The following is a 69366-nucleotide window of genomic DNA, read 5'->3' on the forward strand; positions in this document are numbered from 1 at the left end:
TGGATATTTGTTCTGAGGGTGTAAAAAATCAATATGTGAGCATGTGGCAATCCTCGTTTTTGAAACTCAATTGTGTACATAACTGTAACGAAACAACAGATGCTAAATTAGTTGGGATTGTAAATAAACCAAGTAGTGTGCATATTTAAATAAATAGTAGTCTGAAAGAAGTATTACATGCAATAACCTTCCCGAGCACGTGGCGTTTCGTTATATCAGTCATGAGCTCGTCAAACTTGATTTTGAATACTTTGGTTATGAGATCAAGTCTATCATGTGGCTTTAAGTTAGTGCCGAACAAAGCACGTTCTATCTCCGACCAAGCAGGATTGCAAGTAAACGTAACAAACAAATATGGGAATCCTAATTTACTTGAAATGGCCATACCATCAAAATATAACTGATCCATGTACCTCTTGCTCCCAACAAAAGTGGATGGCAAAACTACCTTTTTTCCTCGCTTTGGTGCTGAATTTGATTGAGTTCCGTTAGTTTGCTCGTTCAATTGATTATATTTTCCAACTCGTAACTTGGATTGGTTGGTCCTCAACCAATTGAAACGTTCAGACTCCATCATAGCAAATCCATCTACCAAAAACTGTTGAAAAAGCCGTCTTGAGTGAAGCAACGTCATTGCCTCAGATTTCCGCTCCTGCAACCGGAAACACATCCAATCTTTGATGGATTGACGATTTTTCCTGGTAACCTCAGACTCATGTTCATACCTGTGCAATATATTTTTCCTATATCCATCCTCCCCATAAACAAAAATGAGAGGGTATTGGTAGGCCATCGCGTGCATGGATGATGATGTCTCTCGGTGTTGTAGGATCGATGTATCCAACAATCAGAGCAGCCACTTCTGACACAGTTGGTGTATTGTATACACGGCCATCTTCAGCCCTATCACTGATCAGTCGTATCTTCAAGTCTAAGAATGTGTTTCCTCTCAAAAGATCTCTTGCCATTCGAAATGACTTTGCATGAGGATTACATTCATCCAACATATCCTTTAACTCACGAACAATATCCCTGCTGAGAGCATCATTGTCCCTGCAAAAATGTGTTATTGTTACTATATTGCAAGTGATTTAAAGTTGGTCATCTACTCTTTTCATAATGAGTACAATTACTTGAAACATTTCATTCTGTTATTGACTTCATTGTCGGTGTCAAATATATATAGTTGAGCATATTGGGGATCATTTCCAGCTTCCGGCATCAACGTCCCTATTCGATGACATGTTTGACCGTGCAGTCGTAAAGTAGGTGGTCCTCCTCTGTCAGCAACGGTGTTGTCAAATTTCATACCAGGAGAAGTAAATGAAAACATGGCGTTGTAAGTGCGAAGGTTGCTTTGGTAGTTTTTACTCTCTGGACTTGTTTTACTATGTAGAAGATGCTACAGCAGTGGGGGGGATTTTGAATTAACGACAATACAACTTTTCCAGTCCTACAACACCGGTGGAACTTAGGAACAGTTGTATGCCGTGATTTGTCTTTGCGTTTGTGATACCACATGGAGGCATGACAAAATGGGCAATCCCAAACTCTATCTCCCATGTCAGAGTATTTTGTACCGGCAACAAAGAAAATTATGTCAAATACAGATATATGTAAATGTTAATATAGACAAACAATGAGACAGAGAGAATACTTTCTAAAAGGGAGTCCACATGATCATCATTCTGAATGCTTTGATCATCATCAGAAGAAGAATATCCTAAGGTCATGTCATCTTCGGAGTTAGAGTCTGTATCATCTGTGTAATTAGCCGCTCTGTCAATACACGTTGTTACATTGAGTGTGTTGTTGCATGCATTGGAAGTAGAAGCATGGTCAGTGTTGGAAGTAGGGGGAATGGTCTGGCAACAGTGGGAATTGTTCTCCTCCTTTTTTGAGGCAATTGTCGATGTAAATGTGTATCGGAGGGTGCATTGTTAATATGGTTAGATAGGTTAGCAGAAAGAGGGAGACAGTGATATGATTTCGGTGTTTGAGTGGTGTTTACAACAGTTTGTTTGATTAACGGATAATTTTCTTTGTTTGGGTGATTAGAAACATTGTTCCTGTTAGACAATATTTCTCTCCTCCTCTTTCTAGCAACTGAAGCAGCATTTGAAGATTGCCATGTTTCAAGGCCAGTAGAAAAAGCAATTCCAGGTGATAAATGGCTTGGACCCATGGAACTACCACAGCGTTGTGCATGTGGTTGGTTATGCATGGGGGATGAAATTGGTTGTAGCATGACAGTCACAATTTTCCCTGTCCAATTTTTACGCAACCGTCGCCGATGAGCTAATATTAATTTTCTCCGCCGCCTAGCAATTTTTGCTGTAGCATTTGTTGATGAAGTAGAGCTGGATTCCATGGTTGAAGAAGCAAGCCAAAACTGTGATATATAAGACTTAATGAAACTACTTTAGAAATAGCCTGAAAGTGCAGGCATGTCCAAGGAGGAGCTAAGAGAAGATTTTGCTAATGTTGCATTTGCCTATGTGAGTTCAAAAGTTGCATGGTGTTGTGAAAGAGTAATATCAAAAAAAGAGGGTAATTTGAAATTTTAAAATTTCCCGCAAAAAGCATTAGCCATTTTTATATTTTTTTTGACAAAAATTGTTTGTACTGTTTGAGGGACATTCAGACAATAATATTAAATAAAGTATATCAGCTTCCATGAGTCTTTTCACGCAACAATGAGTGGTAAGTTGGGGTGATGTTATGCTGTGAAGAGTCATTAGAAAGCACAAAAGCAGGTGACTTGACAGCTAAGTTGTCCATAGGATGGCGGTAATATCCACATATAGGAATGATACTACAAAAAGCATGTGAACTTTTCATTGACAGTTTTGAAAAGATGATGTTGAGTTGTTTAAAAGATTACTCCATAAAACTACATGAAAGTATATATCTACAATATAAACAAATGTAAAAGGTTTTGATAGTGTTATTTATTTATGTTTAATCATTCTTAGTTAAATTTGAAAGTGTAGAGAACAATCGTTAGAGTGCCATATCAGAATAGATAATGATTTTTTTTATTATTTGTTATTTAAGTTAATACTAAATTAAAAGGTATCCCACTAAATTCCAAAATGCAGTTTGTCTCATATATTTATGAACGTGGTATGCATTTTGTTGAGTAAAATTTTCAACTATCTCATCATGGGTGATTATGACTAAAAAAATCATGCACCTGATGGTAATGTTGTAAAAATTATATATAAGATCATTTGTTATTATAAAGAAAACTGGGTGACATATAATAAGCAACCATATTGAAAGGTTCAAATAAAAAAAAGGAAGAAATAGAGAAAAGGGTACAAAGTTGTAACACAAAGTTACTGTTTATGAAATAAAATCTTCATTGAACCAAAATGGACTATCAAATAAAAATGCTACAATTAGCATGTCTAACTTTTGTAACAGATATGGATTTAGAAGAAAAGTATAATGCTTTTAATATTCAGGATTTAATATTACATCATTCATGCAAAGATAAAGTCATCAGTGAACCAAAATGAAATATCCAAAAGCATCCTAATATGATAAAGTACTGAGTAGTGAAAACAAAAACGTTATGGTTGGATTGTTTCAAAATAGTAGGAGTACGACTACTTGTTGTTCTCCAACTTGATGATCTTCTTCAATTTGGTCGAAGATAGTTCACCGTCACATACAGATGTCGACTCGCTGGAACCATGATGATTCTTCCTTTTTGCAGTGGGAGTTAGAGGCTCCGGATTATGTTTGGATGTTATCTCTAAGTCCTGTAAACATAACATAAAAAATAAGTTATGAATATGTATAGGACAGCAACTTTGTAACAGTACATGCTTTGGTGTTTGAAATTGAATACCGTTGGAACGTCACAATCATCTGCAGCATCAGTTTTGGCTTTATCGACGCTCTCTTTAATCTGCAAAATACAAACAGAAGATGCGAATTGTGTTTCAAAATCATTATCACACAACAGAATTTGCAATATATAAGCATTTATAATAAATAGTTTCATGATATATACCTGCAGTGGGAGTGGTGTTACAGATGGTTCAGAATTCACGACCTTTAACGTATAAACAGAATTAGTTTTTTTGTATCAACATAGATGATGTAAATATTAAGAAAATGTGAGTTGTAAGTTCAGTGATACCTGAATATCCGCCCAAGGAGCCTTCAATTGTTTTACAAACTCATCATCTTTAATGAACATTATAACTGAGGCGCTGTCCCAACTGGGCTGCCATTTAACCCTCAAAGCAAGATCCAAGTCCAACATAGCATCAAGATCTAATGGGAATTCTAATGGATCTGTGATACCAGCCTACAAAAAAAATATAACATGTTATTAATGCTCAACCAGAACAACCAAAAAAATATATAACATGTCACTGCGAACTGATTTAGTGCATTCATGGCAGCACTGGTAGTACCATCCGTGGGAAGACGCAATGAGTTTTCTGGTTTTTGCAACAGTAGCACAGAAAGTAATCTGCATGAAAAAATGAATATGTATTTTAAGAAAGCATACACATCCTCAAATTGCTTCAATGATATAATTCACATTTGCGTAACGGTACCTCGCGGATTTTCTTCATCTCACTGAGTGGTACAGCAATAGCCCCTTTCAGCAACTTCTGCAGATGACTTTGTCCAACATTATCATTTGTCGATGTGCGGGAGTATTGTTGAGACTGAGAGGTTAGTTGCGTGGAAACAGCACGCAACGATTCCTTTGGGAAACTGCATGAGGAAATCAGAATCAATATTGCACATGAGAGGAATAAAAAATGAGATGACTTTAAACACAAATATAGCATGGAAGCCACCTGTTAAGGAAGTCCTTGACACTCGGCAAATCTGCATTGATAAGGAGCTTGGTAACATGGAATGTGTTGGTAACAAAGAGAGGGTATTGGCCTACAATAAAAATTAACAATACAATCAAATTACGTGACAGAAGCAAAAATAACAATGCACTCAAATTACGTGACTGTCGCGGATTAAAATTCCTACGATAAAACAACATACCAGCTTCTTTAACTTTTAATTTGCATACTGAATCAAAATAACAATCGGCCCACTTGTGGCAGCTTTGTCCTCGTTAAACTTAAAAAACTGTTTGACATAGCCCTCCCAAAGGGTGCAATTTATGGTGTTGTTGCTGGAGACATTAAAATGGGCTCATTATAAGACATGAAATAGATGAAAAATGGCCAAAATTAGATGGTTGAACGACATACCTTGCATCTCTCAGTAGAAAATTAGCCTGAAATTTTTTTCCGCCACTTTACGTCTGTTGATACCCAACACTCTCGAGCATACCAATAACATCTGAGGGATTGTTGAAAACGAAGAACATAAGTATATTAGCTACTATATAATCTACAATATAAGGATATCACGATGTAGTGTTACCAATGAGTACATTCTTCTGATAGTTTCCGTTAATGATGTCAGGGAAACTGGTGAAGGGGCGTGGTTTGGGGGGTATGTCATGTTTGTCAACATCACCAACAACAGTTCCTCCAGTAAATTTCACCAAGAACTTGTGGGAGCTTGGTTTGAAAACTAAGTTATTAGGCTGCACCGCAAAATTTGACACAGTATACGTGCGGTCCACCTCAAACTTCTCATTGTATGCGGCCATGCATGCAGTTGGAACAACCACGTGGATATCACAGCCCTGGCAATATACAAAAGGTTAAATGCAGAACACAACCTCATACACGTCATATGACAGATTATGTAACATAGTTTCAAAACATGAAAAACATGAACATCATAAATATAGAAACACAATATGCCGTAACATTAAAGGCAAAAGATGTAAAACATTAACAGCATTTATAATGTAACGAAAAGGAACACATGCTTCAAAACCATAAAAAAGGAACAGATATTGGAAACACATGAAACAACAGCAACGGTAAAAACAAAACGTTCAAAACGGTAAAGATCGAAGACGCAAAACACAATATAGACGACAACATATGAACAATCACACACACTAACAGAAGTTAAAAAACCATGTGAACAATCACACGCACAAACAGAAGTTTAAAAACCAAGTGAACAACAACACAATAAACACGGTATATGTTTAATATTTTGAAACGCAAACACATAAGTTAACAGATGTGCTCACTTACCTCTTTGTCTTGGAAGATCATCTCAAAGTGCTCCTTGTTGTTGGTGACTACCTTCCATTTATGGGCAACTCTCACCGCCACTTTCCACAACTCCTTGGTGTCGTTGATGTCCGTAATTTTTTCCATCGGACGAGCCATGCAGAGGTTGAAGATAGAAGATGGAGAGGTTGAAGATGGATGAAGATGGAAGATGGCGCAGTTTTCAAAACGGGAGTGAGATGGAGAAATAGCAAAAAGATAGAGGTAGATAGAAAGAGAGTAATAAAACCTAATGAAAAGACTTTGAGAAAGAGTTTGAGTATGGCAGAGATTATAATTGTGTTTTCCAAGAAACATAGCAATATAAAATTAATATATTTGGAAATTTTGTAAAGGTGGTCTTTGGCTTTTTTGAAATCAGACGTGGCGGTGTAGATTGTAGAAAAGAAAAGCAATTAAGGTGTCCATGTGGCAGACTGTGGAAGCAAAAGAGCAGAATTGTACTTTCCAGATCAGTTAATTTCTTATATTGTAGATATGATATTAGAGACATATATGAAGTATACAATTCTTTTTTCTATTTTTAATTATTCATTAGAAGACATTTCTTTTCTTGTGGAATGTTTAAGAGAAGACTTGTTAGTCAAGGTCTTCGTGAAGTATTAAATAAGTTTTAGAAACTTAAAAACACTTCCATCTGTTTGACAATAATGTAGGTTAATGAATACTTTTTTCTATTTTTAATTCTTCAATAATGTAGAAAAAAGTAAAACGTATCTAATACTTCACGAAGACCTTGACTATAATGTAGGTTAATGAATACATAAAAGGGAAGTTTTTTTTTTTAAGAAGGCGTGTTTTATTGAGTAGATATTTATGTCACATTACTCTACTTTTTCCTTTTTACTTTTGTTTTCATTGGAAGACATTTCTTTCCTTGTAGAATGGTTTAAGAGAAGACTTGTTGGTCAAGGTCTACGTAAAAGTATTAGAGAAGTTTTAGAAACTTAAAAACACTTCCATTTGTTAAATAATATTGTAGATTAAATGAATTAAGGACTGTACCTATGAATAATTTTTTAAATAGTATTTCAAATACTTTTAAATTGTTTAAAGTCTACATGCAGTTTTAAAATCTACATGCATCATTATCTAAGATAATTCAATCTATTTTTGAATTGTATAAGATAGATAAAAAATTGAATGTAAGTAAGAGAGAAATTTAAAATTTACATCGAAGATGAGAGTTTTATTTTGAAGTGTGCTATGTTTACACTAGGAAGTCTCTACACCATATATACACCTTAGCTTTTTCAAAACATTTCAACTATAGCACAAAAATTGAGGCAAGAAAAAATTATTAAAAAAGGTAAAAGTGCATCTAACCGTATGTATATACGGTGTTAGTGTAGCTTTTGGTGTAAATCTAACATTTCCCTTTTATTTTATGTCTTTCTAAATTTGAAATAACCTATTTATAGGCTAAGTGATGTTGTTTTACAAGGTTGCGACTCTTGATGAAATAAATCATTTCACCAAGTATAACAACACTTCATATTAAGTATTGCAACTTTTTTACTTTCACCAAGTATTTCAACACTTCACACTAAGTAAAATGACCACTGACACAAATGGCAGCTTGCCGCCACTAGCTGGTCGAAGGTCGGCCACAATATAACTCAGCGAGTAGCCCAATTTTTGTGTGTGTCATGGCTAAATGCTTAAGTGACGCCTACAAGCCGCCACTAGCGCCTCTACGCCCAAGCCTCTGGTGTTTGAGTCGGAGTCAGTATTGTCAAGTGACCTTTTGGAGTTCAGGATGGAAAATTCTTAGGGTTCATGCTGACAAGAAGAGGAATTGAAGCCAGTCTAAATAAATGTCAGACAGTCATCCCAATGAGAAGCCCCACCAATATCAAGGAAGTGCAACAACTTACAGGTCGTCTTGTCGCTCTATCTCACTTCCTCTCGCGTGTAGGTGGCAAGGCTTTCCTTTTCTTCGCCACCCTTAAGGAGAAAGAGAAATTTGAATGGACTTCTGAGTGCGAAGAGGCTTTCTCAAAGGTGAGGACTTCCTCGCGTTGCCTCCCATTCTCACCCGCCCGTTGGAGGAATCTCCGTTACTTCTCTATTTCTCGGTCTTATATCAGGCGATGAGTTCAATCCTCGTTCAGGAGATAGAAAATACGGAAAAGCCTGTGCATTTCATACTCATGGTGTTCAGAGGTGTTGAAGTGCATTATTAGAAGATTAAAAAGCTAGCACTAGTTGTCATCGTCACAGCGAGAAAGCTAAGACCTTACTTTCAAGGTCACAAGATCTTTGTTAAAATCAATTATCTTGTTCGGCAAGTCTTAAAGAAGTCGGATTTCGTAGGAAGAATGGTAGCTTAGGCAGTGTAATCAGAATATGATATCAAGTATATCCCAATGAGAAGCATCAAATCACAAGTTTTGACAGATATCGTGGCCAAATTTAGCTTGCCTGTAAACAAGGAGTCACCCTCAGAATGGACGCTATATGTAAATGGTACCTCAAAAGTGAAAGAAAATGGTGCTCAAATAGTATTAGAGGGACCAAACAACATACTCATTGAGAAAGCCTTGAAGTTTGAGTTCACCGCCAGTAACAATTAGACAGAATAAGAGGCCCTTATTGTTGGCATGGTTCTCGCCTTAGAGATAGAAGCCTCCAGACTGAAGGCAAAAAAAAACTCTCAGTTAGTCGTCAACTAAGTCTCTGGGCAGTACCAGACAAAAGAGCCTCAGCTGATAAAATACTGCCAAAGGTACAAAGTCTATTCTCTCGCATTACTTCTTTTGAAATAGAACATATTCCCCGGAAAAAAAATTCAGAGCAAATCTTCTATCCAAGCTTTCCACCTCAAAGATGGGTTTAATATAACAGTAATCCAGGAGACTCTTGCCTCCCCCGACCCACCGAGCGAGATATACTCTCTTGAAGTTGTTTCCGAATCTAGTTGAATGTCGCTCATACTGTGTTTCATGCATGCATGGATTATTATATGTGCCAAAAACACTCGGATCATTTTTTGTAATCAAATTCCTACTGTGCAGTGTCCCGTACCAATATTAAATTTTTCAAAATTTGCTCGTAGAGTCAATGTAAGGTCTGTTGTCAATTTCAAACTATTTACACATAAATGAAGAAACATAGAGACTGGATTTTGGAGGAAGGGATCATGCGTTTGATCTGTTTGTATGGTAGTTTCTTTTAGGAGATTTGTATCACAACAGAAAGAAATACTCATATATGATAGTGCCTATATTTAATATTATTACACGTCTTCCATTAGTAGCAAACACAGAAGCTAGATTTTGATAAATTTCATCGCAACAACACAGTTCAAATAACAATAAAAGAAAAACAAATGAAACTCCAGAAGTACATGAAATAAACAAACCATACATGAAAATACTAAACAAATATCTATATTACATATGACTTATACGAGTGGCACAAATTCAACATAAATTAAAATGATCAAACTGCAATAGCACAAATCACAAATCACAAACAACAGAAACAATACATAATGTTCCTACAAGACTATCCAACTGAGCCAGATGGAGCTGGAGGAACTGGAATGTCTTTCAAACCTTCTAGCATCAGTATTACATTCTTCATTGTAGGACGGAGAGATTGGTGGTCTTGCACACACCACAGCCCTACTTTCACCATTCTTTCCAATATTTTCCAATCCACATCTTTTTCATCATGTCGGATAAGCTCGTTTAACTTCTCTGCTGCATAACATTGATATACCCAGTTAGAGAGAAGGATTTCATCAGATGAGGAAATATCATTCATCTCTATACTTCTTCTGCGGCAGATAATCTCCAACAATATCACTCCAAAACTGTAAATGTCAGCTTTTACTGATACTGATGCAACCTCTTGTTGCCATTCAGGTGCCAAGTACCTGCTTCTGCCATCATCCCCAATTTTAGTTCTTGAATTGCCCCTCTTTGATAGTCTTGCCAATCCAAAATCAGATATTTTTGCAGTCCACGATTCATCCATAAGTATATTTCGAGGATTTATATTGCAATGGATGATTTGGACTTCACATTCTTCGTGTAGATACAGTAGTCCTCTAGCTACATCTAATGCAAGTTTAATTCTCTCTTTCCAAGATAGTCCTGCTTCCCGTTCAAAGAGGAGATTTGCAAGAGACCCTTTGCTGACAAATTCATAAACAAGGAGCTTCTTAGATCCTTCTATGCAGAAACCAATAAGCTTAACTAAATTCCTGTGATGAGTTCGAGCAATGGCCGTAATTTCAGCTTGGAATTCCCTTACACCTTCATCGGCAATTCTCTCCTCCAGTCTCTTCACAGCAATACTTCTGTTATTGTCGCCTATTTTACCTTTATAAACAGTTCCAAATGACCCTCTCCCTATCTCTTCTGAAAATTCCCCGGTTGATTTTGCAAGTTCATCAAAAGAAAATGATCGCAAGGAACATTCTTTAGTAAAATCAAGTTTTTCACTTTCAGACAACATTGCATACCTATTAACTTGACGCCTGTAAGTGAAGAAAATGGACACCGCCATGATCAAACAAATCAATGAAACGACACCCAAAGTAAGACTAAGAATCATTATCAGATTTTTCTTGTTGTCAACAACAAACTTGAGCTTAGGCGTGTTGGTGTCGTTTGAGGTCTGAGGTGAAATACTAATTATTGAAGAAGGAAACTTTATTAGGGCCACAGACTCAGTGATAGAATAATTTCGGATATTGCCATAAATAAGCGGAAGCCTATATTTACTGCAACTGCTGTATATAGTTACATATAGTGCTCCCCCACAAAAACAATCCTGTTGGCAAGCCTTTTCACAAGTTTCCATGTCGACCAAGGGTATGACAGAATAAGGAATACCGCCCCAAAACAAATTCTTAATCTGAGTAAAATTATACAACAACCTCAGGCCTTCACTTCTTTCACAATCATCTTTGTTATTCATCTGGACGCAGTCTATAGGCGTGTTTGGACTGCTTTTAGTATTAGACGGGGTGAAACCATGATAGCACTTGCAGGCAACATCAGCACCACTAATGTTAGAAGAGCAATAACTGTTCAGCCCACAAAACCCATACACTTGACATGTACTATTGAGTGCGTGCCACAACGTTACCACACGAGAGCTATTGTTGCCCTCAAAGTGAAATTGGTGCTCATACAATCTCAGGTTTCCATCTACGTCTAGTGTTGCACGGTAGATTGAAGTTGTGTTGTTGTGTGACTTCCTTGTTGTTTGCTCGTTGCCATTGTTGAAACACAACGTACTAGTAGGATCAGAAACTGATTCAAGACAAAGAAAGCCTTGAATGTTAAGACTGAGTTGTTGGTATATCTCATACAGAGTGTTTGAAGCCCAGTAAGCATCGCGCTCGCTAACTCCGCTATAAAAAGGATAAGCAACAAGGTTTCCATCATCTTGCATGGTGAGATAGAAATTTCCAGGGGAATGGTCTGATTTGGAAATACTAGAGATTAAAGCATGACCCATAGTCAGTTTCTGACCTCCTAATATGGTGTCTGTTGGGTAATCAAAGCTTTGCCAGATAACATTTGAATGCTCATCATAAAGCACAAAGTTTCCAGAATCAAGCATAGATGCCCATGAGACTATATATGAATCTCCTGAGTCTAATTTTTTAGGTGAGTCTCCGTTTCCATTTTGAAGAAGCAGACCATGCTCTGTCAAATTCAACATAGATTTAGAGGAGACTGGTGGATCATCTCGGTTAGCAGTCCACACAACAGTGGTTGTATTTTCAGATGGATTAACCAACCATATCCCAACAGCAAAGTCACTACCTTGTGGGTAAAACCCGAATGAAAAGTGGCCAGAACTTGATGACCATGAACTGTTTTTGCCTTGAGGAGAGAGTGAAGACCCCAACCTAAAGATACTGGAGTTATTTTTCTCAATTGTGTTTCTAGCATCTGTTGTAATTAGCATCAACAAGAAAAGTAATAATAACAGAACAAGGGAGGATGAAGCCATAGTAGGAATACAAAATCAGTCGCTAAACAACCACTGTTAAGCTGGAAGGACACAACTCTATTGAATGACTAGTTATCTTTTTTAAGACTCGTCACCGGTTCATGTACAACATGGGTTTTTTTTTTTTAAGAATAGGTGCATTTTCGGCATTTAAGAGATGCTGACAACCCAAATAACAACCTAAACTTATTTCACAATGCGAGGTAAATTGTTTGTAATTACGGATGGCAATGAGTACCCGTGGAAACAGGTAGAAGTCACCCGCTACCCGCCCCATTTTATAAAGAGAATATCTCAATTCACCTCTTGATCTTCTTAGACATCTAGTGCAATATCATTTATGCCACTTGATTTCGAAGATACATATTAGGAACCACTTTTTTTTTTACTAAAATTTGGCTTTTTCGAAGTCACATCTACGAAAGTATTTTAAATTGATAAACCTTGGGAAAAATCATAATAATTCAGTTCAGAGAATCTTCCGTAGCTACATCTACAAAACGTCTTAGCGTCGTAATATTCCGTAGATATAGCTCATAAACTTTCTACTATATTTTGAACCAGCACGATCACTCCCCTATTATTGTTTTTCTTCTTCAACACTCATATTCACCAACCTAAAAAACCCTACATCATCAATATCATTTTTCACTTCAAAGCTTCAACTTTTTAGTCCAACAAAACAAAGGGAGCAAGAGAAAACTAAATTTCAGATAAAGATTCAACTTTGTCCATTACATTGCTCACATTAATCATCAAATTTTTGTAAAAAAAAGTAATGTCGCTTCCGTAGGTACAGCTCCAGAACGTGTTGAAGATGAACACGTTCTGTATGCACATCTACGGAATATGCCTGTGCTGTTTTTTTACAGCAGTATTGTAATTTTTTGTTTTTTTGCTATTGTTTACAAATAGTTATGGTGCAACCCGATAATATCTCAAAAGAATTAGTTTCTACAAACGATGTTTCTCCGAATGTTCAAGGGATTGTCGTAAAGGCGGTAGATGTCGGTGGTGACTTTAATAACAATCAAGAGTTTGATGATCGTGATAGCATGCTCACATGGATTCGTAGGACTGCAACTAGACTTGGTTTTGGTGTGGTAATAGGAAGATCGGATAATGGTTCAGAAAGAAGAAACGCTTTTGTAACAATGTTGTGCGAAAGAAGCGGGAAATACCATACTCCTCTACGGAAGTTTAAAAGAGACGACACGGGTAGTCGAAAATGTGAGTGTCCTTTTAAAATTCGTGGTTACATGTTGGCTACCAAAAAGTGAAAATTTAGTGTTATTTGTGGTTTGCATAACCATGAATTGTGCTCAAAGTTACAAGGTCATCCTAGTGTATGTCGGCTCAAACCGAAAGCGGAGACATGTATTAGTGACATGACCTTGAATCTTATCCAACCGAAAAATATACTTGCCACATTGAAACAGAAAAAAATAATCTTATCCAACCGACAATGTATCAAATATAAGTCAAGTGTATAACATCTGATACCGCACTAACAAGGAGATTAGGGGAGATAGGAGTGAGATGCAACAACTGTTGAAATTGTTGGATGATAACATTGGTACAGAATTTGCGACGATGGAGTTACGACCCGAGATATTTTTTGGACTCATCCGGATTCGATAAAGTTGTTCAACACATTCTCGACAGTGCTCATTCTCGATTCTACCTACAAGACCAACAAGTATAGACTTCCATTATTTGAGATGGTTGGTGTTACATCTACCGAGAAGACATATGCCGTTGGTTTTACTTTTTTGGAGTGTGAAAAAGAGTATAATTTTACATGGGCATTAGAGGTGTGTCAGTCACTTTTGAAGGACCAAGTCGAGATGCCTAAGGCGATTGTTACAGACCGCAATATCGCGTTGATGAATGCGGTGGCAAAGGTATTTCCTTCTTCTAATGCATTACTTTGTCGATATCACATAACATGTAATGTGAGAAGTATGGTTAAACTCGCGGTAGGACGAAACAAGTAGAGTCCGAAGGTGGAAAATTGGTGAAGCACGGTGTGATTGTTGAACAAATTATGGACGCATGGAATCGTATTGTAAATTCTTCGACAAAAGAATTATATGCCGATTCTGTCATTCAATTTCGAAAAGTGTGTGAAAAGTATCCTGATTTATTGAAATATGTTGAAAGCACCATTCTTGATAAGGTGAAGGAGAAGTTTTTGTGTGCGTGGACTGATAATGTCTAACACCTTGAGAATACAACCACCAACAGAGTTGAGTCGGCACATGCTAGTTTGAAAAATTGGTTGGGTAATAGCAAGGGTGACTTGTGTCGAGATTGGGACTCCGTAAATCTCATGATTAAAAACCAACATAATGAGATACAAACCACATTTGGTCGAAGCATTACGGTGTTGGAACATCGATTTAAGGACAACATTCTTTATTCTCAATTGATCGACAATATGTCTCGCCCTGGTTGAACTATATTTTTCACGAGGTAAAACGAGGTGAAACTGTAGGTTTCGATAGCGAAAATGTGGTTGCACTATTTCTAAAACATATGGTCTCCCGTGTACTTGTGTTATTGCTAAAAATATGAAACTAGGTGAGCCAATAAGAATGGACAAAGTTAGCCCTCATTGGAAAAGACTTAGTTTTGATGATGATGGTTGCATGGAAGGAGGTACACCGAATATCTCTATTTCTACCGAATTAGAAACGATACAAGAGAGATTTTCGAAGGCCGATGACAACATGAAACTCCACATCAAAGAACAATTGAGGACAGTTGGATATCCCGAAACAACCGACATGAAATCGCCTTCTCAATCAATAAAGACAAAGGGTGCTCCGAAGAAAATGAAGCCTACACCGAATGACAACTCGACTACACAGTCTCCTTCTTATTGTGAGCACGTTGATTCACTTTTTCCCGATTCACCAACTCCTAAATATCAAAAAGGTTCCATGAAAGGAGCTCGCATAAGCAAACCGCCCCGACACCAATTCCACTAAAAATTCCATTCATCGACGAGATGCCAGTTTTTATGCACAAATACATCAAGCGGATCGTCAATGTTGAGGGGGGGCGATAATTGCGGTTACCAGGCCGTTTCGACTTTGCTTGGTAAGGGAGAGGATAATCATGCGCTTGTCCGTCATCAACTTATCCAAGAGTTGAAGACGCATAAAGACTCATACACGCGGTTATATGGAGAGATATATAAATTTGAAGCAGTTTACAAATCTCTTGTTCCTTGGTTGAGAGGTCACGCACCAGTGTAAAAATGGATGAGATTCCTGGAAATGGAGCATCTTATTGCATGTGCATATGATAGGGTGTGCATTGACTTACGCGATACGGGTTTTCATAAACCTTTTTTACGCTACGCACTGCACCACCTAGAAATCCAAATGATCGCATCATGTGTATTGGATGGCTTGCAAAATCAAGTCATTTTGTACAAGTTTACTTGAAACCGAGATGCCCCATACCACCTACGTCACCGGAATGGGCGACTCATTCTACCGCAAATGCCCAAACGTGGTCGGATTTTTTTCTCGATAGGATGCACGAATTCGAAAGATTGAACAACATCGAGAAGGAATCGAATACGGAAAAGTCAACGATGGAACCACCAATAGATTTAGCTGGCGACACTTGTTTTGATTTGTTTTTAATTTTGGAAGTGTAATATAGTCACTATTTAACATTGCAATATAATCAATTTTTAACATTTCAATATGCTAAGGTTCCTTATTATTCTTAACATCGAAAGGGCCTTTTACAATCAGGAATATGCCAATGATTCTGAAGGAGTGGAGAACGGATTTCAATCTGAAGAAAGATTTACTCAGAACCCTACCAATCTTGATAAAATTGCCTCAGCTTCCACTTCATCTTTGGGGGGTAAGGAGCTTGAACAAGATTGGCAGTGCTATTGGAAAATCCTTGGTAACTGATGAATGCACAACTGGTAAATTGAGAGTCTCATATTCCCGCATACTAGTGGAAGTGGACATCACTCAGAAATTGACAACTGAAATAACAATCAAGGATTGTGAAGGAGGGAAAATTATCCACAAAATTGAGTATGAATGGAAGCCTACTTTTTGTGAGTGATGCCAAAGAGTTGAACACAATTGTGAGAGCAAGCCAAAAGCATAACAATGGAGGCCTAAGCAAAAACCACCAGAACCTAAGGAGCCAACACCAGTCCACACTCCAAAGAAAACAAACATTAAGGTTGCAACTATAACACCAGAGGAATCAAATGATGAGTCATGGATCAGAGCTAGCAAAGCCACCAGAGACAGGGGTAAAGGTATCTTACATTCTGCTTCAACTTCAGGAATAAATTATATCAATGGGTTTGGGGCATTAAAGGTGGATCCTCCGGATGCCTTGGTCATTGGAAAATGATAGTGTCGTGGAACTTAAGGGGGCTTAATAAGATGGGGAAACTCAAGGAGATTAGCTCCCAACTCTTAGAGTTACACCCTGCTATTACTATTTTAGTTGAAACTAGAGTTAAAAGTAGTAAAGCAAAAGAGATTAGAAAGAAGTTGCATCTTGCTAATAATTATATAAACAATTATCAGCACCATGACAATGGGCACATATGGCTACAATGGGATGAGAAGCAGGTTGATGTTAAGTTTGTTAACTCCTCAAGTCAATTCATCCACTATGGGGTATATGATACTATTGGTAACTTAAAGCACTGGATAACTGCTATATATGCTCATAACCAATTAGAGAACAAAAAAGGACTTTGGAAGGATATTGAAACTCTACACATGGTCCTTCGTGCATTCTGGGAGATTTCAATAATGTTGCTAAATCTCAGGACGGGATTGGAGGTAAGATTGTCACTGAGTATGAGTACAAAGACCTATAGGGTATGATGACCAACATTGGTTTGAGTGAGATGGATAGCACTGGGGACTACTTCACTTGGTCCAATAAACACTCCATTGGTACCATATACTCTAGAATTAACAGAGTATTAGGTAACAAAGATTGGTTCCTTGACAATATGGATACTGTTTTGCACATCCTAACCCCCAATGTTTCAGATCATGCCATCCTCTATCTCTTTGAGAAGAAGAAGATACAAAGAGCCCCCCATAAATTTAAATTCAGTAACTGTATTGTGGAGTTTGAAGACTATGATGATATGATAAATAAGAGTTGGATGAAACCCTGCAGAGGTAGGCCAATGCAAGTCTTATGGTGCAAACTTAAGAGACTGCAGACTGTTCTTAGGCAATTTAGTAAGTCCCTGGCCAATTTAAATAAGAACATGGAGAAAGCCAGATAGGACCTAAGAACAGCTCAAACTGAACTGATCAACAATAGAATGGACCCTCACTTAATTGAGAACATCAAAGCCCTTATTGAGCAACTTATCAACTACCAAGAAACTGAGGAAAAAGTCCTTATGTAGAGAGAAAAGATAGAGTGGTTAAGAAAGGGTGATGGTAACAACTCTTATTTCTTTGCAACTTTCAAGACTAAATAGAATAATAGAAGCCTACAGATGCTATAGAAATCTAATGGCACTCCTATCCATCAGCAACAAGACATTGAAAAAGAGGTGATGGATTTCTATTAAGCTCTTATGGGGACCACTGATGACAAACTGAATCATATTTATATAAATGCTATGAGGAGAGGTAACTAGCTTACCATGGAACAAAGAGAACAACTTGTCCAACCAATTACCATTCAGGAGATTAGCACAGCCCTAAAGAACATTGGAGATTGTAGTTTCTCTAAGGTTGGCATGCATTTTGGTAAAACATACTGAGGAAGATCATGTTGAAAGAAATTCAAGATGACCTAGCGTTCAGGCTTCAAAATGTCAAACAAGATGTCATAACATGTCTGGTATGACACCTGACTGCAGAAGTTGATCTATCAAGTGAATCAGGCATTTTTATTGCTACAGGAATCTCGTGTTTCAGCTACAGAATATTCGGAATAATCAATTAGCTGATATATTATCCAAGATTGATTCAATCAAGAGATTTCTACATTCAGCTACAGAATATTTGGAATGGAACAAGATTGATTCAAACCAGAACATTCACGGTGGTTAGAGGGACAAGAGGCTATATGGCTCCGGAATGGAACAAGAACGTGCCAATATCACTGAAGGCGGATCTTTATAGCTATGGAACAATGCTGCTGGAAATTTTGTGTTGCAGAAGAAACCTAAATGTTAATGTGTTGGATCCCGATGAGATTCTTCTCTCTAGTTGGGCTTACAAGTGCTTTATTGCAGGAGAAGTGAATAAGCCTGTACCTTGGGAAGTCATTGATAACAATGTCATGGAAAATATGATTAAGGTGGCACTTTGGTATATCCAAGATGATCCTCTTCTCAGGCCAACAATGAAGGGTGTGGTGTTGATGTTAGAAGGAGTCACTGATATAGCAGTTCCTCCTTGTCCAGATGCCAATCCTGGATAGAAGAAACGGTTGCAGCTGTTTCTCATGTGTCTTTCTGTTTGTTTAACTGTGCCATGTTATGTATTCTTGTTTTTCTTTCGGTTGTTAAGGTTGTCAGTGTGTTGTGAGAACTAAAATAAGGTAGCAAACCAAAAACTTATGTAAGTTATTCCTCTTCCTCGCGTCAATGGCAATTCAGTTACAATTTAGCAGCAAATATTTAGTATTTTCTTATAATGATAATACTTACTACTGATTAACTCACCAACAAAACCAAAACTGTTAATCAGAATTTCCATGCATGATCATATAAGAGAATTTCACATTGCTATGTTTTGTAGATTACTACATTATCTTATTGTAATTCAACTATTATTTTATTTCTTAGTGCTTGATAGTAAATCAACTTTAATTTGTTGCACCATTTCAGATTGTGGTAAGAAAGTGATCGATACCTAAAACTTTTCAATTAAATACATGAACCAACTAGTCTGAATGAAACCAAAAAATGTAAAGAGTTAAAAAAGAAAAAAAGCTGAACATTAAAGACAAATATAAGAAATAAAGAAAGTTGGAACGCGTTGAGGAATATATAAAGCAGATGCACTAAAGATAAGAAGAGAGTTATGGAATGGCCTCTCAAGTATGAACTTCAAAACAAAAAATGGGAAAGCATCTTTTAACTTACTCACATTTCAAAAGCATGCATAAAAAATAAGATAGTGTATTTCACATCATTTTATTCATGTGGAAGAATCATTTTTATAATTTTTCCACTTAAATTTCTATTTTATGGAAATGTATTTGGTTAATTGGCCAACACCTTATAATCCACTTTCTTTATAAATGAATTAAGAAAAGCTTAATTGTATAGTGTGAGGTCTACTTTTTGCCTAGAGAAAAACCATTATAAATAAGTGACAATCAGTGATACAAATTCTCTGCAAGCAAACCAAGTTTGAAGTTTTGTCACCAAAAGAATACTTGTTTCAGTTTTCATTGTATTAGTACAAAATGATTGTGAAATTTTGCTTCCTGGTGATTTTGGTGATGAGTTTGACAGTTAAAGCCCAACTGAAAACTGGTTTTTATTCAACTTCGTGTCCAACAGCCGAGTCCATCGTTCGGTCCACAGTTGTATCGTACTTCAACAACGATCCAACCATTGCTCCTGCCTTGCTCAGACTTCATTTCCATGATTGCTTTGTCCAAGTAAGCTAAACCATCCTCCTTATATAAATAAATGTTACTAACATCATCATTTGACAGTATCTCTTCCACTTCCACAGGGCTGCGATGGATCCATATTGATTGCAGGGTTCTCCGCAGAGAGGAATTCTTTGACAAACCTTGGTCTAAGAGGTTTCGAAGTGATAGACAATGCAAAATTACAAATAGAGGCTGTATGCCCTGGAGTTGTCTCATGTGCTGACATCCTAGCATTAGCAGCTCGTGATGCTGTCGATTTGGTATTAAAACCTACTCAAACTCGCTCAAACCACTCGCACGCGCGCACACAACACCTTGTGTTTTTTAAGGAACCATGAAAAAAATTAACACTTCTAATTTGTTAATATGACAGACCGATGGCCCAAGTTGGTCAGTACCAACCGGAAGAAGAGATGGAAGGATTTCTTTATCGTCTCAAGCCTCAAACTTGCCTTCTCCACTTGAACCTGTTTCTGTCCACAGACAAAAATTTGCTGCCAAAGGTCTAGATGATCATGACCTTGTTACCTTACTCGGTAATTTTTTCGATACTAGTTCAATTTTTTGCAGACATATCATACATGTTCCTAGTATTTGGTTTACACGCAAAACATGATATCTTGTTTTGTGTGAAGGTGCACATACAATAGGCCAGACAGATTGCAGGTTCTTCAGTTATCGGATGTACAATTTCACACCAACTGGTAATGCTGATCCTTCTATAAACCAAGCTTTCTTATCCCAACTTCAAGTAATATGTCCGAAAAACGGCGATGGTTTGAGAAAGGTGGCTTTGGATAAAGATACTCCAGCAAAATTTGATGTGAGTTTCTTCAAGAATGTGCGCGATGGTAACGGGGTTCTAGAGTCAGACCAGAGGCTTTGGGAAGATTCTGCTACAAGAAGGGTGGTGCAAAATTATGGAGGGTTTATTAGAGGGTTATTGGGGTTAAGGTTTGATTATGAATTTCCAAAAGCTATGATTAAGTTGAGTAGTGTAGATGTGAAGACTGGTTATGATGGAGAGATCAGAAAAGTATGCTCAAAATTTAACTGATTGTTTGTGTCCTTTGTGCTAAGTTTACATGATCAAAAAGACTAAATAATTTCTACTACTTCATAAGCATAAAATAGCGAATACGTGCTTAAACAATAGCATAATAACATAATTGGTTTTTGGTCTTGAAATGAGCATGTTTGTGATTAGAAATAATTTAGAAATAATAAGAAATATTGCCAAACCAATATAGGAACATGTGCAATCACAGTTGAAGTAGAATGTGTTTTGAGACAGGATTTCTTTATATTAATGTAAAACCAATCTCAATGAGACAATTATTCATAAATGAAAATCAATCACATAAATCTAAAATCATTCAAAAATGAAAATCAATCACATAAATCCATAATCGTTCACAATTTTTATTACTTGTGCCTTGTTGAGTCATTTTGACTCCATTATCCACTTGTGCCTTATTTTTAGGTTTTTTCTTTACCCACCTCCCTATGGGGGTCACCCCCAACGAAAAACTCAGTTTACCCCTGCTTCGGGAATGAACTTCCGAAGTAATTTTTTTTTTAAAAATTTCTCAGACTTCGGAAGTTCATCTCCGAAAAACACCAAATGGGGGTGTTTTCGGAGATGAACTTCCGAAAACACCTTTTTTCAGATTTTGGAGGGTTTCGGAAATGAACTTCCGAATTATGCAGAAACTGTGTTTTTTTTTTTTTTTTGATTTTGGAATTAAAGATAGACGGCAAATAAAATAATCGATATATAAACAGAAAATACTAATATATTAATATGATAAGAAAAATGATATATACAAATCGATCCGATCCAAATCCAAATAATAATAGTGTACGAAAGATACAATCCGAAAACAAAAAAAAATAAACCCGCCCACTACTGGGTATGCCTAACCCTCTCACCCTGGGCCCTCCTCTGCCGCCTGTATGCCGCTGCACGGCCCGCATCAGTGACGATCATCTCCATCACGGCGACTGCCTCTGGACCGCCCTGATGAACGACACCTCGATCCAACACGTCCCGCCCAAGCATCTCTATCCGCTGGCAGATCGGCAGGAGATCAATGGCGTGGTCATCCTCGGCCTGCTGGTTCTCCAGGATCTCCTCGTGTGCTGGCCTAGGAGCGCCGGGAGCGTCGGGTGTCAGCAGAGGATGTGACACCCGATAGAACCATGTGACGTACCCCTTCACACTGTGCCAGTCCTGGGTGACCCGCATGCGACGGTACTCCTCCGGTACCACATGATGCTCCCAATCGTCAAACATGGCAGTGAGCTGCACTCTAGTCACTGTGTCGGGAGCAGCCTCAAAGGGTGACCTGGTTATCATCTGCACAAATCCGAACTGCCGCATGCACCGCTCAGGGAGATACCGGACCATGATGGTAGTCCCGCATGCCAACCAACCAGAATATAGAGATATGCCGTCAAAGGGGACAATCTGAGTGTAGTCGCTGAACGGCCTCCAGGTGACGTCGTCGGGCATCGTGCGGTCCAAGTACCCACGATATGGTCCCACCGCATTGTTCCCCCTCTGGAGAACGTATCTGGAGGCCCTGGGCATGGCGTCAACGTACGCAGGATCGATGTGGAAGCCATGGATGCGGGAGAAGTAGGAGATGATCCAGCTCTGAAACATAAATAAATACGAAACATAAGTAAATACGAAACATAAATAAATACGGAACAATTAAAATGAAACGTACTGTGAGTAGTGTGCAGGATCCGGTCAACTGCTTCGTCCTCCAGTTGGAGGCCTCATTCAGCTTCTAGTATAGGTATGCCAGAGTAGCTGCCCCCCAGTTCCACTGGTGAACGGTGGTCAAGTCCATGAAGTAGCGGAGGTAGGTCATGTCGACGTACCTCGCACTCTTGTCGACAAAGATCGCAGCGCCTACCACATGCATGTACCAGCACCGGAGAGCACAGCCACGATGATAATGTGTAAATAGCTCGTCACCCTCAGCCTCTGCCTCGGCCGCCGCCACCAGGTGGTGCTCGAAGTAGCGGCTCAGTGTGATGAACCGGATATGAGGCCCAGATGTCGTGGCGCACTCAAAGTCAGCAACTTCGGGCTCCATACCCAAATAGATCACCATCCACTCAGTGGCTTCGACCCTCTGGATCCGGGAGTGGGTCAACAGTGGCCCCCTGATCAGCAGGTGGAGAAGACACTGCACATCATGCAAGGTGATCGTCATCTTCCCAACCGGCAAGTGGAAAGAAGACGTCTCCTTGTGCCACCGCTCCACAAAAGCCCCCTGCATGTCGTGGCTGATGGTGGTGTACCCCGTCATGCAGAGCCCACTGAGCCCTGAACCTCTCATAGTGTCGTTAAACCACTCGGCAGTCGGTTTAAACAGACTGAAAATATTTCGGGCAAGGTTCACCATTTTCAACGGCTCTCTCTCTTGTTGCAAAAAAATAAATAAAAAAGTATGTTAAACAGACGGTTAATAAAATATTGAATAAACGTCTAAATTATAAACGGTTAAATAATGTAGTCGGGCAAATTATAAAAAAATATCTCTCCCTCTCAGATCCGCCGAGCGACGTGCTCGCGGTAGAATATCAGCACAGAAGTGTCAATGGGCCCTCCCGGGTAGCTGTCCTCCTGCTCATCCTCCTCCCCGGGTGGAGGGTCAACATCCGGTACCCCCTCCGCCTCGTGGTATGGCACTGCCACGTCCTCCTCCTCCTCCTCCTCCTCTCGCTGGCAGGAAGAAGATACCCGAGCCAGCCTGCTCCTAGATCCAGATGAGGAGGTACCCTCGCCCATCTCCACGGGAACTCTCACACGTCGTCCCCGGCCCTGCCCTCGTCCCTGTGTCGACGCCAGCTGCACCGCCGCCTGCTCGCGTCTAGCCGACGCAGTCTGGGTCTCTCTACCCTGTCTGATGCGTGCTGGTTGGTTGTCTGACATGTTCCTGTAAACAGCTGAAATCGATTAATATGCGAGACAACAGAAAAAACTAAAAAAAATTGCACTTCTGATACAATTCGGAAGTTCATTTCCGAAACTGGGAATGGAGGTGTTTTCGGAAATGAACTTCTGAAACACCCCTGCGCAGAAGTTCTCTGCAACCTCCAATGGCAGACCCCAAAATCCTAAATCAAACCTATGTCTACACATTCTAAACATCCTAAATATCAGTACAAACCTAACCTAATACATTTTTTGCTATTTGTAAACACCCTAATATAAATTTTAATCATAGATCTTAAAATTAAAATGCTTACCGATTGAATAGATTGGAGGACTTTTGAATGTAGTAGAGCAAGTAGATGGAGCCTTTGATGTAGCTTGGAAGTGGTTTGCAGAAAAATCTCTTTAGGGTTGAGTTTGGAAGAAGATTAGGGTAAATGAATTAGGGAGGGGGCTGTTTTGCTTAATCTGCAAAACGCGCAGTATTTCAGAAATGAACTTCCGAAATGCTGTTTTCGGAAATGAACTTCCGAAATAAGACAATTTTTTCAAAAAAAAAGGCGCTTTCGGAGATGCATCTCCGAAAACACCTTTTTATTGCATTTCGGAAATGCATTTCCGAAGTCAGGGGTAGTTTGGGTTTTTCACCAGAGCTGAACTAGAAGGTTGGGAAGTAGCCAAAGAAATTTTCTATTTTTAAAAAGATTTTGTTTGATTTCAAATTTTGCACGACCTTCTGAACATAAATCATATGTTATTTTGTTCTAGATTTAGCGTGGTTTATATTTAAAAAAATTCTTTTGGTAAGATTTATTTTAGAAAAGTTTGTTTTATCCTAGAATCTGTATTGTTTTATTTTAGAAAGATTTCTTTTAAGAAAATTATTCTGGTCAAAATTGAAAACGATATGGATTTGTTTGTGAAAATCTAATGTTTGTGATAGTCGAATTGAGTATATATAAAGAGAGAAAACATGCGCTCATCACATGAACTTGTAATAGATATTTTGCAAATTAAGAAACAAAGTGAGCATTGCCTATGTTAAACCCTATACTACGTTATTTTCTATCATTTTACGAGAGACAGAGTTGTGGTTTTGTTTCGTCAATTTTTGTCACGTTTTATTACTAAAGACTTACTAACACCTTAAAAGCGTTTGAGTGGAATGAGAGGATGTCATATTCAAGGGAACCTAAATTGAAATTCCTGAGTAGTGTTGGAAAAATGGCCATGAATTGGTGATAGTTGAGATAAGTCTGTCGTGTACTACTTACTACTTATTATTAGTTCATTTCCTTCCCACTTGGCTACTTCCCTCCAATCGTAGGTGACAATTGCACGAATCTAGGTTAACAGTTTCTTATGTCTTTTATTTATTACTTGATTTAATCGTTCATATATTATTTCATACCATCTTATCTCATGCATTGATTTGACATTATGAGTGACATCTTGTCTCTTATCAAACATAATTACAATAGGCATCAGAGCAGAATACCTTGGTTCGTTTCGGTGTTTTCCATTGTGACTAACTTTTTCGTTTAAGATGGATAATATAAAGGATGGAGGATATGCTAAACGTCCAACAGTTCTTGATGGAACAAATTGTGATTACTTAAAGGCTCACATGATTGTTTTTCTCAAGTCCATGAACAACAAGACCTATAAAGTTGTTATCAGTGGATGAACACCTCCTATGACCAGAGCTAATGATGATTCTGAATCAGTGAAACTTCAAAAGTATTAGACCCTTCTAAAGATTAAGTTGATATTGGAAATTCTCGTGCTCTTAATGCTATTGACAATGGAGTTGACAAGACCATTTTTAGGATCATTACCACATACATTAGTGCCAAGGTTGTTAAAATTGCAATTTAAAACTCAAACTCTATAGATTTTACGTTTTTAGTCAGCATTTCGTGTTAAATCCCTAGTAAAAACATTTTGTGCATGGAAGATTTTTATCGCTTTAAAATCAATAAAATCGTATAAAATCATTGAATTTTACTCTTTGACCCGATTTTACCTTTTTATGTCATATTTTAAAAGCCTATTTTATATTTTGACCCATGAAAATTTCACCCACGCTTTTTTCATTTTAGTCACATTAAATAAACTCTTCCAAGCATATTTGAGAGAGAAAGAACATACCATCATAATTAAAGGTAAAACGAGTTCTCCCAAATGTATGATGAGAATGTGAGACAACCTACCAATGTTGAAGTTGGTGCAAGTTGTGAAACGACAAGTTCAAGTAATTCTACAGCTCCACCTTCAAATAATTTTGTCTTTGGTTCTAATATTGAAGAACCTTTATCAACTGAAGATGAATTTGATCAAGTTGAAGATGAATACACTAATGATTATGATGTTGCAGAAGGACTTGACATTGATCAAGATGATGTTGTAGAAGGAATGAACATTATTAAGCCACATAAGTCAAAAGTCGTTAAAGGTAAGTTTTAAGGTTTCGATGTTTTGTATATGCCCATCAGTTAGGTTTTATAGGAAACGGATTATGGGCTTAAGTTTCATGGTTCAAAACATGTATTGGATAACATTTGGTGAAATTTAGTTGAGGTGGCTCAACCTCAAACTAATAACTCTCAAAATAGTAATTTTGATATGAGAAAAGATATCTTGCCGAAGGGGTGTGTTTTCTCAGCCGCAACCTAAATTCCTTAATAATGATGAAAAAGGAAGCCTCCTCAAACTCAATTGTGGGGACTCCAACTTATCACCAATTTTTTTAGGAACTTTAGATTCTGGGTGGAAACCTATGAATAATATCTTCTCCACGTCTCTAGATTAATACATTAGAGATTTTGGTGAGTTGAAATATTGAGCATCTTTTACACCTAGATAAAGAGAAATGGAGGGTCACATGCTAACGAGATGTAGGTTATTAGGTAGACCCAACTGTAGCTCACCATTTACAATCTTAAATAAGATAAAAGTATCTTTCATTCTCGTTCATAGCCTATAATTGTTGTTGCAAAACTTTCAACAAGTCCCTGCAAAGGTTTCTACTCTTCTGCCGCCTGGGAAAGGCAGCATTTAACACATTTTTTGGTATGGTTGAGGAAGTCCTTGATTATGCAGTTGATTTAGAGAAATTTTAGAGATGATGATGATAATGATTATGCGCTCGTATAATTGGCTTGAAGAAGTTGTGTTTTATTGACGATGGACTTCTTAGTAGTTGATGCTTCTTGTATCAATTTTAATAATAAAACTTGAGAGGGGGAAGATTTTCCAGTATGTATCATATAGACAGAACCCTTGACTATGTAAGACCCAATATAAATAACTTATGAGTTAGTTGATTGGCTGAAACAATGATTAATTTATGAAACATAGTAATGTGCCTATAAATACTTTGACGATAAATTTAGTCAAGAGTCGTTAAAGGTAAATTTTAAGGTTCTGAGGTTTTGTATATGTCCATGAGCCATCAGTTAGATTTTAAAGGAATGGGATTATGGGCTTAAGTTTCATGATTCAAAACCTATATTGGATAACTTTCTCATAATAAATTTGAAGGACAAGTTATGATTTAATAGCTATCATACTATCATGAACAGATCATTGACACTCCTTAGGTGTGTTTTAACAGTGTGATATGGCTTACTAATGATATCAATGATTAGTCAAACATATCGTGAGTTTAGTTAGTTATCATGTACATAATGTTTTCCCAATAGCAATGTGTTTATAAAAATTTACTAGCAATGTTGATACTGCTAAGGGCAAAAATGTCACATCCCAATTTAAAGCGTAATTTTCAAAACATGGAAAAGATTTTAGATATGTAGCTTTGGAAGAAAATATTTTAGAATGTAACGTGATGAGATATATGATTGTAATGATATATTAGAGAGTTAAGATCATGTTTATACTTCAATTAGTTTTTGAACGTCGCCTGAGAGATTCGAACTCTCGCGGGGAAACCCCATGTACTTAGCAGGCACACGCCTTAACCACTCGGCCAAAGCGACATGTTAATAAATATTTTGCAATAATAGTTATAACACGTGTATATATGACGTGTATACGACATAACCTTAGTAATAATTTTTCCACACTGCCTACTCCTAAATATGTATTCTTTAAATTATACATGACAATAAATATTTTAATACTCTTCTCCTTCTAAATGATTTATTTCACTTTACCGTTAGCTTTTAATAGATTAGCTTCATAAACCAAGATGAACTCTCTGTTTGTTTTCTATATTAACTCATGGAGGAGATTTATTTCATTCTGATATATAGCTCTCAAATATCCATTGACATTGTTGTCTTCAAGATCTAGTAACATGATCTATGAAACAAAGGAAGAGCTCAGTCTTAGAACTGATGCATATGGATATAATACCCATGAATCAAGTCATGACTCCCATTTTCAAAGTCATTACAAACAATTTATAATTGAATGATATCCTCACATATATAAATGAAAGAAGATATCCTTTATTGTTATTTGGTTTTCTTGGCAGTGGTTTTGTCATGTGATTCTTAAGATGTAAGTTTGCTATGAAAAATTAGAACATGGTTTTTTTGTGTAATTAAGTTGAGGTAGCTCAATCTCAAACTACTAACTCTCAATATAACAATTTTTAGAGATGATGATGATGATAAAGATTATACGCTCGTATAATTGGCTTGGTGAAGTTGTGTTTTATTGATGATGAGTTCTTAATAGTTGATGCTTCTTGTATCAATTTTAATAATAAAACTTGAGAGGGGAAAGATTTTCCAGTATGTATCATATAGACAGAACCCTTGACTATGTGAGACCTAATATAAATAACTTATGAGTTAGTTGATAGGCTGAAACAATGATTAATTTATGAAACATAGTAATGTACCTACAAATACTTTGACGATAAATTTAGTCAAGAGTCGTTAAAGTTGGTAAGTTTTAAGGTTTCGAGGTTTTGTATATGTCCATGAGCCGTCAGTTAGATTTTATAGGAATAGGATTATGGGCTTAAGTTTCATGATTCAAAACCTGTATTAGATAACTTTCTCATAATAAATTTGAGGACAAGTTATGATTTAATAGCTATCATACCATCATGAACAGATCATTAACACTCCTTAGGTGTGTTTTAACAGCGTGATATGGCTTACTAATGATATGAATGATTAGTCAAACATATTGTGAGTTTAGTTAGTTATTAGATACATAATGTTTTCCCAATAGCAATGTGTTTATAAAAATTCACTAGCAATGTTGATGCTACTAAGGATAGAAATGTCACATCCCAGTTTAAAGCTTAATTTTCAAAACATGGAAAAGATTTTAGATATGTAGCTTTGGAAGAAAAGATTTTAGAATCTAACGTGATGAGATATATGATTGTAATGATATATTAGAGATTTAAGATCCTCTTTATACTTCAATTAGTTTTATCGCTAAAATTTAGAGTTATAAATATAATAGTGTGGCTATAAGTGAATCTAGTTTCATAATGTTTTAAGAGAAACAATAAAGAGAAGAGATAAAGAGGATTGAACTATATATTAGATACAGAGAAGATTATGTTACATTAATATGAACTAGTTCTCAACAAAATAATTTAAAACATATTAGGAATAAAATTATTAAAAAAATCAAATAAAGAAAAGCATATTTGCTAAAAAAAGTGAACGTCGCCTGAGAGATTCGAACTCTCGCGGGGAAACCCCATGTACTTAGCAGGCACACGCCTTAACCACTCGGCCAAAGCGACATGTTAATAAATATTTTGCACTAAAAGTTATAACACATGTATATATGACGTGTAGACGACATAACCTTAGCAATAATTTTTCCACACTTCCTACTCCTTAATATGTATTCTTTAAATTATACTTGACAATAAATATTTTAATACTCTTCTCCTTCTACATAGTCAATCAACATAAGGACCAACATAGATAGTCAATCAACATTATTAAGACCTAACATAAATGTACCTTAATGTTGGTCTTTACAAAATCAAGGATGATTTGTGGTTTTATGTGTTGTATAGTAACATTGTGGTTCTAATGATGCCAATTGTGGACCTGTGTCAAGTGTGTCAATGACATATGTCAAAGAGGTGTTGATCATGATGACTCTTTCAAATGGTTCTAAATGATGGTATCCAATCAAGGAAGAAAACACAAGCATTGTTCATCAAAGATATCAAGATCATGTTGAAGGTGCTATTCAATAATGAATCAAACAATGGATCTTGAAGTTATTTTGTGAAAGCTTGAAGGCTTGAAGATGTGATCTTAAAGATGTAAGAGCTTGAAAGTGTGAAAGTGTAAAAACTCATTTGGTCTTGTGCTTAGCAAGATTAGGTCTCGAGATACACACATGCGCACACGCGCACACTCACACACTTTTCAAACCTCCTATCTTTTGTTAAAGTCTCTAAAACCTGATCCGAATGAGCGTTTAAGTGATTAGAAATTGTATAATCAATTAGGAAGGTATTTTACACTATCTAATTGATTAGGAGGTCTTTCTCATTGATTAGAATCAAAGTGCAACACCTCTTAAACTTTCCTAATTTATTTTGGTTAATCTATTAATACAGATTTTTAATCAATTAACTCATTAAAATGGTCCATGGATTGTTTCCTTTTTTAGTCAATTTTTTCCTATATAAAGAAGGTTTCTCCTCATTTCAAAATACACCAGTTTTCTGAATAGAAACACTTCTATCATGTCTTTCTCTTATTATTTTTTAACTTTTCTTTTTCAATAAAGTTATATTAGGGCCAAAAGAGTGAAAAAAATTCTTTCGAGAGTTATTGTACAAATGTTATGCTAAAAGTTTATATTTCCCGAAGTTTATTTATCTTGTTCATTATTCTGCTGCATATCTTTCTTTTTTTTCCTCTCTATCTCTTTGTTGCTTTATCTTTGTTTTCTTATCTCTTCTAAAAATAAATATTTCAATATCAAAATTTATCATAAAACTGATTTTTAAATATCACAATTCACCCCCCTCCTCTTGTGTTTAGAGCCACTTGGTAAACAAGTGGCATCAGAGCCTAACTCTTGTTATAAAACTAATCATCTTAAGAGGTAATATGATGACTTAAAATACTTCTTTTAATAAGAGACTTTTCATGAACAAATCTCCAATGTTTGATAGTGACAGGTTTACCATATGAAAAGCAAGAATGAAAATGTTTTTAGACTCTATTGATTTTCAAATGTGGGATTATGTTTTGAATGGTCCTTTTGTTCCTAGTGATTCAATTAAAAATGAAGTAATAAACAAACCTAGAAATTTGTGTACCACTGAAGAAGAAGAAAATGCAACAGGATTTTAAATCTAAGTACTTAATGATAAGTGCGTCAAGCATTAGAGAGTACAATTATGTTTTTAACTAAGGTACTGCTAAAGAAGTGGAGACACCCTTGAGGAAATCTATGAAGTTTGAATTGAGATGAAAATGAAAAGAATAAACACACCTGACCAAGAAGTTGAGACACCAAGTAAAAATGAAAAAAAAAACGTCAAAGATGGTTCGCTAGTATTAAAACTCTTGGCAATGATTTGAAAAGTTATATTTTTATCGAGTATTTGAGATTCAAGAAGTGGAACTAGAAACCTGATTCAGTACTAGAATCTAAGATCCAAATATTATTGTCAAATCATAGGGTCAATCAAACAAGCCATAAATCATAAAGAAACTCAAAGAGTTTATTGAATTACTTCAAGATGAGGAAAATATCAAAGAAGAAAATACTTTAGTCAAATATAAATAAGATTAGGTTTATTTTGGTGAAGTCCAGAATAAGAGCTTAGGATTTTAAAAGATCTATATATAAATAGAGGATCACTTTCCCCTACTAATCCAAATTGTCGTCATTCTCAGAAAACAGCTAGTAACATGTTCCATTTTGTGTTTGTGTGGACTTCGTAGAGACGATGGTATCTTTCACATTCGTGATCAAAAATAAAGAACTCTTCAAGAGGTATTCTAAGAATCCTTGATTTGATAATTGTTTTATGATTAATAGTTTAACCAAGATCCTTTTATTGGGATTGTTCCACTAAGAGGATCATTTTGTTGGAAAAAAAACCTCTTAAATCCCTTCAAAAATCCCTAGAGAAGAAAGGGGTTAGAATTGCATACATTCGACCTATCCAAGATATGTATGAAGGGATATCAACTAGTATGCGGACACAGAGTCGAGAGACAGACGATTTCCCCATTACAATAAGTTTGCATCAAGGTTTAACTCTAAGCTCCTACATTTTTACTTTGATTTTGGATGTACTCACGAAACACGTCAAAGAATTAGCGTCGAGATGTGTGATTTTTTAAATATGATATAGTCTTACTTGTATATTCGAATTGAGATTTAAACGAGTGGTTTGAGGCTTGGAGACGAACTTTAGAAATGCATGACTTTTGCCAATGTAGAAGTAGAAGAGTTTCTAACATAGATGTGAGAGTTGGAGATCATATTACCTCATAAGTCACGTAGTTTAAATATCTTTGGTTCGTAATACAAAACGATGGAGAATTAGAATGGGGTGTACACCATCAAATTCAAGTGGGGTGGCTGAAATAGAGGAATGTTCAAAGATTTATGTGACATGAAAGTACCACTCTGCTTGAAGGGATAATTTTATCGAACCACGGTAAGACCTACGCTGTTATACGGGATTGAATTTTGGTAGTTAAGAATCATTAGATAATAAAGTAACTATAATATGGATGAGGATGTTGCATTAGATATGTGGCAAAATTAAACATGATAAGATTAGACATGACAATATTAGAGAGTGTTGGGGTAACATCTATAGTAAAAAAGATTGTGGAAAATATATTTAGGTGGTTTTGATATGTAGAAAAAATATCTGTAGATTTTGTGGTAAGAAAACTAGATCAGATAGAGACTGGGAAGAGTTAAATAATTAGTGTTAGATGAAGACAAAAAAACTATAGGATAAATTATTAAGAAAGATCTCGAAATTAACTATTTAAATAGAAGTATGATCCGAGATAAAATATTATGACATGAATTAATTCATGTAGGTGACCCTATTTAGTGGAATAAAATTTTATTGTTGCAATTATATTTGATTGATATTTAAAATATATATATTAAAGTCACAAAAATTATTGCACTTTAAAATAGTGAGTTGAACTTTAACCAATAAAACAATATATTTATAAAATAAATAAATAAAACAAAGCAAAATATAGTAGATATATGGGTCAGTTTGTTTCGGCTTTAAAAAAATGGATTTTTTCTTTATATTTTTGAAAATAGATTTTCTAAAACCGTTTTTCAAAATATTACAAGTTTTTTTATATTCGTTTTTTCTAAAATGAAACATTAATTTTGACATCTTATAACATAAACATACATAATTGAAGACCAAAACTTAGTCAAAATCATAATTTTTTCAAAAAGTTGTATTTTAAAAATGATTTTTATGAAAATCTATTTGAAATAGCTTCAAAATTAAGTGATTTTTTGAAATTTTGATATCCAAAAGTTTCTTTGTAAACCATTATAAACTCAGGTACAATCCAAAAGAGAAAAAAAAAAAAGAGAGAGAGAGAAATTTAGACAAAATCTTATTGCCTCAATAGTGCATAATACATAAATGAATAATTCGCATTACAAAAAAGACTAACAACACATGAACACAAGTGAACCTCCACTTCCTTTTCTCTTTGTTCAAAGCTAAGAACAATCTTCAACATTCAATCTAGCCAAAATCTTGTTCTACTCATCAAATGTGCTCATGAATCCACCAATAAATCCAGCTCCATTGCAACTTCCACACAAAATATCCTTTTTACCTCTGAAACAAACAAACATACACACATACATGCTACATATTAGGTTGACACATTCTGCTACTACTAATAATACAAAAGTGTTTGTTTAGAACATAAACTATAGTCTTCAACATTATAATCAAGTGTTTGCTTAAAACATTGTTCAATACAGTTAATATTACCTGCATAACCAGCATAGTCCACCAGCTTTAAATCTTCCATTGTAGTGATCTATCAAGTTAACTCCACCACCTTGGCATTGAGTACATAATATTGCACCTGAAGAAACAAACCAAAGTTTGAGCAACTAACAAACTCATTATGTTCTAACTAGAATCATCATGAATCTTCGACTTCGGCCTCAACAACCATATGTTTAACGCGACACAAGTATATGGTGAAATATCTGCTTAACTCAAATATGAAGCAGATTTCCAAAGTATAAGCATGAAAAAGCAGTTCAAATCTACATTTTCACTTACCATTTCCATCACAATCAGGACAAACAATGCTCCTTGCTTTTACAGCTGGAGTACTATCTCCTGCAGCCTGTATTCAATCAAAATCAAAAGCTGATTCACCATCCATTTCATTCTATTCTAGCTTATTCCACTCACCAATTGAAAATAGATATCCAAATATCATTTCCTAGAACTCAATTTTTACACAAGAGAATGAACAAAGAGTATCTTATTTAGGAATTGGGATTACTAAAATCAATCTCACCTTAACTTCCAAAGACTCAAAGTTTCTAACTTTAGAATTCAGACAAACATCCTTCGTCAAAAAAGCCTTTCGGGTAACCGAATTACCGATAAGAACTCCTATTAAAAGTCAAACAAATTCTCATTCAATACATCAAAAAACAGACAAAGATAAGACAACACAAAAAGAGTTAACAAACAATACCAGGTGGGTTTGAAGATTTCAAGGAACAGATAGGAGCAAAAGACAAAGAGTGCGCCATAATCAAAAGGGTGGTGAAGCTTTGTCTCTGAACTGAACTGAACTGAACTGAAGGAGTAAACTGTTATAATAAAGGAGATGTGGAAAAGATAAGACCCTTGATGAATCCGTGGTTAACTAATGTTCACATTTTTATTACTTTAATACCCTTGGATACTTTCTAAAAACTATACCTTTGATGTCACAAAATAGTGGGCATAACCGTAATATCATTATTATTGTTCCACCACACAAAACAAGGACATGGATTTTGTTTATCAGAAACAAATGGCGAGCACTTTGTTGTCCGTACACCACTCTGTTCCCTCACAAAGTAAGCAAATTTGGAAGTAACTTCGTTTGGTATCTATAATTCTTAGGTGTTCTGTGTAAATTTAAGTGAAAATTCTACCTCTCTTTTCAAAAAAGTTGATATTTTCACAAAGATTTCATACCCTTTAGTTAGATAATTTGGCTGGTTGTTTCAGGGAGGGAAAACATTGGATACTTGAGTGGTTTCAGGACTTCATTGTATGGACAAGTTGTGCTCAATCCAAAGTTCTCTGGGAGACAAATAACAGGAAGCCATGGAAAGCGTTTTGTTGTTAACTCACTGGTAACTTACAACCTCAAATGGTTCTTCTATGTTTTTTTTTTATGGTTGCTTATAAATTTTGTGTTGAGCTTGTATTGTATAAGTATCTTTCGTTACTTATGTAGCACTGACACTTCAATAGTGTCTGACACAGATGCGGTGTTTCGGTGTTAGTGTCATGTTTGGTGTATGTGTCGGTGTTTCGGTGTTAGTGTCATGTTTGGTGTATGTGTCGGTATTTCGTAAGTTATTAGTACTATGACTTGTAAATGTGAATGTGAACTCTTTGTTGACAGTTTGGAATTGGAAGGAAGGCGAAGAGTAGAGTGATCAGAGAGACTGTGATCCCTGAACCGGATTACCGGATTCCAATTGTACTACTTGGTGATTACTCATTCTCTCTTCACAAGATTTTTAACCTTACAATCATTAAATTGGGCCAGTTATACTCTTTCAAAAGACTGAGTTTGATTCATCTGAAAAACTAGTTTCTCTGTTAACTATTTATTGCCTTAGTTTTGTAGGGTCCTTTCATATTAGGTGAGTAAATCAAAATCTTGAGAGTGATTATTAATGGAAGAAATTTATCACATTTCCTTGTATAAGTAGATTCATGAACAACCTAAGTTATTGATAACTTAAAATTGTTTTATCAGGTTTAGCCGGTGGGTTGGTTTACACAGATAATCTAGTGCCTGCTGTGCCTGTTGGTCTCCTCGGATTGCTTCTGTTGTTCCAGGTAATTACTAGTAGAAGACAGTGTAATTAAGAAAATGCAAGAAAAATATTTTGACTGCTGATTTTTCACTGTTTGCTACAATCAGTATTTTATTTGCATTTCTTTTCATCAGCCGGCATTTTCTCTAATTATTGTTTGTTTGTTTTTTTATTTCCACAGACAACTAGAGTGAGATTTGTCTTTGATGATGAGGCTTTGGTTTGTTCCTTCTTACCATTCTAATCTATTACTTTATCTGCATGTCTTGATGTAAATGTTTATTTAGTTATTGCCATTTTACTTGTTGTGTATTATGTATTTCTGTTATCTTTAGTTATTCATATTCGAGTTACATGCATAATGTGTTTTAGGAGGTAAAGATAGGCGATCAGCTCGATGAATCAGGCGAGAATGCTTTTGTCGGAGGAAAAAATCGCTGGAAGTAAGTATCCTATTTTGTTTTCACGCTGACTTGATTTTTACAGCAATATAGGACTAAAAAACCATGTTTATCTGTTGTAGGTACTCATCCTTTGTTAATTGGGAATTCTGGTGGCCAAACTTCCCTATCTTGGTTTACTTCAAGGAAACACAAACAAAACCTGAAGGACAAATTCACTTTTTTCCAATAATCTTTGTAAGTAATTTCGAAGCAAGTAATGCAGTTATAGAAATAGGAAATTGTTTAGATATTAAAAATATCATACTTGCTAGAGTTGCAGACAGTAGGCTTTAACATTTTCTTTGTTATTTCTTGCTGATTTTTTTTTTTTTTTGCCAAACAGAATGGGAAGCAGCTTTATGATGTTATGGTGGAAAGAGCTGGTTCTTCAAAAACTAGTGCTCCAAAAGAATCCTAAAGACTTAGTTGTGTGGCTTGAGCCTCAGGAGTCAATGTCTCTTGGTAGTAATTGTCTTGGTAATTGACACAACTATCTTTTATTTACACATAGTTTAAGCATCAACCTCTATAGGCTGAAAATTTCTGTTTGTCTTCTGATATTCCTTGCTTTGGTGTAGTTGTGCGGCTTATGTCTATCCTTACTTCTGTACCACAAGAAGGGACTTGATACAATGATTCTAAAGCTTAAAATTCTCATGTTTTTACAGAATTACAGTTTTGAAACCATAGATATCTTTGGAATCCTGCAAGGAGATTTCTGAAGTTTGGTTGTTGATTGTGGCTAGTGGAAGATGATGCAGTGCACTCAGATGTTTCAAGTTGCATACAAGTTGAAGCTTGATAACAATTCATTTATTATTTAGTCTTGCTAGCACATATGCATAGCACATTCTGTTTATTTGACCTGGCCAGTTATTTACTTTGTACTGGAACATATACAATTTCACATTACCCATTTATAAATTATTCAGATCATGGTTTCTTCTGAATGAAGAGGATATAATCTCCTATATGTTCAAACTTCATACTCGTTATGACAAATCAAACATGAGAAGCTTTTGTATTCTGTATGTCTGATACACAAATTTAATTGGAAACTTACAACTAAAAGCTTGTATACAAAACCTCGGTATAATCCATAGACACCTACACAAGAATCGTGTTGAATATAATGGATGTCCATTAGATACTTTTGCATGATGTTGTTAAGCAGCTTGCTGTTAGCAGTGCAGCTGTCACCCATCTCAACGGTTTCCATCATCATCATCTGTAATCAATTCATCAAATTGTTCACTGCTCAACAATTTGCTGAGACGAGGTGTTAGTCACCTGGAAAGTGTAGACAAACAAGGAATGACTTGATTTTCCATATGGCGGATGCAAAACGAAACCAAAATTCCAATCAATCCTTCTTGGTGCAGTGTGCATCTGTGCCATGTTGGGTGCAATCATGATAACCCACACTGCGGAGGAAGTCTCGAATTTCTTTAGCACTGCTATTACTAGCCTGCAACAAACGCTCATCTTCTTCGTATATGAGATAGGGAGCTTGGCTTCCCTTCCTTGAGAGTAACTTTGAAGCTCCTTTGAGAACGTGATATTCCCAGCCCTGAACGTCTATTTTGAGCAGAAGCACACGCTCTGATGTTGGAATCACTTCATCAAGCGGAACAGTACGTACTTGAAAAGCTATTTCTTCATTGGACTTAAATGCCAACTTTGCTCCTGTGGCGGATACTGCGCTATTGTCCAGCCTACCAACCAACTGGTAAATTAAGACCCCAAAAAGAAAAGAAAAACAACATCAGCACATGAATGACAAGCATTAGTACCATTTCAAGAAGCATAAACTTTCATGGTAGAGACTAGACAACTGTAATCAAAAACAAAAAATGTTGCAGTTTTCTCAATTTCCAAACTAATAAAACATTTTCATAACCAGTGCAAATTCAATTTTGTGCACTATTCTTAAGATGCTATTAAAAGTGGTTATCATTGGTAGCACATGAAAATAAATATGAAGACAGCATTTTCAAGTTGTCGCTCTAGGAGGAGAATATTGAAACTTATGACATTCATCCTAGTTTTTACAATGGAAGCAGACCAGCAGGCTCTTTAATGAGTCATTGTATCATTGTTCAAAAAATGTCTTTTCAAACCAATGGCCAAGTTTGCGTAATGTGTATAAATTTGTATATTTGTTAAAGCATGGAATTCATATCCCCATCTTAGCCAACCAGGCTCTGTCAAAATCCAACAGACATGATTGTTCTCAACTGTCTCTTTAAAAAACATGTCCTTAAAGCTTCAACATGACTTCAGATGCAAAGCTAACAACAAATTTACCGAGTAAAAAAGTGAGCTATGAAAAATGAAAAATTAACCTGGTGAACGACAAAAAATAATAATGGCAACTAATTATTAACATTGGTTGTTAAAAAAAAGATACAAATGAAGATATTAGAAAAAGTAGCGCCTATGGACGCTTGTCGCAGAATTGTCAGATACCTAGAAAAGGAAAAATCTGTGCAGCCCACTGATTAACCTAAAAAAGATGATTTTTAGCTAAGGTTGTGTTTTGCAAATAAATCTGTGCAGCCCACTGATTAACCTAAAAAAGATAATTTTTTCCGCAAGACAGTAATGCCAATATCCTGAAAGCGGTAGCCCGTTGGGTCTATTCTGTTTAGCATGTTAATAACTTCCACTAATTTATATAATACCTTATTAGTAACAGTAAACCTTTTCCAAAATAAACTAATGAGACTAGACTTGAAACATCTCTAATTGTTTGCTATATATAGAAATTGTATTTCGTTGTAATGTTGTGTCAGTTGTAATGTTGTGTCAAATGAGATCACACTGAGTGTTTATTCATAGTCATGTGAGTTGTCCCCAATAAGGTAACGTATATACATAGTCATGTTAGTTGTACACAATAAGCTAAGTTGTACACAATAAGGTAATGAATACCATATCAATATTAATCAATACTAATTGATCCTATCGGATTTTTAACACTATATTTGAACTGAAAAGAACTCTAAAAACATCCTAAATAATTCCATTCACAAAGAAGTAAAGATCTTGTGCAAGATTTCCCGAATATAGGGGGGGAATGGCAAGAAATCGTGTTCTCGGCATAAAACTTTTCTTAAAACAGAAATATAGCATTATGGTCAATCATGCAAAGTAGGATTCAAATATGGAATGTCTAATCAAAAAGGAAATATCAAGGAAATAGGTATTAAGATATGGAATCTATATATACTACACTTGAAAATCAAGGAAATAGATTCTCATTGTCACAAATTCATTCACCATAAATCAGACCAGTTCGTTCTAAATATCGAAACAGTTAATTCTCTTTTTTCGCTGCTCCATCAAAGCAATCCCACCACTATTGAAGAATCCATTCCACTCTGCTGGTTTTACAATATCCAAATATAGCCTAAAGGATTATTTTCTTCTGAGCTCATTAGATTACTATAGAAGAACCCAACTACACACTAACCCAAGTTTCTTCCATAATCCCTCCCTCACTATAGTTCAATTCACACAATCACTGTTAGAATAAATGAAGAAGTGAAGATCTCTTTTAATATCAATTTATCAACTACTTACCATTTGGGGAAACTTTTATTTTCAAATTCAATTATGAGTTTGTTATAGTTTCAGTTTTAGAAAATAGTTAGTTAGCTTGTTACGAACTCAAGTGTATATATAGTTGTGACATGGCTCTTGTTCATTTGAGCTGAATCAATACATTTTCAGTTTCTTCTTCTCTTTCATCCTTTTCATTCTTCTTCTCTTTCTCTTTCATCCTTTTCATTCTTCTTCATTGAAGTTTTCTCTCCATCAATGGAGATTCACATATTCTAACATAGTATCATTTGCCATCTCAATCCAACCTTTATCTACATTTCTTTCGCTCCGATTTTCTTCTTTTCTTAATTCTCCAATATGCAACAATGGCACCACCATGTAATGCTCCTTCGGTTGATTCTCATCTTGACCCCACCTGTCCATACTTTGTGCGTCCCAATGATGAACCTAGTTCAGTCAAGGTTGCGCCACCACTCAACGGTTCCAACTACCATTCTTGGACCCGTTCCATGCATCGTGCTTTTGGTTCTAAGATGAACCTTGAGTTCATCGACGGATCGATTCCAGTTCCTGGTGATACGTTTGATCCTTCCATGTGTGCTTGGAATCAACGCAATATGTTAATTCTTTCGTGGATCATCAATTATGTTTCAGAATCCATAGCTCAATCGATTGTTTACATGTAAAATGCAATAGATGTTTGGAATGATTTGAAAGAGCGATTCTCTCAAGGTGATCTCGTTTGTATTTCGGAATTACACCAAGAAATATATGCATTGAAACAAGACTCAAAGTCTATTACCGATTTTTCTCTGAACTAAAGATTCTTTGGGAAGAATTGGAGATTTACATGTCTATTCCTCAATGCATTTGTAGAATCGGGTGTTCTTGCGCTGCCATGAGAAATGCAAGAAGCAATCACAATCTTCTGAATGTTATTTGATTCCTTACCGACTTAAATGAAAATTTTGTTGTCGTTAAATCTCAGATTTTCTTGATGGATCATTTACCTGCCATGAACAAGATCTTTTCTATGGTGTTACAACATGAGCGACAAGGCAATTTTACTCCCTTTGATGATTCTCAAGCATTGATCAATGCTGTTAGTTTCAAGAAAACAGGTTCCAAGTTTGGTAATTCTGGTTTTCAATCCAACACATCCAAATCCAAAATATACACTCATTGTGGAAGAACTAGTCACACAATTGAGGTTTGCTATAGAAAACATGGTTTTCCACCTCATTTTGGTAAAGGACCGACAGCCAACAATGCCACTACTAATGATATTGAAAAGGATGATGTCTCTATTTAACAACAAAATGAGAAGCATGGACATGCACCTATTACTCGAACTCGAGCACAAGTTGAATCTTCTTCAGCATTCAACCATCAATCAAGGATCAACTTTTGCAGCTTCCGATCAAGTTTGCTCCTCTTCATCTACAGGTCATACATCTGTAGATGCTCAAGATAATCCTCACGCTTTCATTTATAAGTGATCCACTCTTAACTCCTGGATAATAGTTTCAGGAGCTAGTGATCATATTTGCTCTAGTCGTTCTTGGTTCCATCATCTTAGTTCAATCACTCTCATTAATGTCAAATTGCCAAATGGCCAATGTGCTTTGGCTAAGTTTCTTCACACAGTTTAGTTTTCTCTTGAATTTTAGATTAGGTCATTTGTCTTTTGCTAAATTACAAGCCTTACAATCTATATTTCCTTTTGTTGTTGTTGATAAAAAGGCACTTTGTGATGTCTGCCACTATGCTAAACACAAGAAATTACCATTCAATAATAGCTTTACTGCATCATTGCACCCTTTTGAATTAATTCTTTTTGATATGCATGGGGTCCCTTAGCCATCAAGTCACATAATGGTCATTCCTACTTTATGACTGCTTTAGATGATTTCAGCAGGTATACTTGGATCATTTTGATGAAAATCAAAGCTGAAATTAGACAAAATGTCATCAATTTCATTAAAATGGTTGAAAACCAACATAAAACTAGTGTCAAATGCATTAGAACTTAGAAGTGATAATGGACCAGAATTTATTGTGCCAAATTACTTTGCTTCTAAAGGCATTATTCACCAAACCAGTTGCGTTGAATCCCCTCAACAAAATGGAAGGGTTGAGAAGAAACATCTTAAACATAGCTAGAGTCCTTCTTTTTCAAGCAAATTTACCTAAAAGGCTTTGGTCCTTTGTTGTCAACCATGTTTTCATCATGAATCGAGTTCCTAGTGTTGTTTTGCAAAATAAATCCCCTTATCAAGGTATGTACAACAAAGATCCTGACATACATGACTTGAAAACTTTTGGTACACTCACATATGCCTCAACAATACAGGCACATAGAACTAAACTTGACCATAGAGGGAGAAATTGCATTTTCTTGGGCTACAAGCAAGTTGTAAAAGAGACTGTACTCCTTGATTTCAACACCAATGAGATTTTTATATTTAGACATTGTGTCCATCATGATCACATTTTCTATTTAAACCCAATTGGCAATACCATACTGGTGACAATGTGACTCATGAACCCACAAACACTTACACTGATCCTTTGACCTTAGCTCACATGACTGTCATGATTCACTGCAGCCACCACAAATTGACCCTTCTTCCACTAATAACACATCCACCACCTAACTCTACCAGGTTCATTAGACACAGACAGGCACCCTCTCACCTTTGAGGACTATGAGTGCAATTCATCAAACAGTTTGACTGCACCATCCAGTTTAGGTATTACTTATCCCATATCTTCTTTCCATTCTTTTTAGTCTTTGTCTCCTACTCATAAGTCCTTTAGCATGTCTGTCACACGTGATTTTGAGCCTAAAACTTATAAGGAAGCTTGCAAAGATGAGAATGGGCAGATGGCTATGAAGTCTGAATTAGAGGTACTAGTCAAAATGGTACTTGGGTAATGGTGGACCTTCCACCCCCTTGTTAAATTTATAGGTAGCAGATGGGTTTACAAGATTAAGCACAAAGTTGATGGATCTATAAAAAGGTATAAAGCCAGGCTAGTTACATAGGGGTATAGCCAAGTTGAAGGACCAGACTTCTTTGACACATTTTCACCAGTTGCTAAGTTATCTCCAGTCCAAATTCTACTTGCTACAGCTTCCATCAATCATTGACATTTACATCAACTCGGTGTAAATAATGCATTCTTGCATGGTGATTTAAATGAAGATGTCTACATGCTAGTACCACAAGGTGTTCCATGTTCCAAACAAAACCAAGCTTTCAAATTAGTGAAGAGCTTGTATGGTTTGAGGCAAGCCAGTCAGAAATGGTATGAAAACCTCACATCACTCCTACTAAAACTTGGGAACACACAATTCACTGCTGATTACTCTATGTTCACCTTGAAAAAGGGTGATCATATCATACTGCTGTCTGCTAGTATATGTGGATGACATTATACTAGCAGGAACATCCTTAATGGAGTTTGATCGTATTAAATGCATTCTTGATGAAAACTTCAAAATCAAGGACTTAAGAATTCTGAAATATTTCCTTCGACTTGAGGTTGCACATTCCAAGGATGGCATCACCATATCACAGAGAAAATATTGTCTGGACTTAATGACTCGGGCCTCCTTGCATCGAAATCAGTTGCAACACCTCTGGATCCTTCATTGAAATTGCATCAACCATTGGAAGACATTAGCGCATATAGAAGAATGATAGGCAGACTGATTTACTTAAACAATACCATACCAGACATTACACTTGCTACACAAGAGTTGAGTCAGTTCCTCCACAAACCTACACATGTTCACTACCTAACAGGCTGCAGAATCATAAGGTACCAAAAGATGAATCCTGGATATGACTTGTTCTTCCCTAGATCTTCAAAATTTCAAATTTAAGGCTACACATATGCGTATTGGGCAGGTTATGTTAACACAAGAAAATAGACATTAGGTTATTGTTTCTTCTTGAGGTGATCTCTGATTTCGTGGAAGACCAAGAAACAACAAACCATCTCTAGAAGCTTATTAGAGGCTGAGTATCGAGCTCTAGGTACAGCCACTTGTGAACTGATTTGGTTGTATGTTTTGAGGGTTTTACATGTTTCATGCTCCAAGCCACCAATATTGTATTGTGATAACCAAAGTGCTATTCGTATAGCATCCAATCCGGTATTCCATGAAAGGACAAAACATCTTGAGATGGATTGTCATTTGGTGAGGGAAAAGGTCCAACAAGGTTTGCTAAGGTTGTTGCCCATTTCATCACAAGAACAACTGGCGGATTTTCTGACAAAATCACTTCAACCATCAAAGTTCAATTCGTTTGTATCCAAGCTTGGCATGATCAACATCTACCATACATAAGCTTGAGGGAGGTTGTTTGAATAAATGAAGAAGTGAAGATCTCTTTTAATATCAAGCTATCAACTACTTACCATTTGAGGAAATTTTTATTTTCAAATTCAATTATGAGTTTGTTATAATTTCAGTTTTAAGAAATAGTTAGTTAGCTTGTTATGAACTCAAGTATAAATATATAGTTTTGACCATTTCATTCTTGTTCATTTGAGGTGAATCAATACATTTTCAGCTTCTACTCTTTCTCTTCCATCCTTTTCATTCTTCTTCATTGAAGTTTTCTCACATATTCTAACAATCACCACAAACTATAGGAACCAAAATTGAATTCAAGCACAACAAACAACAAAACAACACCAAAAAGAAATATCACCTTATGAACGGTAATGTTACCGATACGATCCGAAGCTGCAGCCTCAAACAGAGTAACCAAATCCGCAACTCTATTAAAGTAAATCCCTTCACAAATCTTCTGCAAATTCTCAAAAACCGGCTCAAACGCCAACACCCTAAACCCCATCACCGCAGCCGCAAAACTCGCCATCCCAACATTAGCCCCCACATCCACAACAAACCCATCACTCCCCTCACTTTTCTTCTTCTCAAGAATCTCCTGAATAGTCACAGAGATATCAGGTTTCCGAAAAGCCTTCCCTTTAAGCAACCTCACAATGTTCTTATGCGGTTTATCAGGTAGGTTTCCAAAATCGGAAAGCGAAAATAGAAACGGGTAACGAACACCTTCAACGACGCTGGCAACTACTGGATGAGCTTGCGGAGATTTGATGCAATCGAAAGGAGGGATTGAAGATGAGAAGAGGTTGGTGTTGAGAGTGAGGAAGTTAGGGTTAGGGTTTGAAGGACGAGGAGTGAGGAAAGAGAAGTATAGGAAGAGTAAGAGGAGAGTGGAAGAGAAGAGTAAAAAAAGTAACTTTGGAGAGAGGAGGCGGAAGGGTTTGTCTCTTTTCCAGGCGTTTGCCATGGAAAATGACGGTAGAGAAGATTGAAGATTGAGATTTTCTCAGTAGATTTGGATCTGTGAAATGACACTGGTATCGAGAGCTTCTGGGAACAAGAAGATCATGTGACTAATGAGGAGTGAAGTTAGTTCTTTTAACTAATTCTAATTCTATTTGTTTCTTTATTTGAGAATTTTTTTATGAAAGTATTGGTGAGTTTATATTCGTATTTTATTGGCTATGTATTGATGAAGCAAAAGTTTTTTTTATAGAGAAAAGGGGTGATGCACTGACAGTGTAAAATATTTTTACACTGTCAACCAATCACCACCCATGTATCCAATTAAACTATTTTTTTATTTAAAAAAAATTTAATGACATGTCACCTTTATGATTTTCTATTGGATGACAGTGTAAAGTTATTTTACACTGTCAGTGCACTACCTTTTAACTCTTTTTTATATGTGTATTCAATAAAACTATAACTGTTTTTTAAAAATTAATTTTTAAAATATTTTCGTAACAACTTATATGACTTGATTTAATTAAATATGTGAATAAATTACTAAAATGATATTTATCATAAAATTTATATTGACTATATTTTAATGTTCCAAATTTTGATCCAAAACATTATTAAATAAAATTATTTATTTACATTATAAAAAATTATTTATTTAAAAAAATTCATTTTTTTAACAAAGCAGCAATTAATTACTCCTACATCTTAAAGAAAATTGATTAAGTTAATATTTCAATAAAATGAAATATTCTTATTTATTTAGTAAAATAAAATTAGGTAGCAATTTTATTTTTTTTACATGCTTAAATGCAATTTTAGTTCTCCTATTTTGTCTTTTTTTTAATTTTGGTCCCCCATTTTTAAAATCACGATTTTGATTCCATTTTAAGTTTTTTGTTGAAAAGGAGACAAAAATATGAATTAATTTTGCAAAAAAATAAAATAGGGGGACAAAAATTGCACAGAAAATTTAAAAAAGAGACTAAAATAGAGATTTTTAAAATAGAGAAATCAAAATCAAAAAAAAGACAATAAGAATACTAAAGTTGCAATTATGCCATAAAATTATTAATATTATATTTATCACTTGTTTATAATCTTATCATAATCTTAATATATAAATTTAAGGTTGTGATTATAATTTTTATTAAATTGACTTTACATCATTAAAAAATAATAGTTTAATTGTAAATATAACCTAAATGGCAAGATAATTTTACATGCAAATAAAAAATTAAATATCAACTATTGTAAAAAATATATAATTTTATTTTTTATATACTCATGCAAAGTACGAGTCGGCGATCTAGTATTATTAATGATAATGTCTTGTATCTTTTTGGTTGAAAAAGAGCTAAAGACATTAATAATAATAATAATAATAATAATAATAATAATAATAATAATAATAATAATAATAATAATAACAATAATGTCTAATTTCTTTCAATTAGTGTCTGGTCAAAGAATACAAGAGAAAATTGACTAAGACAATCTAACAAGTTTAGGAAATGAGGCATATCAATCGCTAACATGACTTTGATATCATTCGACGTGAAATTAAAAAGAATGAGGAGTTTATTGTCGTTCATAGTAAGGTTATAGTTGGCTATCAAATTTGCATAATGATTTTCTTTTCTTTAGATATAGTTGAACTTGATGTGTCACTTCTTTTTAGCAATCCTTCTTAATCTACAAATTAAGGTTGGAAAACTGTGAGCATTCTCAATCTTTTGGTCAACCATATCTATTAGGACTTTAGAGTCAATCTATACCCTAAATTTTAATTCTTTCTTGCCAAGTTATCTCAATCCTATGAAATATTGTCCACATCTTCATGATAATAGCATCACATAATCCAATTTTCTGTGCATATTCTCTTAACCAGATTTCGACCTGAACAAACATTTGCATCTTACGATGGTCGTAAACTTCTTGTATGCATTATCAAAATTGAGCTTAATCCAATTGCTTTCTGCGAATTACCATTACAAATGCTTGATCTTTGTTTTTGATAGTATTCAATTGTCCTACACATGGTTACCACTCTCTACCTCCTTCACTAGCGACGTAATTGTCTCCATTCGGTTGTTCGAACACTGAAAGCCTTTTTCAAAAACATGCTTGATAGTAGTTGCATTATGATCATTTATTTTCTTCAACATCATCAAGATATTTCTTGAAAATACCATATTACATGCATGGTCGGTCCTGACTTTTTAGAGGCCCAGGGCAAATAATAAAATAGACCCCAAGGCTATGTTTGCGAGTTTGGAGGGGAGGGGAGGGGAAGGCTTCCGAAAGCGAAATTTTAAAAAAATATAGAAAAATATTTGACATTTTTTAAAAAAATGAATTTGTTTAGAATGATAAAAGAGTCATTGTCATTATTAAATTTTTAATTTTTGTAATAGTATAACAACCTAAAAGTTATTTGGAAAAATTATGTAAGTCCTCCAAAACCCTCCTTCAATACAATTTTTGAGTTCCCCCATTTTATGGGGTTTTTAGTATTATGAATAAAATCAAACCCTCCAAAACCCTCGTATCCAAAATCTTTTTATTTTTTTCACTCAATTCTTCCTATTTTTCAAAGCCTTCTCCTCTCTTCCCGTCCAAACTCGCAAACAAAGCCTTGGAAAATAATTGAATAATTAATCAAAATATTTTTTATAAATAATATTAATATTACTAAATTTTTAATAATATATTATAATTAAATATGATAATATATCTTTTTAATAAAAAACCATAAATAATTTGAATTAAGTTTGTGTACTGCTTTCTCTTTTTTTTTAGGTATTAAGAGAGTGAAAGTTGTTAATAGTAATTATATGAAGATAAATTTTCTAGTTGTTGTTAGAACTACATAAGAATTAATTAAAAAAAACTTATATCTTTTAAAGACAAATTTGATGACTACTGTAAAGTACTGTTCATGGGTGTAAGAATAGCATTACTCAAATTTGGTTAATGCACGGATTAGTCGATCTACTATGTAGGTCGGAACCGGTGCGAAAGCAAAAAAAAAAAATTTGGTTAATGCAGTGTAAAAATTTGGTTAATGCAGTAATGAAGTTGGTTAATGCAACATCCAGGTATTAAAAATAATTTTTAGCAGTCACCAAACTTGATTAATGCAGTGTAAAAATTTGGTTAATGCAGTAATGAAGTTGGTTAATGCAACATTCAGATATTAAAAATAATTTTTAGCAGTCATCAAACTTATTTAATGCAGTGTCAAAACTTGGTTAATGCAGTAATGAAGTTGGTTAATGTACGTCCGTACATGAACAGTGTCGTACGTAATTTTAAAAATAAATAATATTTTTTTATAAATATTATTATTTTATTTTAAAAAATACTGTTCACCGTGTAAATACGGTGAACAAGTGTTTGGTGTAAGTATTGATGTATAATATAGGTATAAGAATAGCATTACTCTTATATATATTTATAACAGAAAACAATGAACAACAAATATTTTATTTAGTGCAGTTGACAATGAATGTATTTATAACGGTAGAGAGGCAAGTTGAGCTTTCCGCTGGCAATAAAATATTAGTTCAGTTGGCAATAAGCATAAAATCAAGTTTCAAGAACTGAACTCACACTCTAGCATATGATGGCAAACAAAACTTTCCGCTGCGCTTCAAAGACATTTATGTCTATATTTCAAATTAAAAAATATATAATAATTTTAATATTACAATTCATAAAGTTCACTCTCAAAAATTTGAGGCCCCTCTAATTTTGAGGTCTTGGGCTGCTGGGCCTTGCCCGAGTCTAGGGCCGACCCTGATTACATGTCATCTTATGAACAAGTATCGCCTGTTTCAGTTTTAGATGCTTTACATATTTATGATTTTCAAATAATTTAGCTATCTTATGATTGTATTCTCCATACACAATGCTAAGACTCCATAGATCGTTGCTCAAACAATAACTTACCAACCTATGAGACACTCACATTTCAACGATGATGTGTCTTAACTTTTCACCTTTGTGTACTATTTATATTCACCACCTATTTCACATTCCAACACAATAAATTATTTTCTATTTTTCCACTTGATCGAATTATGTAATAATAATTATAATCTTAATTTTTGTGTTTCACCTTGAACTTGTGTCAACAACCCATCTTGTAAAGTAATTTTCTATTAGTTATGAACAGTATGAAAAAATCAATACAATACGCAACTTGAAGTACAATGCCAACTTTTGCATGGACACGATGATCCATAACTAGATTTTTGTAGAAATTTGACCACCAATATAACTCGATCACCTCTTCTCAGAATAAGAACCATTGAACCTATAAAATAATAAACCTGAGGCGTGTAAGTACACTGTCCTTAAGGATTTATCCGCCTCATAAGCGCAAATCCCCCAGGATTCAACATGTTCTTCTCAGATTCTTAATAAGACTCTGAGGGATTGTTGACAATGGAGATATCAGGAAGATTCTGCAGTGCAATGAAGAAGAAGATGCAGAAACTTGATAACAGAAAAACCAGTTTGTTATTGAAAATTAAACTCATTCCCATTAACCCTTAAAGGTTGGTTCAACATACATTATATACAAGTTGATAAGCTGTAGAATGACTATCTATTCGTAATCATCCAGGTGTCAGTCTATAATTGGCTAAAGGGTATAAGCTTAGCTGTACAAAAGGCTTTACATAAGTGGTACAAGTAAATATAATCTAATAGCCTCCCTCAAGTTGGACTATGTAAGCTACAGAGGCCTAACTTGACCAAAACAAAGATAGGAGAATGTAAAGGCTTAGTGAAGATGTCAGCCAATTAAGCATCATGAGTAGACACATGCAGCAAGTGGATGAGTTTGATTTGCAGTTTCTCACGAACCACGTGACAATCAAGTTCAATGTGCTTACTCCTTTCATGAAATGTGGGATTATGGGCCAAGTAAATAGCTGATTTACTATCACAATAAACAGAAGTAGGCTGAGGAAATGATATACAAAATCATGAAACAAATATTGCAACCATTGAAGTTCACATGTAAGAGAAGCCAAGGCACAATATTCTGCTTCAGTGGAGGGTCTTGAAATTTTATGTTGCTTCTTGGATTTCCATAATAGAAGAGAAGAACCAAGGATGACACAATATCCAGTAACAGACTTCCTTGAGTCAAGGCATCGGGCCCAATCAGAATCAGCAAAACCAAAAAGCTTTAAGGAACTAGAAGCAGAAAAAAGTATACCTTTAGCAGGGACAACCTTCAAATATCTTAGTACATGAGTAGCAGCCTGGTAATGAGGTAAGAGAGGGTTTGACACATACTGGCTAAGGTGTTGAATAGCATATGAAATATCAGGCCTTGAATTGGTGAGATAAATTAATCTCCCAATCAATCTTCTGTAATATGGGTGAAGGTGATAGTTCAACACTACCAGATATAGATGCAGTAAGTTGTGAACCATTGGATAAACTAACATGGACATGTATGATTTCTTTATGGAAAATGAAAGATGATATGTCAAATGAGATGTGATCAGTGGCACCCGTATCAAGTATCCAAAGAGAAAAGTTATTACTAGTGCCATTTGATGAATGTGAGTTCAAAACAAAAGGTGATGTGGATATAGAGTTAGCTTGGGGAGGGGATTTTGACTGTTGAAACAACTCTAGAATGTTGTTGTACTGGTCTTGAGTGAAGTCAAAACAGGATGCAGTTGAAGTAGACTGAGAAGAATTCGTGGTTGCATTGGGTGATGCAGTGTTTTGAATCTTGCTTTTCCCCTTAGTTCCTGGAGGGATCCATGCTTTTGAAAACAAGTATCAATGGTATGGTTTGTCCTCCCACAGTGTGTACAAACACGACTGTGACCTTTAGCTCAACCAAAACCATGATATTTTCCCTTATATGCATTGTTGCCAAACTTGTTTGAGGAATTTCCTGAAGCAGAGTTACCTGAACTAGTTTGGACTTGAAATGGAGTCACCTCATCACCAGTTGGATTATTAGAAGCAGTAGTAACAACTGAACAATTTAATTCCCTTTCTTGCTGAATTACATGAGAAAAGGCTTTATCCATGTCAGGAAGCGGGTTCATCATCATAATTTGGGATTTGGAGTGAGTGAATTTTTTGCTCAAACCCTTAAGAAACCTAATGACATAATCTTGGTCACGATATTTCCTAATGGATGCAGTAGCACCACAAGAACAAGGAATGGCACAAGAATAAGCAATGATAGGGCGATAATTCTCTAGCTCATTCCACATTACTTTGAGCTGAGTGAAATAGTTAAAGACATTGAGTTTACCTTGACGAAACTTGTATAAGTCTTTCTGAATATCTGAAATGCAAAAAATATCATTGTGTGAGAAACGAATATGCAAGTTCTTCTAGACTCCAGCTGCATTATCGATCCACAACACTGATTTGGCAATTGACTCAGACATGGAACGATGAATCCAGGCAAGCACCATGGTATTACACCGAATCCAATGAGCGTATAGAGGACCAATGACTAGTGGCTTGATGAGGGTTACATCGATGAACTTCTCTTTGTTCTTGGAGATAAGTGCAATTTGCATCGATCGAGCCCAAGTGTGATAGTTCTTGTCGTCGAGCAGTGGGGAAACAAGAATGAGAGCTGAATTTTCATTAGGGTGCAGATAAAAGGAATTCGTGGAATTGGTAGAAAAATCAACGAAGCTCTGGTACGCCATTGATTTACAGAGAGAAAGAGCACGATAGTTGAATCAAAGAATCAAGAAGATGACGATAACGATGGTACATACCCCAAACGGAATCGAAATTGTGCAAGAATCAAGAAGATAAAGCGATTCCAATCGATGCGAAAACAAGAAGATCGAAGATTGAAATCAAAGGGTATAGGGATAGAAAACGCACAATGAAGTGTGCAAGAATGAAGAAGGAGCAATGGCTACCAGAGCATATTAAGCTCTGATACCATGTTGACAATGGAGATATCAGGAAGATTCTGCAGTGCAATAAAAAAGAAGATTCAGAAACTTGATAACAGAAAAACCAGTTTGTTATTGAAAATTAAACTCATTCTCATTAACCCTTGAAGGTTGACTCAACATACATTATATACAAGTTGATAAGCTATAGAAAAACTATCTATTCCTAATCATCCAGGTGTCAGTCTATAATTGGCTAAAGGGTATAAGCTTAGCTGTACAAAAGGCTTTACATAATTGGTACAAGTAAATATAATCTAATACGGGTCAGAACAATAAGAAATATTCTTTGCCAGGAGATGTAACCAGAAAAACAAAGAAAAAAGTGAAGACAAAATATTTTTCACGTTCTATTTTTCTGTCTCACTGCTTGTCAAAAAAAGGTAGGAGACTTTATATAAGAAAGATAGAGAAGGAGTAATGGATTTGACTCATTCAAGTCAAACTTATTAAATTATTTGACCAATTTAAAATCATCATAAAAGAAAATAAATAATAATAATAATTAATATTAAAAATATTTTCTTATATTTGTCAATTAAAATTATTGAAAACTTTTGAAATATATTTAAAATTTACAACAGATTTCACATGAGTGGGAGAAACATAAGGAGCATCCACATATGAACCGTATAAACGCCTTAAAAAATAAAATTGCATCAGTACATAGTGTTTGAATTTTAGGATCTAAGCGTGTATTGTGTACAGACTCGTTTGAGCTCGAATTTTAGGATCCAAACTTGCATTTTGAACATGTTCAGAAAATATAACATGAACTATACTGATACTCAGTGTTTGACGTGATATGAACGAAAACTCTAAAATAAGTCAATGAGAAAGATTTTAAAGTCATACTACTTTTGCATGTAGACAGAAATTGTGTTTGTACATGTGTTTGTATAGTTCATTAATGATTTGGTTGTCAATGATTTCAGGTGTCAATGTGTAGCACCGACACATCTAAAAAAATGTGTGTCCGTGTTCGTATCAGACACTTGTAGGGGTGGCAAACGGGCATGCCCGCCCCGTTTAGGCCCGCCCCACAAAAGCCCGCAAAAAAACAGTGCGGGGCGGGGTGGGCATATTTGATTGTGCGGGCCTAAAACCTTGTCCCGCCCCGCAAAAAAGTGAGGGCGGGGAAAGCCCGCGGGCATTGAACCTTTTAGGCCTAAAAATAGTATAATTGTATGAAAAAGCTAATGCCCACAAAAAAAACAGGGCGGGGCGGGGCGGACACATTAAAAGGAGTGGGCCTAAAACCTTGCCCCGCCCCGCGTAAAAGTGCGGGTAAAACGGGATTTCTCCGCGGGCCGGGCCCGTTTTGCCACCCCTCACACTTTCACCAGTATTTGTGATTACGTTCAATTTATTCATTTTTTTAAATTATTGGTGTCGCCGTGTCAGTGTCGGAGTCAAATTCGGGGTGTTCGTGTTTTATAGGTTGTCATTTAAAAACAAAATTTCATGTAAATAAAATGTTTTTTTTATAGAATTCGGTTGTCAATGTGTAGCACCGACACATCTGAAAAAAGATGTGTCCGTGTTCGTATCAGACACTTACACCGACACTTGTGATTACATTTAATTTATTGAATTATTACTGGTGTCACTGTGTCACTGTTTTGATCAAATTCGAAGTGTCTGTGTTTTATAGGTTGTCATTTAAAAACAAACTTTCGTGTAAATAAAACGTTTTTTTTTTTATAGAATTTGTAGTAGAGATAAAAAAAATGTAGTATGATTGTTTAATTTTAAATGTGTTGTGTGTTGTATATAAATTGTGTTTGAATTCTAGAATTTGAACTATTTAAAAAACATGTCTCGAATCCTAAAAATCAAATGACATTTTCGAAATTTCGAGAGTCATCCCTTTAGACAGAAGGGGAGAGAACTTCACACATATGAAATTGGTAAGGGCCAAGCTCATGGATGCCCAGGCTAATGGATGCTCCTCCTGTGTATCTATCTGCCCCTCTCCATCCTATCATTAGGATCAACTGGGAAACTAAATTCTTTCCCCATTAACTGAATGAGAATAAAGAGATGAGAAATACAATTAGGAAAAAGCTAGATTCTCATATGCAAGGAAATCTACATATAAAATATAAAGGATAAATTTGATAAATAATAAAATAATTACTGCATTAGTATCTGTACTTTCTAGTTTGCATTCAGATAGACACAACAACACAAGCTTGTTATAAGTGAAACCCCTCACTCTAATTTATTTGTTACAAACACAATCTACTCTACACAGTACAACAATTGGCATTGGTGGTTTTGTCTTTGTAATCCAATAAAATTTAATCAATTATGTGAACAAATCAATAATACACATGGACAAGACAACAAATTCTCGGTCGTGTAAAAATTAGTGTAAATAAAGATACAAGTCGATGACAGAGCTGTGTTTCTGAAGAAGCAGCTATCTTCTGTGTTTTCTATTCTGTTTTCTCATCTTTCTTGATTGGCCTCAAAGCAACCTTGTGTGTCAAGTAGACATAGCATTGATCAGGCATTTAAGCCTTTCTTAAGTGATGGAAATAAACAGCAATGATATCAAGAACACTGATTTTTCTGAAAATCTTCTGCTGATAATAAACCATGGATAAGTCGTTTAAGCCTTTCTGCACCAGGGCCAGGTCTAAGTTCAGTGATATTTTTTATAAAAGAATATGGTTCGGTGATGTTTGGGTTTGCTCGACTGAACCACATGCCGGGCACATAACCGTGGTCATTTCTTCCCAAGAGTTCGGTATCAATTTTATCTAAGAGAGGCTCGTTCCTGCCAAATTTTCGACCAAAAGGAGCATTGCTGTCAATCATACTCTGGTAGTGATCAGCTGTAAGGAAGTGTGGGTGTTGTTTGGGAGGGTTGTCCCATGATATGAAGTGGAGGTCGTGGTTTACAGTAGTGTTACGAAATTCCTCGGCATTGCAGATGACCGTGTGGAAATATCCTTCCGGGGAAGATAGAAAGTTTGCATAATACATTAGGACTATTCTAGGTAAGTTATCCCATCCCCATAACATATATTCAACAAATTGACGAGAGAGCATCATCCACGCAGAACCTAACAAAAATCAAATAGCAATGGTAAATCATATAGCATATTGTTGAGTATGACTCATAGTTCCTGAGCAGTGACCAACGAGTATAAGTTGTACAACTTAAACCCTAAGCTTGAAATAATAATAAAAGGAACTGCAGTCGAAAATGTAGGTACAATTGGTCGATCTTCGTTACAAAACATCACGTGTTTCTCTATTTGCATTTACAGTTCTTCACACATGTCTAATATATTCAACTTATGCAAGGAATAGAAGTCTCATACTACCAAAACATTCTACAAATTTGATATAACAAACTAATCAAACTGGTGCGAATAAAACTACAAAATATGAGATTGTATCAAAATAAAAGGCACGAGAATCCAGAATCTCTCACCTGTAAACAGCTTATACGCCGTGGGAACACTTCTTTTCTCCGTCACCCAAAACACATCAGATTTATTGACGCTATAAAGAGCCGGATCAATTATAACCGGCTTCGCTCTCTGATCTCTATCCAAAAAAACAAAAACAGCAAACAAAACATAAATCCAACATTCCACAAAATTACAAACTTAATTCAATTCACGACGAAAACCAATTAAATCACATTAAAGTAAAGTAAAAGAACATAAGAATCATCAACATACTCCTTCCATCCAATATCACTCGTATGCTCAATGAAGTTAAGGTGCCTCGGAATAGATGACAATGTATGTAGTAGATCTGTTAAACAAAACATCACTAAATTACAACCAAAACACACAAAAAAACAAAAACATTGCATTGTTTCATTCGCCAACAAAGGTTAAAAAAAGTAAAATTTCTAGAAAGAACAAACCATCTTGTGTGAGCAAGGGATAATCAGAAGCACTGAGATTAATAAACCAATCCCAATGGCCAGCTTCTTTGAACAAAAGAGCAGCAGCATGAAGAGTATTAGTAACCATAGTAGGACCTCTATAAGTAACCAAATTCGCCTTAACAATCATCTTAACATTACCCAATTCAGCAAAAAGAGCCTCATTCCTCACAAACTCAGCAAGGTCCAATCTTTCCCTAAGAGAAGCTTCTAAATCCAAGTGAACAGCGTATTGGTTTCTGGGATGGTAAAGGGCCTTAAGGGTTCTCTTCAAGCTCTCTCCGTCCCCAGCTGAACCCGAGATCAAGTAAGCGATCCTGGGAACTGAGTTGATGGGTGAAGTTGAGGATACCCTTAGCTTTGATTCGACGAAGTGGGGTGAGTTTTGGGTGGTGGTTGAACGGGAGAGGTAGAGTAAGGAGGAGGAATCGGAGGAGATGAAGATGGAGAGGAGGATGAGGAGGGTGGTGAGGAGGAGAGAGAAGATGAGGGGTGCAAACCATTTTTTCTTCTTGGGTTGTTTGGTGGTTTCCATTGGTGAGATGAGGGGAGGTTTTGGGGTGAAGAAGGTAGCTAGAGAGAGAAAGTGAGGAGAGAGAAAGTGAGAGAGTTGTCTTGGTGTTTTTAGTCTCCAATGAGAGACAGAAGTTGAAAGAAAAGTGGTGGGGTGGAATAATGTGATTAGTCATTAAAGTAATTAATGAATGTAGTTAAGATATTTTCTTACACTATGAATACACTCCTTCTTGCTATTATTATAATTTATAAGATGGGTTGTTGAGGTTTTTAATTTTTTTATGATATTAATAATTATAAAAATAATGATAAAAAAATAATACTTTTATTTTTTTACAAATTTAATGTAATTTTTGTTATCTATTTAAATTTAATGTAATTTTACTGCATTAATGATATGTTCTACTGTATTTTAATTTTTTATAGACAATGATATGATTTATAATTAGAATGTTGGATTAAAATTTAAAAGTAGTTGTGATTCCCTTAAATATACCGAACTTTATTGTTATTTTTTCAAAAAAATTCTTTAAAGAATCGTTTTCTTAATATTTTTCATTGACACTTGATCTCTAGTCAAGTAACTCTAATAGAAATAGATTGACTTTTTGACTTTTTGACAGTTTAATGGATAGTCATAATGGATTTTATTAAATTAAATTAAGGATTTTATTAAAATTTATTTTTAATTTTTTTTAAAAATTCTTGAAACTATCGTCCTCGTAATATTTTTTATCCATGTTTTCGATCCATCATGTTAACATTTGTTAACAACAGCTGACGTAGCATGTGATTGGGTGTACACATGTCAATGTCACTGTGACAAAGATGCTTACATTTGTTACCATTTTGAAATGCTCCCACAAGCATATCCTAATTGAGATGAACGACCTTGATAGTCATCTCATTTAAATGGCTTGGCAAATATTGAACAGGTTGGTAGTAGACATCTTTCTGTACCTACTCATCGTAAATTGATGAGCCAGTCTTCTTACTAGGTCCTGGTAGCATGTGATTGAGACTGTGGTAGACTCATGTGATACCTTAGTGCTACATCTTTGAAGGTGCTAAAGAGAAGCTTGAATTTCAAGGAATTATAGGCCCCAATAATTGTTATTGGCGTGTTGATAGAGGCAACATGCTTTTGGGGTTGTTGCATCCATCATACTTGGTCAATGATAGCGTCTTGATGTTCTCTAGTATTGGTCCCCCCATGGTCTGGTCCTCATCGTCGTTGGAATCTCGTTTGGCCAGAGTTGCTACCTTTTTGTTCACCATGATGGATGAAGGGTTGGAGATTCGGGTAGCAATCTATTTGTCTAATGCGATGGTGGCACAAGTTAGTTTTACCGGGATCCCATGATAGGCGCCATTTTACTTGCTAAAATTACAATGAGTGATAATCCCTAGTTTTGTAGGGTTGTCTGAGGGTTATAGTATTATTGGGGTGTTAGAGCAAGCTCACACAAGGATGGTGAGAAGCTCTATATATTGGTATTTGTTGAGTGAATCTAATGTTCTCCTCAACTCAAAGATCAAGGTATTTATAGAGATCAATTAGGTTTTACATGTCCATTATATGATTTCATGGGTCTACAACCTTCTATAATATGATTGTTGTCTCGTGGGAAATGTATCAAAAAAATTATGTCTCGTGACCTAACGGTCTTGTTTTAATCACTCACCTTGATTGGTGCTTTCTTAGTGAAGAACTTAGCATGCTCATGGAGCCCTATGGCCATTTCCTATTGGTGCTTTATTCTTCGAGTATGTTGATCTCTTGATCTTGATGTAAAGCCTTTGATACTAAACCTTATCTTTTATCATGGAACCATTTTCTTATTAAATCGTTGTGAGTATGTTCACCAGTCTATGCGTAAACAGTAGCCCCCAAGCATGGTCTAAAAATATGAGGTGTGTGTTTGACCTTAGTCATTTGTCACATTGGTCTTAGTGGAAGATTCGATCATTCACCGACAACACACAATTTTCTCACATCCATTGCGTCTCTACAACATCATTCGTGGCAGTGGTTACCACCATCGGAAAGGAAAAAATGATTGTCTATAGACCAAGACGTCTCACTTACTGAGTCGATATGAAAGAATGTGATGTTGTATAATCAAATAATGTAAAGCAAGGATGGTTATTCAAGTAACACGTATCGGCGATCAAATCGGTATCACCCTTGGTCTTATTTTCATCCAAGGTATAGAATCGATTGTTACTCTTTCCTTGCACTTGAACTTGTCTCTGAGGAAGATCACAAGATATGTGACCTTCTCCTTGACACTGATAACACCGAATTTTACACTTTCCAAAATGAAACTTCTTACACACTTGGCACTAAGGGGGTTGGGAAGATCTTGAATTTTGTCTTTGCTTTCCCTTAAAGGATTAAGGCCTAGGCTTAAACTAATGATTTGGCCTTCTATGGTCCTTCTAACCAAATCTCAACTAATTTCCTTCTTTTTTAACCCTTTTCACTCTGTCCTTGCCTCAATAAATCAGCATAAGTAATAAACTATCTTTGAGAGACACTATGAGCAATCTCATCTCATCTCTTAGCCCAAATATAAACGGGTCCACCTACCACTTCTCATATGGAACATACTTTCTAGAGTAAACAATCATGTTCTCAAAATTTTCTGCATACTCAGTCATTGACAAGTTACCCTGTCTGAGCTGTTGAAACTCAAACTCTTTCTAAGTTCTCAAACTACTAGGAAAATAGTTATCAAGAAAAGTAGTCTTAATATGTTCCCAATCTCTCGGAACTCCCTGACCTGTCATGAGAATAAAATCATTTTCCCACCATCTTGCAACAGGACCCTTCATCATGTGTGAAGCAAAAACCACTTTGTTCTCTTCACTACACGGCACATTCTGAAACACTCTTTCCATATTGGACAACCAATAATAAGCCAATAATGGATCCAGACCACCTTGGAATTCAGGAGGACTCATCCGAAAGAAATCTCGAAAATTTACACCCACAACAACAAGCAGAATAACTTGTGGTTAAACATCATCATCCGCTTATTGCATCACATGCTGCATAAACTACATAAACTAAGGTGGCCATTGATTCCCATTATCCTCAACCGTTAGTTTCAATTCCATATTCTGAACTCAGAGCCTTCCAGAACCTCTGTGTTTGTCAACCATTTTCCTGATTTCATACGTAAATACTTAAGTTGATTAGGCTCAATACTATAAATATGACACCGAGAATGATCCGCTGTTGCATATGGGTCAAAAACGAGTAAATAAAAATTGTAGTGTAGAGAAGCGACACTCGAGATTCGTATCGCATGGACTCTTAGATGATTTTTACCAACTGAAAGAAGAAATGGGGGTTTAGGTTTCGATTAAAATCATCATTAATATAATTTCATTACGAATAATACTGACAAATTAATCTACTGTCCGGTCTCCAACTTATCATCCATTAATATAATTCCAAATCTGCGATTTTAGTTTAAATATTACAAGGGAATTATGGCCCTAATGGAAACCGACCCGAAAAACATAAAAATGGACCAAAAACTAATTAAGTTTGAAACTAAAACGAATTATTTGACTCTTGTGTACTCCTAATTTGCTTTTGACTTCAACATGAAACTTGTAACTTATCATTTCAGCTTTCCAACGTATATTATAGAATGCATCAAACGATATCTTGTAGCTCAAATTATAACCTGCATAACGAGAATGTATCAAATAACAATTTAAGCTGTAAAAGTAAGTTACTGAATAAAAATAAAAACAGAAATAAGCTAAACTTAAAAAATACATAAAACAATAAAAATGATAAGATAAACTACATAATTGCCATAGTAAAATCTATTTTTATTGTATTTTATTGTATATTTTATCATAAATATAAAACAAATGATAATAAGCTAGGAGTGATGCAGAGAATATTAACTAAATGGTTCAATTAAAAAAAACAATTATTATATTACAAATTGCTTAATTATAATATTTTTTTTTACGAATTTTTTTACAAATTGTTTTATTATAATATTTATTTACAAATAGTTTTATTATGATATTTTTTACAGAAATTTTTAATGCATATAAGTTTTAGAAATAGTTATATTATGAAAAGAAAATGAGCAATTGTCTTATAACTAAGAACCGATGTAATAGTAACATGGAAACATAACTAAAATGTTGACATTGTAGATGAGAAATTGAAATTTCAGCCGATGGTGGGGAAAACTTAAATCACAAACAACCGATATAAGAGTTGGCTATTTATTTATATTCAAGACCGAAAAATTTTCCATCTAAAATTAATTCCAATCAAAGCAACATTTTATAACTTTTTAATTTTGGCCAATATCAATTATCCATTAAAACCTTTCACAAACAAAAGATATAATGCGTCACAAATTCACAATTTATCAATTTTGTCCTTCTTCCCATACACCAACTCTAACAAAGGGAAAATATAGAGAATAGGAAAAATCATTAAAAACCAAACTTAAAAAACCTTTTCAGAAATTAAACTTAAAACAAAGAAAGGTAAAAAAGCTTATAAATAAATTTTTACAATGTTTTCATTTGACATAATGACTTATAAATGAAGCAAAGAATATTAGCTTCACTTCTTAAATTGCTGTCTTTTTTTTTTTTTATATATATAAATTGGATATCTTCTGCGCATAATTGTATAGACTAATCTCAAATTTTAGAATCATAATAGACAGTAAACTAAACTCTAGCTAAGAATTAGGGTCTTTTGTTGGCTAGAGAATTTAAAAACTTTTTTTATTAAATTGGTGTCTTTTTTTTATTATTTATAAATTTGATATCTTCTACGCATAACTGTAGAGACTAATTCCTCGAATCTTGTAGAATCATAATAGTCCGCAAACTAAATTCTCGCTAAGAATTAGGGTCTTTTGTTGGCTAGAGAATTTAAAAACTTTTTTTTTTAAATTGGTGTCGTTTTTTTTTATAAATCGGATATCCTCTGCGCATAACTGTAGAGACTAATCTCTCAAATCTTGTCTAATCATAATATACAATAAATTAAACTCTGGCTAAAAATTAGGGTATTTTGTTAGGCTAGAGAATTTAAAAACTTTTTTTTTAAGTAAAAAAAAGTTAATGGACTCTTGAGAGTAAAAATCCAATAGATATGTTAAAGATTTGTGTTTCTTTTTAATAATACTCATTAAATATCTAGTTACACTTTATAAAATGATCAAAACATCAAAAATCAACAAGTTCTGGTGTGGTATATAAACTCCCAACCATAAACGATATTGAGTCACTATGTCACAAATCTCTGATACCCATTTCCCTAATTTTCAGCAGCTAACTCGCTTAAATCTATTGTTGCTGTCATTTGTTAATTTCACACGTTTTTCAACCAAATTAAAAGCATCTTATCATCAGGAAGAAAATAAATATCTCAACTATATTAACACTCTTAAACTCTCTTATGATCATAGCTCATATATATAAATAAAAAGAAAAAACATATACAAGGGGACTAGATCAAAACCCCAAAAAGAAAAACAAAAAGAAAACTGTGAATTATGTGATATCATCAATTTTAAAAGTATATATGAATTTTGTGAAACATCAGGCATTCTATAAAATATTAGCCAAAATTTTATAAATAGAATTAAAACCACTACTTAAAAAATATGGTATTTTTCAGCTAATCTTGTAGACAAAACATCGTTTTTTGAAAAATTCTAAAAAATGTGGTTTTGATTGTGAAAAATTAATTTTTATGTTTTAGGAGTATTATGATCAAGTTAATGGTTATATGGGGTATCATGTATAGATGTGGGGTTCCAATTATATTTTTTGAGCATGACATATAAAGGTGAGGATTTTTCAGTTCTCTTTGGATCTATAGCAAATTTGTGAGGCCCATTTAGTCTAAGATAAATGATATTGTTGTTTTAAGTTTTGAAATAAAAAAATCAAACTTAGTCCAAGCATCTCATCTTTATGGGAGCCATGATGATGGAGAGACGCATCTCATTCTTCTGGGAGCCATGATGATGATGATAGAATACTAAACTGATATTCTTTTACACACAAGAAGAAGAAGAGAGAGAAATATGAAACACAAGAGAAAATGCAGAGAGTTACCTATTTAGAGCAAATCTTCTGCCCAACAAATATGAGAACCAAATCTTTTCAAAATAGTCCATCTAATCAATTAGATCCTATTATTTTTGAATATCTCATGTGTTTGCTATTGACGCATAAATTTGATTGACTTGGAGATGAGGTTTAAATTTGATTTAGTATGAAATTTGAAGTGCATATGTCACATAATCAATTAGCTAATTGATTAAGATCTTGCTTTTCAGACTCCTTGATGCTTTTTTTGGGACTTGGGTTGAATCTCAACTTTGTCTTGCACCCCTAGCCATATTAGCACTCATTTCTTGACAAAAAATGTTAAGCCAATAATAAAAGCACTTATTTAGAGGATTTAATCAGGATTTTCCTATTATACACCCCCTAAACAGTGTATTACCTTAATTATCAAGCAACCTTGATAAAGAACACCCCCCCCCCCCCCCCCCCATTATGAGGGAACGACAATAACTTTCGTAACTCCTTCTCTATAAATCGTTAGATTGAGAGTTAGTTAACCATGAGATAGATATGTCCACCACTGACTTATCATCTTAACCTATTAAGAGGTCAGTTGATCAACCCATATTTGAGATGTGGAGAACTTCCTCAACAAACAGTTGCTTCCATAACGGTCATTGATATACATCATCGACTAACATCCTTGGATCATAAGCTTCAATAGGTATTATTGTATACTCTAATGTATACATTATGCTTTGAAGATCTTCATTTAATATACGTTAAGATTTCATTAAAGCTGCAAAGCATTCTACAAAACACACTAGATTTTCACCTTTGGTACCCAAATTTTCTTGAGCCCTTGTGCCTTGGTAGTTCTAAGAGGTTTAGACTTATTACCTTTAGACCTATCAATTTATCAAAACAAAATGAATTTAGATGGCCAAATCTATTAGAGTGAGAACATTTATAAACATGTTAATTTACTTTCTTTCTATTAAATTCTTTTACTTTGTATTCTACCGGATTTAAACCTTAATACAATTTTATTTAAGGAAGACTTTTGTCTTAATAGAATCAAGTCAAGATTTTCTTTCCCCTTTTACTTGGGGTGTCATGCAGGTATTTTACATCCCTTTTTTTGATTGAGACATGAGTCTCACATGTTCCAACTAGGTTTCAAATATTAGATATTCCATGCTTAAACGTTTCATTACTCTTTTCTAAAAACTCACAATAATGTTTAAGGTATATTTTATGCTTTTTAATACTATCATTTTCTTCGATTAAATTAGCGCTTAATTTGAACAACTACTTGTATGATAACTTTGTCACCTCATGTTCATCTTCTTCATAAGATATTTTCAAACAAACTTCATCTTATTCGTTAGACGGAGATTCTTCAAAGATTATACCTGAGGTTGACTCTTCGAGGTTCCTCCTTAATGTTGAATCTCTGAGTGTGTTGTTTGTTGAGAGTTTCTTCTCTTTTCTTCTACCAAAGATCCCACTAGATGAAACTTCTTCTTCATATTATATTCATAAGGTACACTCATTTGATGTTGAATCCTCCGATGATTATTCAATTACTAAGATTATTCTTAGAAAGAGATTGCTGGTGTTGATTTGTATCTGTTGGAGTTCATTGATGAAGCTGCTAAAGATTCTTTTATACTTGAGTTTATGCCTTCATCTATTAGTAGTTGAATTAATTCATTCAACTTCTCGATGATTTCTTCCTTCTTAAGTTTTTCTTGAAAGTTATAAGCATCCTCATTTCTCGATTTAAGGATTGAATCAAATTTTTTATTCTATTTCTTAATTCTTGGATATTTATTAGTGACGAAAGTTCTAACATTATTATCCAACATTTGAAAATTTAGAGAAGCATTTATGAACGAAACATTCATCTTCCTCGCCTATCATTTCAAGAGTGTCCCACATTTTCTTGGCGGAGTTACAATTATGAACATAGAAAATTTGATTATCATTTAAAGACATGACTATGAAATGTTTTGTTTTGAAATCAATTTCAAACTTTCTCTTTTCCTATTTGGTTCAAATGAAACCAGATTTATCTACTACTTTACCATTTATATGGCGATTAAGGTTAAACAAACCATTGATTATAGTTTACCGTAATTCAGAATCAAAACTTTGAATGAAATTTTTAAATCTAGTTTTCCATAGTTCAATCCCATCACCATTAAATGGTGGAGGTGTACTTAGGAAACTCCTCTTGTTAAAAAATAATTTTGGAGGTCATCCTCTTCTTAGATGATTAGTATTTGAATACGAGTTAAGCTCTGATGTCACTTGTTGAACATGTGACTCGATATACAAGAGGGGGTAAATTATAGAGGTTTGAAAAACGATAGTTTAAAACAAAGTTTTTTCAATCAAAGTTTGAAAATATTTTAATGAAAACGTTTGGATATGCAGCGGAAAGTAAGGATAAAGAAAATAAGTGGAAAGTAAAAAAGTTAGGGGAAGAGATAACACAGGAGATTTATAGAGGTTCGGTCTTAAATAAGTTATCTACTCATTTCCCTAAGAATTGATCATGAAAGTATCTAATAATGCTTGGGACATTTTAGAATGTTAAGCCCACGAACCCCCTTCCACCAAGAAAAATGAAGTTTCACGTTAACTTCCAACCAAACAATAGACAAAGGAGTGAGGCAGTCAGTATTCACGCCAAACACAACTTCAAGTTGTTAGTCTCTAAGCCAAACTGAGATTTTATACGGATTTATCTCGAACCAAGTTTGTAGTTTTTTTAAATGCTGTTAAAAACTTAAAATGACATGATAATTTTTTTAATGGAAAAGCATATAAACTATATTAGAAATAGAGAAGAGTACAAGATACAAACAAGCGCACGAGAGGTGCACTAAAACCATAAACAACATCAAACAAAAAGCAAACAAGAGAAAAATAACCAACACTAAAACCTCAAAAATAAAAATATAAGACAACCCTCAGTCGACGGAAAAACTCATCTGAAATACTAGGCACGCCGCCCTTAGAAAGAGCGGGGCAAAAAGAGGTAATCTCGAACACCTGGAAAACAAAGAGGACAGTTGGCTACCTAACTCACCTCTAAAATTGAAGACACCATAGGGTACAGATAAACAGATATCGGTATGGGTACTTGATCAGTGCATTTTAATGCACGTTCTTCCATGTTTGTACTCAAGTATTTCTTCGGTTTGTTTTATTTATTTTTATGTTTTAATATGTTTTTATATTTTATTTTATTTTTGCACTTATTTGTTTTTCGTATTAATTTTTCAGCAATAACAGTCTGCACAAAAACGATCATATCTGGAGTTCCAGGAGTCCGATTGAGGCGTTCTAATAATCGCCGGAAAGCTAAGAGAAAGAGCTACAATTCTTATGTTTGAGTCAAAGTCAGAATCGGACTGTAGAAGGGCCAGAATATGCGTTGAAGTTGCTGCACTAGCTTTAGTTAAGTTTCGGGTTAATTGGTTTTGGGCCTGGGTCGTATGTTTGACCCAGTTGGATTGTAAAACGGGTTGTGGCTTTGACTTAGGTTAGGCAGCCGCGGTTACTGTTCATCGATCACTATTCACGAAAATATTTTGAAGCTTTGGTACGATCGTGTAATGGAGAACTAATCCGAAGGTGAAATCTGCCGGAGTCGAGTTCCAAATACTTTGAGGTTTTTTTATCAATTCCAATTAAATTATTCATTCCTTTCAATATCGTGCTCTATGTCTTGTTTGCTTAATTCAAGTTCCATAGAATATATATTGATTTGATTCGATGATTGTTCTTCCTATAATTTAATCGCGTTTGCTTTATCCGCGCAATTGTGTTTGCTTAATTCACAATACTTTAATCCGTTTGTTTAATCCGGACATTAGGAATTTACAATCTTGTACTATGAATTGCGCTTGTTAATTCGAAATTACAATCGAATAGGAATTGAAATCATTTAGGGACTGGAATTATATTGACCGATGATAAGTTGGATGTCGAACCGGCAGATTAACCTGTTTTGATCACTTATTTCAAAACAACTTATTTTCAGAATCACTTATTTTAAGCGTTTTTTTTGTTTAATCGAAACCAAACCAACCCCCCCCCCCAAATTCGACTTTGCTTTTAGTTAATAAAATCAATAATCCTTGCGATACGACTCGAGCCATTGTCGCTATACTACGTTTTGAAAACTACTCGTTTTGACCCGCGAGCGACAGCGGATCAGTACTTAGGTACCCTTAGGATACAGATACGAATATAAATATTGGTGTCCATGTGGGTATGAGATCGGATATGGAAATTTTTTTAAACAGCAGATTTGGGGATAAATACTATAATGGCATACTCAAACTCTCTCTATTCTCATCCCTACTCAATCTCAGGGGAACGGTACTTCACCCGAAATAATCCATGTGTGATACTTCTCAAGTGTCGATTGTTTTTTAGATGGTCAAAGAATGATTAATTTATTGTCTCTTCTATTTCATCCATATTAACACTTGTGAACCTAAATTTAATCAAATATAATTCTCTTAACTCTATTATGAATAGTAAACACGGTCTCTCAAATGAACAAGTCTCGTATGGACTATAGGGTCAAGATAAGTGATAATCTAAAAGTTTATGCTTTTTCCAATGCAGGTTGGTTTAATAGTATATAGTAAAGAAGTTAGTCTATATCTCGTAATAACGTGAGTTCAATTCCTATTGCCTGCACAGACTTTTTTGATAGGTGATCTCTCTTTCAAGTATCTCCGATGATTCAATTTATTTTTGAATTTTTTTAAGGATCCGTTAAACCACATCATTTTAGAACAATTAAAACAATTTTAAATTTAATGATGCAACTCTAAAAAAAAATTATATCGAATCCCACAACTTTCTCATATATTAATATTAATATAAAATTAAATTATTAAATAAATTAAATTAAGTTTTCATTTGTATAACAATGAGTTAAAATCAATATTTTATATAATAAAGATTAAAATTAATACAATGAAAAACAAATATTAATTAAAACAAAAACAAAAACTTTTATGTAAATTCTTAGGTACTCATGATAAGTCTAAGTACAAATTAATTTAATATTTGAATTTATTTTAAAATAAAATAATGGTAAAAAGTGATATGTCATTGAACTATAATATTTAATTGGATAAGGGTACTGATATTCAACTAAACTCAAGGGTACCGGAGTGTTCACCAAAATTTTAATATATTTAACTCTCACAAAGTCAATGAAGCGTTGCTTTAGGCTTAGTTTGTGAGTTTGGAGAGAAAGAGAGGAGAAGACTTTGAAAAATAGGAAGAATTGAGTGAAAAAAATTAAAAAAAAAAAAATTGGGTAGGAGGGTTTGATTTTATTCATAACACAAAAAATCCTATAAAATAGGAGAACTCAAAAATTGTATTTAATGAGGGTTTTAGAGGGCTTACATAAATTTTCTAAATATCTTTTAGGTTGTTATATTATTTTAAAAATTAAAAATTTAGTAACGATAATGACTCTTTTATCATTCTAAACAAAATCATTTTTTCAAAAATTGTCAAATATTTTTTTATATTTTTATAATATTTTATTTTCAGAAGTCTTCCTTTTCCCACCAAACTCGCAAACATAATCCTAGAAAGGAACCGTCGCGCCTCGTTGGCTTTTCTACAATAAGGTGTGCCTTGTAGAATAAAAAAAAGATGACCACCGGAGATGCTCTTATTAGAATCCAACTTCAACAAATTTTAGTTATTTAAAAAAGAGAAGTTGGTCTCCTTGGTTCTTATCATGATGTCTGATGTCTCATTGAGGAGCAAAGTCTTGGCCTTTCCCTATTTTTTTTCCTACAAACTTTGAAAAATTGTTTGCATTCTATATAAGAACGGTTTTCAATCATTATTTAAAGTTTAAACTATTCGACATTGGAGGCCAAGCATTCCCTATTTTCCCATTGATTCTAATTTAATTTTTAGAACAGAAGTCATTTTTGATAATGCAAAATTGCAAATAAATATTCAATATTGATAAAATTTGATATGATAAGTGCCTCATTGATATTATCCAAAAAAGTGTTCAATGAAATTATCCAGACACTGTTTTTATTTATGTAGAGAACAAATATAAACATTTAAATAGTAGAAGCAATTATTTGTTTTAGAGAACGAAATATTTATATTATGTTGAAAGGAAATAAATAATGCAAGACCTTATTAAAATCTTCACATTTGCAATCAAGAGTTCGTTTGTTTTAAGTAATGGAAAAAAAATTAACTTTTAAAAAAAAAAAATCAGAAATCACAATTAAAAAATAATCAAGTTGAAAATAATGCAACCATAAATCCATATATTACAACTAAAAGTTTATTCTAATTTGGAGGAAAGAGTAGCTCAACAAGGCTGAATAATACTAACCTAATAACTAATTATTAATTTCTGTTGTTTCACAAAACAAAACAAAAAATTATTTTATTTCATTTTTAACATAAAATCATTTTTCACTAATATTTTTATAAGAAAAGTTTAGACTACTTTGAAAATTGAAATTGAGATTGTCAGCGAATAGTTTTTCAAAATGAAAATAATTCGATAATGTTTTAATACATTATTGAGATGTTGATAGAATAATGAAGACCGGCAATAATAAATCCCCAATAATAATGATTATATAAAGAAACAAAAAACTCCCAACAAATATCTCATTGCAACTTTAGATGAATTGCATCTAAGAG

General features: G+C 34.8%; 10 protein-coding genes and 2 non-coding genes across 13 annotated transcripts in view; 2 read left to right on the forward strand and 10 right to left on the reverse strand.

Moving 5' to 3' along the window:
• Positions 1-3498: 3498 nt before the first annotated feature.
• On the reverse strand, positions 3499-4923 carry LOC131636289 (uncharacterized). Of its 2 annotated transcripts, XM_058906915.1 has the most exons (7): positions 4830-4923; positions 4581-4743; positions 4434-4492; positions 4154-4324; positions 4025-4066; positions 3860-3919; positions 3499-3770 (listed from the first exon to the last, which is right to left on the reverse strand). In XM_058906915.1, exons 3-7 carry the CDS (start codon positions 4434-4436, stop codon positions 3615-3617), a joined length of 432 nt encoding a protein of 143 aa, XP_058762898.1. In that variant the 5' UTR covers positions 4437-4492; positions 4581-4743; positions 4830-4923; the 3' UTR covers positions 3499-3614. The 2 variants fall into 2 exon arrangements, with proteins under 2 accessions (XP_058762898.1, XP_058762899.1); XM_058906916.1 differs by lacking the exon at positions 4025-4066.
• Positions 4924-5033: 110 nt separating this feature from the next.
• On the reverse strand, positions 5034-6461 carry LOC131636288 (uncharacterized). The gene is made up of 4 exons (XM_058906914.1): positions 6153-6461; positions 5419-5686; positions 5244-5334; positions 5034-5164 (listed from the first exon to the last, which is right to left on the reverse strand). Exons 1-3 carry the CDS (start codon positions 6288-6290, stop codon positions 5291-5293), a joined length of 450 nt encoding a protein of 149 aa, XP_058762897.1. The 5' UTR covers positions 6291-6461; the 3' UTR covers positions 5034-5164; positions 5244-5290.
• A 3106-nt stretch (positions 6462-9567) lies between these two features.
• LOC131636279 (G-type lectin S-receptor-like serine/threonine-protein kinase LECRK2) lies at positions 9568-12291 on the reverse strand. The gene has a single exon (XM_058906906.1). The coding sequence runs from the start codon at positions 12168-12170 to the stop codon at positions 9702-9704; it is 2469 nt and encodes an 822-aa protein (XP_058762889.1). The 5' UTR covers positions 12171-12291; the 3' UTR covers positions 9568-9701.
• A 7235-nt stretch (positions 12292-19526) lies between these two features.
• Positions 19527-20929, forward strand: LOC131636282 (peroxidase 25-like). The gene is made up of 4 exons (XM_058906909.1): positions 19527-19817; positions 19895-20074; positions 20188-20350; positions 20450-20929. The coding sequence occupies exons 1-4, from the start codon at positions 19620-19622 to the stop codon at positions 20869-20871; spliced, it is 963 nt and encodes a 320-aa protein (XP_058762892.1). The 5' UTR covers positions 19527-19619; the 3' UTR covers positions 20872-20929.
• Positions 20930-27685: 6756 nt separating this feature from the next.
• On the reverse strand, positions 27686-27767 carry TRNAS-GCU (transfer RNA serine (anticodon GCU)). The gene has a single exon. It is a non-coding gene; the product is annotated as a tRNA-Ser (tRNA).
• A 1657-nt stretch (positions 27768-29424) lies between these two features.
• On the reverse strand, positions 29425-29506 carry TRNAS-GCU (transfer RNA serine (anticodon GCU)). Its single transcript has one exon. It is a non-coding gene; the product is annotated as a tRNA-Ser (tRNA).
• A 3837-nt stretch (positions 29507-33343) lies between these two features.
• LOC131636293 (protein BUNDLE SHEATH DEFECTIVE 2, chloroplastic-like) lies at positions 33344-34629 on the reverse strand. Its single transcript, XM_058906919.1, has 5 exons — positions 34473-34629; positions 34290-34387; positions 34046-34112; positions 33746-33842; positions 33344-33586 (listed from the first exon to the last, which is right to left on the reverse strand). Exons 1-5 carry the CDS (start codon positions 34528-34530, stop codon positions 33508-33510), a joined length of 399 nt encoding a protein of 132 aa, XP_058762902.1. The 5' UTR covers positions 34531-34629; the 3' UTR covers positions 33344-33507.
• A 64-nt stretch (positions 34630-34693) lies between these two features.
• On the forward strand, positions 34694-37213 carry LOC131636292 (uncharacterized). Its single transcript, XM_058906918.1, has 9 exons — positions 34694-34842; positions 34997-35124; positions 35400-35487; positions 35760-35842; positions 36002-36040; positions 36193-36263; positions 36344-36458; positions 36607-36740; positions 36932-37213. Exons 1-8 carry the CDS (start codon positions 34773-34775, stop codon positions 36679-36681), a joined length of 669 nt encoding a protein of 222 aa, XP_058762901.1. The 5' UTR covers positions 34694-34772; the 3' UTR covers positions 36682-36740; positions 36932-37213.
• A 23-nt stretch (positions 37214-37236) lies between these two features.
• On the reverse strand, positions 37237-45337 carry LOC131636291 (uncharacterized). The gene is made up of 2 exons (XM_058906917.1): positions 44558-45337; positions 37237-37989 (listed from the first exon to the last, which is right to left on the reverse strand). The coding sequence occupies exons 1-2, from the start codon at positions 45164-45166 to the stop codon at positions 37627-37629; spliced, it is 972 nt and encodes a 323-aa protein (XP_058762900.1). The 5' UTR covers positions 45167-45337; the 3' UTR covers positions 37237-37626.
• A 4637-nt stretch (positions 45338-49974) lies between these two features.
• LOC131636299 (uncharacterized) lies at positions 49975-51869 on the reverse strand. The gene is made up of 5 exons (XM_058906925.1): positions 51635-51869; positions 51107-51493; positions 50697-50942; positions 50295-50581; positions 49975-50136 (listed from the first exon to the last, which is right to left on the reverse strand). Exons 1-5 carry the CDS (start codon positions 51867-51869, stop codon positions 49975-49977), a joined length of 1317 nt encoding a protein of 438 aa, XP_058762908.1.
• Positions 51870-54225: 2356 nt separating this feature from the next.
• Positions 54226-56710, reverse strand: LOC131636281 (beta-glucuronosyltransferase GlcAT14B-like). The gene is made up of 4 exons (XM_058906908.1): positions 56020-56710; positions 55829-55904; positions 55576-55691; positions 54226-55201 (listed from the first exon to the last, which is right to left on the reverse strand). Exons 1-4 carry the CDS (start codon positions 56573-56575, stop codon positions 54687-54689), a joined length of 1263 nt encoding a protein of 420 aa, XP_058762891.1. The 5' UTR covers positions 56576-56710; the 3' UTR covers positions 54226-54686.
• A 12529-nt stretch (positions 56711-69239) lies between these two features.
• LOC131636294 (eukaryotic translation initiation factor 3 subunit C-like) overlaps positions 69240-69366 on the reverse strand; it is a 5569-nt gene continuing 5442 nt past the window's right edge. The window contains exon 4 of the mRNA XM_058906920.1: positions 69240-69366. This exon is cut by the window's right edge and continues 1108 nt beyond it. The gene's annotated coding sequence lies outside the window, so the exon portion shown is untranslated.

Source organism: Vicia villosa, unplaced genomic scaffold, assembly GCF_029867415.1.
Source record: "Vicia villosa cultivar HV-30 ecotype Madison, WI unplaced genomic scaffold, Vvil1.0 ctg.001687F_1_1, whole genome shotgun sequence".
Classification (NCBI taxonomy): Eukaryota; Viridiplantae; Streptophyta; class Magnoliopsida; order Fabales; family Fabaceae; genus Vicia; species Vicia villosa.

What these genes read in the sequence shown, in the direction of transcription:
- LOC131636289 (XM_058906915.1), bottom strand. An exon ending in CTCCTTGGGCGGATATTCAG is followed by an intron (nt 4,067 to 4,153) that starts GTATCACTGAAC and finishes TATACGTTAAAG; the next exon opens with GTCGTGAATTCTGAACCATC. An exon ending in ATGATTGTGACGTTCCAACG is followed by an intron (nt 3,771 to 3,859) that starts GTATTCAATTTC and finishes TTATGTTTACAG; the next exon opens with GACTTAGAGATAACATCCAA.
- LOC131636288 (XM_058906914.1), bottom strand. Translation starts at nt 6,290, where the DNA reads ATGGCTCGTCCGATGGAAAAAATTACGGACATCAACGACACCAAGGAG. An exon ending in TGATCTTCCAAGACAAAGAG is followed by an intron (nt 5,687 to 6,152) that starts GTAAGTGAGCAC and finishes GTATATTGCCAG; the next exon opens with GGCTGTGATATCCACGTGGT. An exon ending in TCAGAAGAATGTACTCATTG is followed by an intron (nt 5,335 to 5,418) that starts GTAACACTACAT and finishes ACAATCCCTCAG; the next exon opens with ATGTTATTGGTATGCTCGAG.
- LOC131636279 (XM_058906906.1), bottom strand. Translation starts at nt 12,170, where the DNA reads ATGGCTTCATCCTCCCTTGTTCTGTTATTATTACTTTTCTTGTTGATG.
- LOC131636282 (XM_058906909.1), top strand. Translation starts at nt 19,620, where the DNA reads ATGATTGTGAAATTTTGCTTCCTGGTGATTTTGGTGATGAGTTTGACA. An exon ending in CTCGTGATGCTGTCGATTTG is followed by an intron (nt 20,075 to 20,187) that starts GTATTAAAACCT and finishes TTAATATGACAG; the next exon opens with ACCGATGGCCCAAGTTGGTC. An exon ending in TGACCTTGTTACCTTACTCG is followed by an intron (nt 20,351 to 20,449) that starts GTAATTTTTTCG and finishes TTTTGTGTGAAG; the next exon opens with GTGCACATACAATAGGCCAG.
- LOC131636293 (XM_058906919.1), bottom strand. Translation starts at nt 34,530, where the DNA reads ATGGCGCACTCTTTGTCTTTTGCTCCTATCTGTTCCTTGAAATCTTCA. An exon ending in TTGAGTCTTTGGAAGTTAAG is followed by an intron (nt 34,113 to 34,289) that starts GTGAGATTGATT and finishes GATTGAATACAG; the next exon opens with GCTGCAGGAGATAGTACTCC. An exon ending in TCCTGATTGTGATGGAAATG is followed by an intron (nt 33,843 to 34,045) that starts GTAAGTGAAAAT and finishes TTGTTTCTTCAG; the next exon opens with GTGCAATATTATGTACTCAA.
- LOC131636292 (XM_058906918.1), top strand. Translation starts at nt 34,773, where the DNA reads ATGGATTTTGTTTATCAGAAACAAATGGCGAGCACTTTGTTGTCCGTA. An exon ending in CCACTCTGTTCCCTCACAAA is followed by an intron (nt 34,843 to 34,996) that starts GTAAGCAAATTT and finishes TGGTTGTTTCAG; the next exon opens with GGAGGGAAAACATTGGATAC. An exon ending in GATTCCAATTGTACTACTTG is followed by an intron (nt 35,488 to 35,759) that starts GTGATTACTCAT and finishes TTGTTTTATCAG; the next exon opens with GTTTAGCCGGTGGGTTGGTT.
- LOC131636291 (XM_058906917.1), bottom strand. Translation starts at nt 45,166, where the DNA reads ATGGCAAACGCCTGGAAAAGAGACAAACCCTTCCGCCTCCTCTCTCCA. An exon ending in GTAACATTACCGTTCATAAG is followed by an intron (nt 37,990 to 44,557) that starts GTGATATTTCTT and finishes TTAATTTACCAG; the next exon opens with TTGGTTGGTAGGCTGGACAA.
- LOC131636299 (XM_058906925.1), bottom strand. Translation starts at nt 51,869, where the DNA reads ATGGCGTACCAGAGCTTCGTTGATTTTTCTACCAATTCCACGAATTCC. An exon ending in ATACGCTCATTGGATTCGGT is followed by an intron (nt 51,494 to 51,634) that starts GTAATACCATGG and finishes TTTGCATTTCAG; the next exon opens with ATATTCAGAAAGACTTATAC. An exon ending in AGTCTGTTACTGGATATTGT is followed by an intron (nt 50,137 to 50,294) that starts GTCATCCTTGGT and finishes TCATTTCCTCAG; the next exon opens with CCTACTTCTGTTTATTGTGA.
- LOC131636281 (XM_058906908.1), bottom strand. Translation starts at nt 56,575, where the DNA reads ATGGAAACCACCAAACAACCCAAGAAGAAAAAATGGTTTGCACCCCTC. An exon ending in TCCCTTGCTCACACAAGATG is followed by an intron (nt 55,905 to 56,019) that starts GTTTGTTCTTTC and finishes TTTGTTTAACAG; the next exon opens with ATCTACTACATACATTGTCA. An exon ending in AGTGATATTGGATGGAAGGA is followed by an intron (nt 55,692 to 55,828) that starts GTATGTTGATGA and finishes TTTTTTGGATAG; the next exon opens with AGATCAGAGAGCGAAGCCGG.